Raw genomic sequence first — 72,089 nt, forward strand, 5'->3', positions numbered from 1 at the left:
CTATAAAACAAACTGTCAATATTCCCCATTTCTACAGTGGCCTTTTCAAACTGATGACAAAAAGAAGTGCTTATACACTTTCTTATTGTATTATTTAACAGTCCTTAATAGAATGAAAGCAATGCATTGTGCATATGTGAGGTATCACTTCCAGTTTGCTGTTGCTATTGTTGCTGTTATTGTTCAGGGTTTTTTTTGTTTGTTTGTTTTGTTTTTGACCACAGAACAGAAAAGTTACCCTTGCTTCTCATTTTATGGTCAAGTGCCATCATCAGTCTGCCTAGGATTTTTGCTTGTTTGTGTACTGTCTTTCACTTCACCAAAGTTACCACTTGTCTACTAATTTGTGTAAGGGTTATTGTATGACCATAGGCTTAATTTCTCTGGGGTAAATGTCTAAGGGTGAGTAGTTTTAATTTTGACAAAGTCCAAAGTATTGGTTTGTACTTTTTATCAGTATATTTGCAGGTAACAATAATTCAGTAGATTTTACTGTTAAGAATGACGCTGAACATTTTTATATGCTTATAATTTTTTTTATACTTGCCAGCTGCATATTTTCTTTGGATAAGTTATTGTTTATTTTTATGACCATTTTTGTAGACCTTTTCCTTCTTTTTCAGTTCTGAAAACTCTGTATATAGAGTTCTCAAAAATGAAAAAAAAAGAAAAGGAAGCAAATTGACTCAATGGCACTGGGTTTTGGGTGTGGGTATACATTATAGAAATAACTCATTTATTAAGTATATTATTAGAAAATATTTTCTCCCAAAATATAACTCGTTTTTACACAAGTGTCTTTTTACAAGCAGAAGTTTTAAAATTTGACGTGGACAAGCTTTTTATGGATTTTGCTTTTCGTGTTCGTCTTAGATGTCTGTGCTGGTATAACAGAAATGCCACAAGTGGATGCCTTTAACAAACAGAAGTTTATTCTCTCACCATTTACCCTTTGGCTTCAAGTGAATTCCGGGTCATCTCACAGTTTAGGAAGCTAGAAACTCGAATTCGGGATGCCAGCTCCAGGGGAAGTTTTTCTTTCTCTGTTGGCTCTGGAGGAAGGTCCTTGTCATCAACTTTCCCCTGATCTAAGAGCTTCTCAGCTCCTGGACCCCGGGGCCAAAGGATGTGCTTCATTAGCAGAGATTCTTTCTCAGTGGCATGAGATCCTGCTCCTTTCTGCTCCTTTCACTTTTTTGTATCTCTAGAGAGATTCACTCAAAATACATCCTAATCCTGTTGTTTGAGTCTCATTAGCATAGCTAGCTCTAATCCTGTCTCATTAACATCATAGAGGTTAGGATTTGCAACACATAGAAAAATCACATCTGATCACAAAATGTTGGACAAGGACACTCTACTGGGAATCCTGGCCTAGCCAAGTTGAAACATATTTTGGGGGGACACAATTCAATCCATTACCAGTGCTATATCTATGAAATCCCCACATGTATCTATGTAGTACATGCAAACCAACTTTAAATTCAGACCGGCTTTCTTTTTTTTTTTTTTTTTAATTGGCCACTAATCTGAAAGTAAATTCACAAAGAAATGCTAAGTTAACTTTTTAATACTATAACTCTATTATAGGCTCTATTAGATTTTATAGTAAAAAATCATGTCATCTATCAATAAAAAGTTTCACCTCTTCGTTTCCAATCCGAATGCTATCTATTGATTTATTTCTTATTGCCTTATCCTGTTTTCTAGAACATCCACTAAAATGTCTGATAGATTTGGGAAGGGTAGATTTACATGTTGTGTTCCTGATCTTCCTGAGAATGTATTCAATGGTTCATAGCATGCGTGATGGTAGCTGTATGTTGATCATGAGTGCCCTCTATCAGTCTGAGAAATTTCCATGTTAATATAGTTCTTAGTGGTGGTTAGGTGCCCATTGAGTCAGTTCCAATTCGTAGTGAGCCTTTGTACAACAGAACGAAACACTGCCCGGTCCTGCACTATTCTCACAATCGTTGTTGTCATTGAGCCCATCCTTGGAGCCACTGTGTCAGTCCATCTCATTGATGATCTTCATTTTATTCGCCGACCCCCTATTCTCTTTTTGTTTTTGTTAGGAGCCATTGAGTTGGCTCCTACTCATAGTGACCCTTTGTTTTAAAGAACAAAACACTGCCCCGTCCTGCGGCATCATTACAATCGTTGTTATATTGAGCCCATTGTTGCAGCCACTGTGCCAATCCATTGCATTGATCGGCTTCCTCTTTTCCACTGACCCTGTACTTTACCAAGTTTGATGTCCTCCTTCAGGGACTGATCCCTCCTGAGAACATGTCCAAAGTATGTGAGGCATAGTGTCTCTATTCTTGCTTCTAAGGAGCATTCTCGTTATTCTTCTTCCAAGACAGATTTGTTCATTCTTCTGGCAGTCCATGACATATTCAATATCCTTCTCCAAAACCATAATACAAAGGCATCAATTCTTCTTCAATCTTCCTTATTCATTCCCCAGTGCTCACATGGATAGTTGAAAACACTATGACTTGGGTCAGACAGACATTAGTCCTCAAGGTGACAGCCATGCTTTTCAACTCTTTAAAGAGGCGTTTTGCAGCCGTTTTGCCCAGTGCAATGCATCTTTTGATTTCTTGACTGTTGTTTCCATGGCTGTTGACTGTGGATCCAAGTAAAATGAAATCCTTGATAATCTCAATCTTTTCTCCCTTTGTCAGAATGTTGCTTATTGGTTCAATTGTGAGGATTTTTGTTTTCTTTATGTTGAGGTGTAATCTATACTGAAGGCTGTGGTCTTTGATCTTCATTAGTAAGTGCTTCAAGTCCTCTTTCCTTTCAGGAAGAAAGGTTTTGTTATGTGCATAACACAGGATGTTAGTGAGTCTTCCTCCAATCCTGATGCCCTGTTCTTTTTCATGTAGTCCAACTTCTCGGATTATTTGTTCAGCATACAGATTGAATAGGTATGGGGAAAGGATATACCTCTGACACACCTTCCCTGACTTTAAACCATGCAGTATTCCATTGTTCTGTTCAAACTAGTGCCTCTTGATCCATGCACAGGTTCCTCATGAGCACAACTAAGCATTCTGGAATTCCCGTTCTCCACAATGTTATCCATAATTTGGTATGACCCACACAGTCAAATGTTCTAGTATAGTCAATAAAACACAGGTAAACATCTTTGTGGTATTCTCTGCTTTCAGCCAGGATCCATCTGACATCAGCATTGATATCCCTGGTTCCATGTCCTCTTCTAAATCTGGCTTGAATTTCTGGCAGTTCCCTGTACATACACTGCTACAACAGCTTTTGAATGATCATCTGCAAAATCTTACTCGCATGTAATATTAATGATATTGTTCAATAATTTCTGCTTTTGATTTGATCACCTTTCTTGGGAATAGGCATAAATAATGATCTCTTCCAGTTGTTTGAAAAGGTAGCTGTCTTCCAAATTTCCTGGCATAGATGAGTGAGCACTTCCAGTCCTGCACCTGTTTGTTGAAACATCTGAATTGGTATTTTGTTAATTCCCAGAGCCTTGTTTTAGCCAGTGCCTTCAGTGCAGCTTGGTCTCCTTCCTTCAGTACCATCAGTTCCTGATCATACGTTACCTCCTCAAATGGCTGAACAACAACCATTTATTTTGGTGTCCTAACTCTGTGTGCTCCTTTCATCTTCTTTTGATGCTTCCTGGTCATTTCATATATTTCCCGTAGAATCCTTCAGAATTGCCACTCAAGGATTGTATTTTTTCTTCAGTTCTTTCAGCCTGAGAAACGCTGAGCGTTTTCTTTCCTTTTGGATTTCTATCTCAGGTTTTTGCACATCTTATCAAAATGCTTGTTCTTCTCGAGCTGCCCTTCGAAGTCTTCTTTTCAGCTCTTTTTCTTCATCATTTCTTCTTTTTGCTTTAGCTACTGAACTTTCAAGAGCAAATTTCAGAGTCTCATCTGACATACTTTATGTCTTTTCTTTCTATCCTGTCTTTTTTCATGACTTTTTTTTTTTATGTGTGATGCCCTTGGTGTCATTCCACAACTCATCTGGCCTTTGGTTATCAGTGTTCAAGGCGTTAAATCTATTCTTACAATGGTCTCCAAATTCAGGTGGGATCTACTCAAGGTCATACTTTGGCCTTATTCTGACTGATGATATTGAGCTTTTCCATCATCTCTTTCCATAGATATAGTAGATTTGGGTACTGTATATTCCATCTGGTGAGGTCCATGTGTATAATTGCTGGTTATGTTGGTGCAAAAATTTATTTGCAATGAAGAAGTAGTTAGTCTTGCAAAATTCTATCTTGCAATCTCTGGCATCGTTTCTCTCACCAAGGCCACATCCAACTATCGTTCCTTCTTCTTTATTTCCAACTTTTGCGTCCCAATCACCAGGAATTATCAGTGCATCCTGATTGCACGTTCCCTCAATTTCAGACTGCAGAAGTTGGTAAAAATCTTCAATTTCTTCATCTGTGGCCATAGTGGTTGGTTTGAAAATTTGAATAGTAGTCATGTTACTGGTCTTTCTTGAAGGCGGATGGATAGTATCCTCTCACTGACATTGTTGTACTGCAGGAGAGATATGGAAATGTTCTGTTTAGAGATGAATGCAGTGCCATTCCTCTTCAAGTTGTCATTCCCAGCATAGTAGACCATATGATGGCCTGATTCAAAATGACCAGTACCAGTACAATTCAGCTCACTAATGACTAGGATATCAATGTTTATGGATTCCATTTCGTTTTTGATGATTTTCAATTTTCCTAGGTTCATACTTTGTAAATTCCAGGTTCCTGAGTCGGAATCGACTCGACGGCACTGGGTTTTCCAGGTATTATTAATGGACGCTTGCAGCTGTTTCTTCTCTTTTTCAGTCATGCCGCATCGGCAAATAAAGGTCTCAATAGCTTGACTCCATCCATGTGCTTAAGGTCGACTCTGCTTTGAGGAGTCAGCTCTTCCTCAGTCATATTGATGGAACAGTCAACATACTAGATAGATTTTGGATAGATATTGTCATGAATTGAATGGTGTCCCCTAAATATATCTGTCAACTTGGCTAGGTCATGATTCCCAGTATCGTATGATTGTCTAGTGTTTTATCATCTGATGTGATTTCCCTGTGTTGTAAATCTTGTCACTATGATGTAATAAGTTGGATTAAAGAAAAAAATAATAAAATTGATTAGGAACATTTATATTGATGAGATCTATAAGATTAGACAGTGTCTAAGCCAATCTCTTTTAAGATATAGAAGAGAGAATCAAGCAGAGAGATATGGGTACCTCATACCGATGCGAAAGCAGCCCCAGGAGTAGAGTGCATCCTTTGGACCTGAGGTTCCTGAGCTGAGACGCTCCCAGACCAAGGGAAGGCTGACAACAAGGACCTTCCTCCAGATCTGACAGAGAGAGGAAGACCTGCCCTGGAGCCGGCACCCTGAATAAGGATTTCTAGCGTATAGGATTGCAAGAGAATAGACTTTGTTAAAGCCATTCACTTATGGTATTTCTGTTATAGCAGCACTAGATGACCAAGACAGATATATAATTGCACATATATGTCCATATAAATAGATAGAAAGATGGACAGATTATTGATCACAATGAGATTTATTTGTCTTTATACGTGAAAACACCCCTAGAGCGATTTTTATATAGATATAGCCTCTGCTATACCTCCATTTATAATGTATACAAAATGGTACTTTGGGAAAATAACATATGTTGTATGAATCTGTTTATCCCCACCTGAAAAATCATATTTCCAATACTTTCTGGCAGCATTGTTAGGAACTGTAAATGAGAATTAAATGCTTGAATATGTCTATGATACATGAAAATAATGGTAGTGTTTCCTTGGTGTTATTTGTCTATCTACCTACTTACTTACCTATCTACCTATCCGTCTGTCTATCTATCTATCTGTCTAACTATCTACCTATCTATCTGTCTAACTATCTACCTATCTACCTGTCTACATATCTATCATCTATTTATCTATCTATCCATCCATCTATCTATCATCTATCTATCTACCTATCATCCATCTATCTAATCTATCATCTATCTATCTAATCTATCATGTATCTATCATGTATCCATCTATCTATCATCTATGTGTCTGTCTGACTATCTTTCTACTATCTGTCTACTATCTATCTATCATCTATCTGTGTATTTATCTATCTATCATGTATTTCTCTATCATCATCATCATCATCATCTTTTTCTGGGTATTGACAGTAGTTACTTGAAATGATTTTTTTTTTTGTTCTTGTTAATTGTTTTGATCTTCAAAATATTTGTAGGTAAATTCTTCTAGAATGTGACTTAAGGTCTTTGTCACCATTTTATGATGAATAAGTTCATTATGACAATATCCTTGTAACTGACTCCAGCCCCACATTCTGTAATACCAGTTCTGTGACTAAAGTGTCCAAAAGTGCCATTCTTTAGATTACTTTGTTTGTTGGTCTACTTAAAATATTTTCTCCTCTAATTGGACATTTGTATTATAAGTGACACATCTAAGTTTTTTGTAACAGATACATATTTTTTTCTTGTAGAGAAATCTAGGATGTATGAAGAAATCTGAACAACAGTGAAACCTTGATCTCATAAACACTCCCTTGTAAAAAAAAAAAAAAAACCTCTACTTTTTATGAAATACCAAAAATCTAAAATATCACTATATGACACCATAGCATAGGAGAAAAGCAAAACATACTGATGATGACATATAAGTAAATTAATGGAATTTATTAAATTCTGCCTCAACATGAAGCTTCTTCCATTAAACACTGGAACTCCTATGTGCCAGGAGATAACACAGATCAATTTAAGTATAATTTAAGTACAGTTTTTAAAAACTGCATCTGAATATACCACAGATATTTTAAAAATACAATAGGCCTACAGGTTAAAAAAAAAAAATAGAATTGTTGGTTTAAATCTTTGTGATCACTGCTTCCTATGTATGTATATGCATATATCTATTTGTCTACCGACCTATCTACCGATCTATCGATCTATTGATCTATCGATCTATCATCCATCTATCTATCTATCTATCTATCTATCTATCTATCTATCTATCTATCTATCTATCTATCATCTATCTATGTATCTATGTATCTATCTATCTATCTATCTATCTATCATCTATCTATGTATCTATGTATCTATGTATCTATGTATCTATGTATCTATGTATCTATGTATCTATGTATCTATGTATCTATCTATCTATCTATCTATCTATCTATCTATCTATCTATCTATCTATCTATCTATCTATCTATCTATCTATCTATCTATCTATCTATCTATCTATCATCTATCCATCTATCTATCATCTATCATCTATCTATCTATCTACTATCTATCTGGCATGTATCTATTCCTGAACACTATGAGCGGAGCAGTCTCTGAGTCAACTATTAGCAAATGAATGCAGAAATTAAATTTCGTAGCATTAATGATAAAAGTGAATACATGAAATCCACATTTATCTCATATAGAACATATTAGGAACAATGGTGGAAAGTAGACAGAATTGAATAAAAAAATGGGGCCTTGAAAAAAACATTAAAACACTCTCGATATTGGTAAAGCATGGTATTGCCTATAAATTTTTACCTTTTGCCTGTTTTGAATCCATGAGATTCTTAGCATGGCATACTGGGAGCAACTTATAGCTTTCTCTCAGTGTTTAAGGCTCTGCCTGAGAGACACCAAGCAACGTGTTAATTATGTCTGAAGCACTTGAAACCTTAAGAATACGTTTAGTGTGTTTGTTAATTTTCTAACCAATTTGTATTCACCAGTGATTGTTTCTTTTAGATTCATTCATTCATTTAGTCTCAGTTAGCTTTCAGTTTGTCCTACCCAGGAGTCTGGATTAAAATTCTTTACCTTTAGGACAGACCACTCAATATTCTCCCATTTCCATAACGTTGTCATACGGAATAAAATTAGTAAATTTCATACTCTGATACACCGTTTCTTTGCTTTTTCTATATTTTCACTTTTTTATTATTATGCTTTAGGTGAAAGATTACGCTAAAGTGATTTCCTCATACAAAATTTTTACACTTATTGTTATGTGACCCTAGTTGCTATAAATATAATGTGAATGCGCACTCCCTTTTTCCACCCTGATTTCCTGTGTCCATTCCACCAGCTCTTATCCCTTTTGGCCTTCTCATCTCGCCTTCAACAGGAGTTGCCCATTTAGTCTCATGTATCTACATGAACTAAGAAACACATTTTTCACAAGTATTCTTTATGTTTATAGCCCAGTCTAATCTTTGTCTGAAGAGTTGGCTTCAGGAATAGTTTTAGTTCTGGGTTGACAGAGAGTCGGGGGGCTGTGTCTTCTGGGCTCCTCTACTCTCAGTCAGACCATTAAGTCTAGACTTTTTTCATGAATTTGAGTTCTACACCTTATTTTTCTTCTGCTCCATCAGGAACTCTCTGCTGTATTCCATGTCTGGGCAGTCATTGGTGGTACGTGGGCACCATCTAGTTCCTCTGGTCTCAGGCTCATGGAATCTGTGGTTTATGCGGCCCATTTTATCTCCTGTGCTAATACTTTCCTTGTGTCATTGGTGTCTTCATTCTCCTTTGTTCCAGGTGGATTGGGACCTATTGATGCATCTTAGATGGCCACTTGCAAGTTTTTAAGATGTCAGATGCCACTTACCAAAGTGGGATTTAAAATATTTACTTAATAATCTTTGTTATGTCAATTGACTTAAAAGTCCCCTGAAAGCATGGTCCTCAGACCGCCACTCCTGCTATTCTGTCCCTTGATGTGTTTGGTTGTGTTCAGGAAACATCTTAGCTTTTGGTTTAGTCCATTTGTGCTGACTTCCCCTGTATTGTGTGTTGTCCCTCCCTTCACCTAAGATAATTCTTGTCTACTATTTAGTTAGTGAATTTACCTGTCCTTCCTTCCCCACCATTGTAAGCACCTAAGAATGTTTTCTTCTGTATTTAAACCATTTCTTGAGTTTTATAAAAGTGGTCTTGTATAATATTTGTCCTTTTACTACTGCCTAGTTTCACTCAGCATAATGCCTTCCAGATTCATCCACGTTGTTTGATGTTTCGAAGATTTATCATTGTTCTTTATTGTTGTGTAGTATTTCTTTTTGTGAATATAAAATAATTCGTTTATCCATTCATACTTTGATTGTTTCCATCTTTTTCTATGGTGAACAGTGTTGCAGTGAACCTATCTATTTTTCTGTAGGCTCTTATTTTTCTAGGGTATATTTTAAAGAGTCGAAATCGTGGATTGTATGGTACTTCTATTTCTAAATTTTTAAGGAAGTGCCAAATCGATTTCCAAAGTGGTTCTACCATTTTACATTCCCACCAGCTGTGTATAATGTTCCAGTTTCTCCACAACCTCTCTGACATTTATTATTTTGTGTTTTTGTTTTTTTTTAATACTAGCCTTGTTGAGGTAAGACGGTATCTCATTGTAGTGTTGATTTGCACTTATGTAATGTCTAATCATTGTGAGCATTTTCTCCTCTATCTGTTAGCCACCTGAATATTTTCTTTAGTAAAGTGCCCGTTCATAGCTTTGCCCTTTTTTTTAATTGAGTTTTTTGTTTTTTTGTTGTTGAAGTTTTACAGTATCTTCTAGGTTTTAGAGATGAGACCCTGTTCATATATGTCATACGCCAAAATTTCTTTCCCAGTCTGTAGGTAATCTTTTTACTCTTTTAGTGAAGCCTTTGTTTGAACATAACTGTTTCATTTTTAGGCTCTCCCAGCTATCTAATTTCTCTTCTGGTTTTGTGGTTTTATTGTAATGTTTTTATACTGTTTATGCCATGCATTAGGACCCTTATCATTGTCCCTATTTTTTCTTCCATAATCTTTAACAATTTAGATTTTATATTTAGGTCTTTGTTTCATTTTTGTTAGTTTTTGTGCGTTGTGCATGGTATGAGGTATTGATCTTGTTTCATTTTTTTGTAGATGGATATTCAGTTATGCCAGCACCATTTTTTAAAGAGACTGTCTTTTCCCCGTTTATTGGACTTTGGGCCCTTGTGAAATATTGGTTGTTCGTAGGTAGATAAACTTACATCTGGATTCTCAACTCTGTTCCATTGGTCTATGTATCTGTTGTTGTAACAATCCTAGGCTGTTTGACTACAGTGGTGGTATAATTGGTTTTAAAACCACTTAGCATAAGTCCTCCCACTTTGCTCTTCTTCTCCAGTAGTGCTTTACTTATCTGGGACCTCTTCCTTTTCCCTATGAATTTGATGATTTGTGTCTCTATCTCTTTAAAAAAATGCCTTGGAATTTGGATCAGGATTACATTTTATCTGTAGATCACTTTGGGTAGAATTGACATTTTCAGAATGTTGAGTCTTCCTATCTGTGACCAAAGTATGTTTTTCCACATATGTGTATCTCTTCTTTCTTGCAATAGTGTCTTGTAGTTTTTTTTGTATAAGTCTTTTACATCTATGGTTAGATTTATTCCTAAAATATTTTATCCTCTTGCAGGCTATTGTAAATGATATTGATCTGGCGACTTCCTCTTCAAAGTCCTCTTTGTTGGTGTCAGGAATCTGACTGATTTTTGTATGTTTATCTCATATCTCGATATTTTGCTGAAATCTTCTATTAGTTCCAGTAGCATTCTTGTGGATTCTTGGGGTTTTTCTGTGTATAAAATCATATCAGCTACAAATAGAGTAACTTTTAATTCATCCTTACGAGTTTGGATAGCCTGTATTTCTTTTTCTTGCCTAAATGCTCTGGCTAGGACCCCCAGGACAATGTTGAATAAGCATGGTGATAAAGGACATCCTTGTCTGGTTCCTGTTCTCAAGAGGAATGCTTTCAGACTCCCTCCATTTAGGATGATGTTGTCTGTTGGCTTTGCATAAATGCCCTTTATTATTTTCAGGAATTTCCCTTCTGTTCCTATTTTGCTGAGAGCTTTTTTCATGAATGGGTATAGGACTTTGTCAAATGTATTTTCTGCATCAATTGATAAGGTCATTTGGTTCTTATCATTTGTGTTCTTTATGTTTTGGATACATTGATTGTTTTTCTAAGGTTGAAACATCCCTGCATGCCTAAAATGAATCCCACTTTGTCATGGTGAATAATTTTTTTGATATGTTGGTGATTTTATTGGCTAGAATTTAGTCGAGGAGTTTTGCAACTGTGTTCTTGAGGGATTTTTTTGTTTTGTGGTATCTTTACCTGTTTTTCGTACTAGATTTATGCTGGCTTCAGAGCCAGTTTGGGCGTATTTCATCCTTCTGTATGCTCTGCAATGCCTTTAGTAGTAGTGGTGTTAACTGCTTACTGACAGTTTGGTAGAATTCTCCAGTGAAGCCATCAGGGCCAGCACTTTTTTTTTTTGTAAGGAGTTTTTTAGTTACCTCTCCATCTCTTCTTTCATTATAGGTTTATTTAGTTTTTCTTCCTCTGTTTGTGTTAGTTTAGGTAGGTAGTGTGTTTTTATAATTTTGCCCATTTCCTCTAGCTTTTCAACTTTGTTGGAGTAAAATTTTTTGCAGTATTCTCTTATGATTCTTTTAATTTCAGTTGGGTCTGTTGTGATATCATCCACTTCATTTCTTTTTTGAGATATCTGCTTCGTCTTCTGTTGTTCTTTTGTCAGTGTGGCCAAAGATTTATTGATTTTGTTGATCTTTTCAAAGAACCAGATTTTAGTCTTGTTAATTCTTTCAATTGTCTTTCTATTCAGTAAATTATTGTATTTATTTATTTTGTTTGCTTACTGTGTCCTAGCTTCTTGTTTTACTTTGTTTTGATATGCCTGAATAGGCTGCTTGAGTGAGATAGTTTGAATATTGTTTCCTTTGATGCTCTAATATCCTGTCACAAGTTGGTTAGAGCTCTTAAAATGTATGTGAGCCAGGAATCCTTCTACTTTTCTTGTGCTGATTCAGCTCAGGCATTCAGGTTGGTTGGTCACCAAGTGTGTGGTGCAGGCTCTCACCTACAGTCCTAGATGTGCAGGGGTGATTGGAACAGGCACAGGTAACTGGCTGCAGTAGGGGGTCATATGCTGGGCAAGTCAGTGGGCTGATGACTGTTCTTGAGTACTCTGGTGTAAGATAGGTCCCTGTTACCTAGAGTGCATACTTAGGTGGGTATTGCGGTTGGACTTTGGGTACCCAATACTGTTGGCTTTAGGGACTGGGTGGGAACAATTATTCTTGGACCCTTGTTGCAGGTGGCTAAGTGATATAGGTGGACCCAGCTGCCCTTAGGCCACTGATGTGGATAGATGAGGCCCATGTTTAATGGGAAGTGTGGTGTCAAATGTCATAAAGCTGCCACTCCTCCTTAGCTGTTGCAGTTGAAAATAGGCTTCAGGTGTATAACTTGTTGTTTTTTGCTACTGAGTGTCTATGCTGTTGAAATGGGCCCCTGGAAGTCTAGGCAGCATTTTAAGGTATTCAACGTCCATGGACCTCTTATGCCTGTACCTAGACAAAGGGACTCTGCCTGCCCTGAGCTCCTAGTTTAGGGGAGCTGGCCAATTATTTTTTCCCTGTTTGTTCATTTGTTCCCAGTACATAGCTGGGACAACTGTTCAGAGGACACTGTAGGTCATATTTCCAGCCCAGGGGGCTCAGCAATCACTGACACTAGACTATGAACTGGAACAGAGCAGGGAGGGGGGAGGTAAATGGGAAAGAGGTACTTCCCAAGGATGGGAAAGGATTTTTGATCCGTAGTGTAGGTTATATGCTTATATTTATCTTTTACTAATTCATTGTTGCTTCTTCCTGGTTCCAGAGGTTTGAACAGACTCTGAGCCCCATGATTTCTGCCAATGTGGAAAATACATCACAAACACTATTGCTTCCTTCAGCCCAAGTGAGCCAACTGATCCAGCCTGCAAGGTACCAGCCAGCTCAGGTCTGGCAAATCCTTGCTACTTCTAAAATGTCTCTCCCTCTCTCTGTCAATGAGTAGTACTCCTCTGCCCTATCTTTCATGTTCAGGGCTCCTAGATTGTCATATATGATCAATTCATTTGCTTTTTCAGGTCTTTGTTGTAACACAGACCACAGAGAGCATCTAACTACTCTATCATTTTGGCCCCTCCTATTTGCACTTTTTTTTTTACATTCAGGACAGTTATTAATCACTCCAACTCTCCTTTTATTGTAAATTGTCTGTTTAAGACTTCTCTCTTATTTTATTATATTAAGATATTCTATTTTATTAACATGAGTTAAAATGAGAAGAAACAACTGCAAGTATCAAATAATAATTGGAACATAGAAGGCATAAAGAATGAATCCTACAAAATTGGAAGTTGTAAAAAATGAAAAGGAACTTATAAAAGTGGATACCCTAGGCATTAGTGACCTAAAGTGGAATGATATTGACCATTTTGAATCAGACAATCATATGGTATGCTATGTCAGAATGACAATTGAATAGGAATGCCAACACACTCATCATAAAAAAAAAAATTCCAAGACTTATAATGAGGTACAATGCTGTCAAAGATATGATAATATTCATATGCCAACAACAAGACCAGTTAATATTACTATTATTCAGATTTACTCAACGAATGCCAAAGGTGAGGATGTTGAAGACTTTATCAACTTATGAAGTCTGAATTCATCAAAATTGCAATCAAGATCCATTGCTAATTATTAGTTATTAGAATGTGAAAGTTGGAAAAAAAGAAGGATGGATAGATGGAAAATATGGCCTTGCTGATAAAAATGATGCCAGACATTCGTATTTAAATATTGCAAGACCAATGAATTCTTCATTACAAATAAAATTTTTAACAAAAGAAATGGAGATTGTATATGTGGGCCTTGCTAGATAGGACACACAAGAAGCAAATCCACTGTATCTGTGGAAAGAGATGATGGAGTGGCTCAATGTTATCAGTCAAAACAAAGCCAAGGCCAACTGCAGAACTGACCAAAGACTGGTCATATGCAAGTACAGGTTAAAACTGAAGAAAACTAGAGAAAATCCACGACAGCCAAAATATGACCTTGAGTATATCCTACCTGAATTTAGAGATCTTCCCAAGAATTGATTTGACACATTGAACACTAATGACCATAGATTAGACAAGTTTGGAATGGCATCAAGGACATCGTACCTGAAGAAATCAAAGATCATTAAAAGACAAGAAAGAAAGAGAAAACCAAATGGATGTCAAAGATTCTCTGACACTTGTTCTTGAATGTAGAATAGCTAAAGCAAACAGAAGAGATAATAAAGTTGAAGAGCTGAACAGGAGATTTCAAAGAGAGGTTAAGAAGACAAATTAAAGCATTATAATTAAATGTGCAAAGACCTGGAGTTAAAAAACGAAAAGGGAAGGACATGCTTGAGATTTTTCAAACTGAAAGAATGGAAGAAAGAATTCAAGATATGTGAGTAAATTTTATTTTGTTATCTATATCTCAATAAAAGGATTTAAACAATAAAAGTAATAAGCAAAAAATCCCAATTTGTCTGACTTTCTAGATGTGAAATAAGTGATATATCCATGTATAAAGCCCTTTAATAGAAGCAGAACCCATGTTTACTCAAGTAGGTATTAAATGTCCTTATGGTTAGAAAAATCATGAAAATTTAATGACTTTGAAAAAATTCTTATACTTTATTTCTGTACCAATTTTTTTTTTATAAGTTCACAATTCCTGTAGAATCTATTGGTTGTGATAGTCATAGATAAGTTCCATGAAAAAGTGAGCTTTAAAAGCAAAGACATTTTCTATGAGAGAATAAATGTTGAATTTTTATTTTCCTACTGTATAGGGTTGAATAATTTCTATTGCTCCAAGTAGGAAAACAATAGTTTGAGCTAATAATTATGCAAAGAGACAAGTACATCTGCTTTTGTACTTTGCTGTCATTTCATATATTGAGCATGTTTGGTGGTATTTAAGTAATATGCTGTCATACTAAATATTTTTATCCTTCTCACCAAGAAGCCTATACTGTTTCGTTATTGTTAGTTGCAATTGTATATAGGTAAATAAGACTGTCTGTAATTACAAGATGAACTTCTGCTAGAATATGACACAGTGGAAACTGGGAAAAACACCACATGTTGTAGTTTTCTAGGATGTGCCATTCACATATGGTAGAAATTAGAATATCACTCTTCCTGTAACTTGACTTCTGAGACTTCCCTACCTTAACATTTGTCTTCACATCTCCACCAGTTTATTCTTTCTCCAGGGAATCCAGCAATATATGTAGTAACGATTTGTCAATTCCCTCAGCCCCCTCTGCTTGATGATAACTTTTTCTATTAGAGAAATTATATGCAGGTTGTATTTGACACTTCATGGGAAGGTTCAACCCTTAAAGAAGGACATCATGGCTTATATAATAGAGGGTCAGTTAAAAATAGGAAGACCCTCAACGAGATGGATTAACACTAGTGTCCCTAACATATCAATCATTGTGAGGATGGTGCAGGACCAGACTCTATTTCGTTCTGTTGTTCATGGGGGTATCTGTGATCAGTATCAACTCTAGGCACTACACAACAACAAGTGCTAAGACTATTAGGAATCATTAAATATTTTAATGAATCACAGATTTTTTTATAACTGTAATAATATTTAATTTGTTTAGCAAGCTCCTCAGAATTTTCTAATCATTCTCTCTCTCTCTTTTTCTCTGTCTCTCTTATTTTTAAGGGCTCCTTCAATAAAAAGCTTGAAAACCTGTATAAGTGAATTAGACACATTTATTTTCTTTGAGTTGATGGATACTACTGGGTTGTGTGTTGTTACTTCTGGTCTCAGATAACTGTGGTGGGAAGGAAGCTCTTGGATGTTTACCTTAATCATGGCAACACTCAATAGATTGCACATTTACTGCTGTTTTGTTTTCACATCTTAGGCTAAATAAATGGCACAGCGTACAATTCCATTGTTCCCAACCATCACAATTGCATGTAGGTCTTCTATCTTTCCTCGTTGTATCATCTAGAAATTCTTTTCCCAGGCACATAAAGAAACACTCAATAGTAAACATTAGTTCAAGAAACAGGTTTTAATTTATTTAAAAAAAGAAACAGAAAAAGAAGAAAATGTCCAGTAGAGGGGCCGATGGCTCTCATTGGTTTAGTAGCTCAGAAAATTTAAGTTAATATATTTGGCAATCCGTTGTCCTTAAATTAAATTCCCCCCAAATTGAAGTTCACAGGGCAACAAAGTCCAGGAAGCAGAAGATGCTGGGGAATAAATGTTTTTCTCACAGACCTCCCTTTTTAAGGAAGCAACATCAATCCTCTATTTTTAAAAGGTGCCTGAACATCTAACAGCAATACTCCACAAATCATTTCTTAAAATGGGAACTTCCTTGTTTATTTCTTTTTAATATTTTTTTTACTCAACCAAAAAACCAAACCCATGTCACCCAGTCAATTCGGACTCCTAGTGATCCTACAGGACAGACTAGAACTGCCCTCTTGGGTTTCCAAAGAGATACTGGTGGGTGCAAACTGCTGACCTTTGGGTTAGTAGCTGAGCTGTAACCACTGTGTCACCGTGGCTCCTGTTCTTTACTACTTTTTGATAATTCCTGATATCGCCCACTGGAAGCTTATTATAAACCTTCCCTGACTATGTCCTGTGTCCACCTTGTGATGGTTTTCCATCATTTAGTTTGAACAAATTAAGCATGGGAATGAATCAATTAGCTTACTGTGTCAGCTTATTAATTCATTATCTCTATTGAATTTATTTTTCTCTCTTCTCCCAAACATTGTCCTAGGCATTAGCTATTTTATGAACCCCACTGCTATTTCTCTTCTTTTAATCTGATACTCTCTTTCATCTCAGGCGTGGCATCATTAAAGCAGAAAATTAACATTAGGAAGTTATTTACACTAGCTGTTGAGTTATGAACCTAGAACCTGGAACCTGGAACAGGTCATGTTTGAAACTTGTTTCTAATGCTTAAGACCACTGTGAACTTGGACTATTTATTTATCATTTGTGTGTTGAACTTGGGTCATTTATTTACCCTCTCTGAACCTCCATAGTATCATCTAAAATATGTAAATATTAATAAAACCTGCCTCACAGAGCTGTTATGAAAATTAAATTAATTAAATCTTGAAGAATGACTGTGATAAACCAGTCAATAAATATGAAGTATTATTACCTGGATGTGCTCACTGTTGCTGTAGAAATCCCTGGACTACTCGCCGTGACTTGTCTCATCCAGTAAACCAGAGATGCAAGTGGGAGCGTAGAAAGGCAACTTTATTTCATTGTGCAAGGGAAGAAACAGTTGGGGCTGATGTTGCCAAGACTGCTAAGTGAGAGTGAGGCAAAAGGTTACTTTTAAGGGGTCGACAAGTAGGAAATTCATACAAGTTACAACAGCAACATTATTAATCAAACTACTTAGGCGCAATGTGGTTTAGATGTAACTTCATGCATCACGTGTTCAGAATATGGCAATTAAACTCCACCCAGAGACAGAGAACGTACTATGCATGAGGTTTAAAAGGTTATCCTGAATGCCAATATGGTGCCTAAACCAGTTTCTGCCAGTTTTCTCTAGTTTGAGCAGAAGTTAAAGAGAAGGGATCCAGAACTTTAATGTACAGCTGCTGGGTATGCCAAGAAAGGGAACAGTATTCTAATGTAAAGCTAAGGGGCCTGCCAAGCAAGCTGCTCAAGGCAGTGGAATTTTCTGCAGCCTGAGGAGCTCTGTCTTATCATGACATCTTCACCTTCTAACTGCTTCAAACTTTTTAAAAATATTGATGCTCATATGACAATATAAGTTGTACCTTCTCTTATATTCCAATGAGCTATTTTTATTCAAATTTCATTGGCTACATGAGGGATTTTATTTCATGATTCTGAGCCATGAAAACATTTAGACTCTAGTGGCTTCAATAAAATCCTAGAAATTATAAAATCTGAGTGGTAACATAGACCAACAATGCCCATGAGGCCAGATAACTGTATCCTTGACACGTAACAGACCTCACTTGGATTAAAAATACATCATTGTGCAAACCATACTATTATCTCATTTTGCCTCTCACAAGCAGGGTAAACAAAAGACAATGAAAATATCGTGCATGATAATAATGACCAAATATTAGGAAAGCCAAAAGAATGAAAGGCAGGCAACAAACTTAATTCATCATAGCATATCCTATTACCCAAGGAAATACACAAAGAAATAATTGAACAAATATTTTTAAAAAAGTTTTTCATATAGAGAAGAAAGAACAACTCATGAAAGAAAAAAGGTAAATAAGAATGACCAGGGGGGAAGGGATTCCAAACCTGGGAACTACTGTGGATGACCTCAAGAAATTTATCTTAATTGGTGTGTATTCTGATCTAGGCGAAACGCATTGATTAAAAAAAAGTCAGATGCAGAGCTGAACTTTTGAATTGCTAAATAGCAAGCTATGTTGAGTTAAAAAATTCACATGGGAAAGTAAAGGCACCCATAAGAAAATAGAGCTCCATGGTCTGGAATGGGGATGTATGAGCCAATTTAGATGACTGAGTAATTCACATCATTACACTACCCTGAGACTCATTGTAACCTGGCCAAATCTAATACCCCTCCCCCTCAGAAACTATGAGGGCCAAAACAGAAGGCAAGGGCATACACAAACACACACATACACAAATACAAATACTGACACTGCAAAGTTTATTCTAATATTTGAAATAAACACCAGAATCATTAACTGTACTCTTGTACCTAGTACCTTTTCCCACTACCACTTAGCTATCCACTCTCTTTGCTGATTTCATGGTTCCCAACACATTCTCCTGAAGCTATGGTAGCGGACTGGGCCAGAACTTGGCTGCTAACCAAAAGGTCAGCAGTTCAAATCCACCAGCCTCTCCTTGGAAAATCTATGAAGCAGTTCTACTCTGTCCTATAGGATTCCTATCAGTCAGAATCAACTCAATGGGAAAGTATTTTATTTTTTATCACATTCTCAAAAAACCCAAATGCACTGTTGTTCAGGAGATTCTCACTCATAATAAGGTTTCCAAGGCTATAAATCTTTATGAAAGCTGATTATTTCTCTCAGGGATTGACTGGTGGGTTTGAATCACAGACCTTTCATTTAGCATCCAAGCACTTTACTCACTGCACCACCAGGGCCCCAACACATTTTTCTCTATGATAAAATTCACTTATTATATTTGTATTCTATCTCTTAACTTCAAGGGAGGCAAAGGTTTATACTGTTTTGTTCATCAATGCATTTAAAAGAGTGACTGACACATAAGATATTTATAAATATATGTGGAATATATGTGTGCTTGCTAAACCCTACAGAGGCACACAGACAAGGTTTAAAACCCATCATGTATTTCATAGAAACCATATAATGAATCAAACTGTAGAAAAGACGTTGCATATTTTTTTCCATGTTCTATGTAAGGCATATTTTACATCTTTGTTCCTCAAGCTATATATCAAGGGATTCAACATGGGGATAACAAGGGTGTAAAATATGGAAGCCACTTTATCAGCATCAAAAGAATGACTGGAGTTGGGCTGCATGTACATAAAGACTAAAGTCCCATAGAACAGTACCACTACCATCAGGTGGGATCCACAGGTAGAGAAGGCCTTGTGCCTGCTCACAGCAGAGTGCATCCTGAGAATGGCTACAAAAATGAACAGGTAAGAAACAAGAACTATTAAAAGGGATGTAATCAAATCAAGAGATGCTATGAAAATGATTAATTGAATTTCATGTGTGTTTGAGCAGAGTAAAGATAACAAGGGATTAGTGTCACAGTAGAAATGACTGATGACATTGCAGCCACAGAAGGATAAATTAAAAATCTTTATGGTGATAACAAGAGAAACAAATGTGCAATAAAAATACAGGATTGCCACCAGCATCTGACACACCCTTTGTGACATGATGACTGTGTAGAGCAGAGGGCTACAGATGGCTACATAACGGTCATAGGACATTGCCGACAGAATGAAAAGTTCACCACTTAAGAACAAAACAATGAAAGTGAGCTGTAAAGCACAAAAATAATAGGAGATTGTATTTTCATCTACGACAAAATTGACTAGCATTTTTGGTCCCACAGCTGTTGAATAACCAAAATCAGTGATAGCCAGATGTCTGAGAAAAAAATACATGGGCGTTTGTAGCTTGGAGTCCATTTTGGTGAGGATGATGATGCCCAAGTTGCCCACCACTGAGATCATGTAGATGATGAGGAACAGCCCGAACAATGGAGCCTGCAGCTCAGGGCGGTCTGTGATTCCCAACAGAATGAACTCATTCAGCGCTGTTAGATTGTGTTTGTCCATCTTGGTCTGTCAGCAAACCTATTCTGGATAGAGACATCAGCATAGTCAATAGGTTTTATGTAGCACCATCAGTAGATTTTTAGTATACAAAGGCAATATGCTAAATGAATAAGATAAATCCAAACTGTCCAATAGAGTTATTTGAAATTAAACCCGCCTCCCAAAAATAAAGCATAGACACATGAAGATAGAGAGAGAGAAGGAAAGAGGGAAAGAAAGAGAAATCTAACTTGTTATCAATTGGATAAAATTTGTTCCCAAAGAACATTTGTCAATGTCTGAGACATTTTGGATGTCACAACTAGGAGAAGGGTACTATTCATATCTAATGGAAGCCTGGGGTGTTACTAAACATTCTACTATATACAGGGTAACTCCATACAATAAGAAAATTTCCAGTCCAAACTGTCACCATGGCAGAGTTGAGAAACCCTGTAGTAAACACAGTAATAGAGATAGACACAGATAAAGACATAGGTATACGTGTACGTGTACATGTAGATGTGCATATATGTGTATATATATATATATACACACACAATACATTCAGGCATACATATACATGCACATATACATATACATAATACATATATATTTATACACACATATGCATGTACAGAGCTGGGATCCCTTGTGGAGCAGGGTATAAGAGCTTGGCTGATAACCCAAAAATCGGCTCTTTGGATCTGCCAGCCTCTCCTTGCAAAACCTATGAGGCAGTTCTCTTCTGTCCTCTAGTGTCTCTATGTGTCAGAATCAACTTGATGGCAACAGGTTTGGTTTTTTGACTGCATATAAATATATGAAACAAAAATAAAAAAAGTTAAAAGTTTTAAGTGGTAGGTAGATGGATGATTACTAAACTTTCTCTTTTTTTCATTTATAGAATGACATTTATGAACTTATACTACAAATGCCAATTTCATTATAAAAATTTTAAAGTGCAAATTCTCAAAATACATGGAAACATTTAATATGCCTTACTTCAAAACAGGTCCTGTAAAAGTCCTTGTGCCACGGATGGTAAAGACTGAAACAATACACTTGGCAGGTATTGAACACAAGATTAACAAGGAAAATCTAATCGATCATGGTGGGCGTTATCTGTCTTTATACGGGGAAATATTCCAGGTGGAAGGCCCATGCAGATATAGTCCCTGTTATATCTCCATTTGTGGGTTATTTCTTTATTCACACCTGCAAAATGAACACTTCCCTTGAAGATCGTTGGAAAAGTAAATGAGGATTAAATGTTTCAATGCATTTAAGGTATCGCGATAAAAGTCTCAAAAGTCAAGGAGTGTTGCTGTTTTTAAAATAATGACAATAATTTATATGAAAGGACTTTTCTTTAAATATGTATACACGAATCGTTCTAGCTGACCTAGCTTCTATGTCAGGGTTATGGTGATGAGTAGGTTGAGTAGTGTGTTATCCATGTAACTGACCCCAGCTGTTCTCTCCCCCATCTTCAACTCCATGACTAAAATTGGACCATCAGTGTGCCAAGCTTTTGGATTATACATCTTCTGCTTTACTTAATACATTTTAATATAAGTTGATGGACTGCTTACCTGAAGCTCTGCAGTTCAAAACCACCAGTGGCTCCCTGGGAGAAAGATGTGGCAGTCTGCTTCCATGGTTATTTACAGCCTTAGAAAACCTTTGGGGTCACTGTTGAGTCAGGATCACCTTAAGAGCTGTACCTTTGAATATACATTTACTTAAAATTATGTCCTGCCCTAGGAGCAGCTTCTTCATAACTAACATACACTAAGTTGTTTGTAACAAATCAGATATATTTTGTCATCAAAGTACCTAAGATAAAAAGATAGTGAGAGGAAATTTGAACAAATTGGGAGAAAGTGAGGTCCATGTCATTGATTTTATACAATGAAATTTCATTAAAAAATTCGATTTGGATAAAGAAATCATCTGGCTTAAACTATTATATAGTACATAATTCATACAAACATATTTAAGTTAAAATGAATGATACATATCCCTAGTATATGACAGATTTTAAAAAAAAAATGCCAGAGAAGAATGAGGATGGCAGTTTAAGGTAAAAGAATTAATGGTTTGAAATGATATTACTTGCAATGAAAATAGCAGGACCGGCAGCCTCTGAGTTAGAAATAATCAAGCAATAGAAAAATACAATTATATTATATTAAATAATAAAATGGTAACAGGAGAAATACACTATTTCATATAAAACATTACTTAGAAGGTTGTGACCCTAAACACACACATTGCTTATGTCGGAAAAGAAACTATTGGCCTCTTTCCTCCTAGAACAAAGGAGAATGAAGAAAAAAAAAAACGACTTAAGGAAGCAATTAGTCCAAAGGACATATGGCCCACATGAACCACAGCTTCCTCTAACCTGAGACCAGAAGACCTAGATGGTGCCCGGCTATGACTTCAGACCACTCTGACGAGGATCACAATACAAGGTCTGGGGCAGAATGGGAAAAAAATGTACCACAAAATTCAAATTAAAAAAAAAAAAGACCAGATTTACTGGTTTGAAAGAGCCTGGAGAAACCCCTGAGACAATTGTCCTAAGACAATCTTCTAATGTGAAACTATAGACACTGCCCGTGGCCACCTTTGAGCACAAATAACAGACGGGGCTATTAAATTAAACAATAAAATCTGTGAAGAATGTGCCCCTTACAACTACCAACTATAGGAGACCAAGAGGGCAAGAAGGCAGGGAGGGAGAGGGAAAGCTGACTAATGGACACAGAGAAGCCAGGAAGGAAACAAGGAGAGTACTGACACATTTTGTGCATGAAGTTTTTATTGGAAAATTAATTTGCTATGTAAACTTTCACCTAGAACACAATAATTTTTTTTTTTTTAAAGAAGTTCGGAATTGGGTATCAGTAGATATTACAATTAGGAGATCAAGTATCATCAATGAATGCAATAAAAGCAAAGTAAATCTTGTTTAGTTGCAATGATGAAAGGCTGAAGAAAAAAAGTACTTGTATTTGTAAGTACTGCATTTCCTGTACGGTAAGGGAAGAGAAGAGGACTTCCTCTCAATAGCTTTGGAGTTCCGTGGAGAGCACCAAGTTTTTTTTCCATAGTTTACTCTCTTTGTTGAATATCTCATTCTCCTTTTATAAAGCTATATTCCTTGAGAAAATTATATATTATTTCTGCCAGATTCTACTGGGAATTGAAGAATATGGTATATATTACATAACCATCATAAAACTGGGTACTTAAAAGTTTCCCAAACTCTTAAAAATTGCTTTTCACATCTCAACATGAGTTGTGAGATGGAAATTTATTTCCTCATCAAAAGGTTAGCAAAAATATACATTTATATAGTTATTTAAATATGCATTATATGTTAAATTACACTTAAGAGTAGAGCCAGCTTATAACTAAGGGTTTGAAAGGACATCAACATTGGAGACTGAATACTGTAGCTTCATAGTTCTGCTCCAGTATTTTTAATATTGCATATGCTTCCTTTACTTTCATATTTGAGCTCTATTATTCACATAATTAGGCCACTTGGGTGGTGCAAACAGTTAAACACTCAGCTACAAACTGAAAGGTTGAGGGGATCGAATCTACTCAAAGGCACCTTGGAAGAAAGATCTACTTCTGAAAGTTCACAGCCATTGAAAAACTATGGACCACAGTTCTCTGATGCACACGGGGTAGCTATGAGGCAAAATTGACTCCAGGACTTTTTTTTTTTCTGTTACTTTTTTATTCATATAGTTACTTATATAAAGTAAAAATATCATTTAGACATAATGATGAGACTTCAAATATGCTTATGAGCATTTAGCCTCTGAAACAAAGAGTGACTGTTTGAAAAAAATAATAATGATGTTGAAAAAAAAAAAGGAGAGAGATCCTAGTCTCAGGCACTATTGAAAAGTAGAATGCACGCAGAAGTGACTCAGAAATCCTAATATTTTGCAGTGATTTTGCCGTTGAATAAAGGTGGGACCCTGCAAGTGTCACTGAAACATTTCAGGTATTGATAAACAATGGAAAAAGTCTGTCTTTTTACCTGCAATGAAGCCTCTGTCTTGACTCCCCCAAGTGTTTCCTAACATGGCAGAGTAAGAAGAATTTATGAATTTTTTTTACCCTTGGAGGTTCTCCCTGAGGAGATGACAGGCAATTTAGTGACTGTTCCTGAAGTATATGAAAGCTTAACAAAATACCTGGAGTGGTTGGTTAACTGTCCAGGACATTTTGTATTCACTGGTGACCAAATTTTTATTCTAATAGTGTGTATGCAGGTCTATGTTTATCTATTTCATATGGTCTTGCATTTTACTTTGTTAACATTCATTTTACCACACGGGGATCTGGATTAATATTCTCTATCTGTAAAACAGAACTGTCAATATTCCCCATTTCTACAGTGGCCTCTCCAAATGGATGACAAAATGAAGTTGTGCTTAAACACTTTCTTACTGCATTATTTAAAAGATTTAAATGGAATAAAAGTAATGCATTGTGCACATGTGAGGTATCACTTCCTCATTTCCTTTCGTTTTTCTTATTGTTGCTGTTACTGCTATTTTCAAGGTTTTTTCTTTTTTCCTTTTTCACCTCATAAACACAAATGTTACCCTTGCTTCTCATTTCCTAGTTAATTGCCATCATGTGTTTATGGTTTTTGCTCGTTTGTTTTAGTTTCCAAAATTACATTTCTATATTTTATGTTTTTTCATTCTGTCCAATCCTCATTCCAAAACTTTTTTCTCACCTTAAGGCATGTTCTGCTGTGCTTGATATAATGTTCTACCGTATCAACACACTGTCGTAAAGTGTGATAGTTTGCATAATGTTTCATTATGAATATATACTTACTGTGCAATAAATATTTTTGCTGCATTTTGTCATTGCATCCATTTGTCACCTTTTTTTTTTTTTGCTTATTCCTCCTATATAATGATATGTGACGCGGTGGCTAACAGTCTTGCTGTTAACCAAAAGATCGGCAGTTCAAATCCACCAGATGCCTCTTGGAAGCCCTGTGGGGGAGTTCTACTTTGTCCTATAGGGTCATTATGAGTCAGGTTCAACTGGACAGCTTTGGATTTTGTTTGGTTATATATATATATATAGAGAGAGAGAGAGAGAGAGGAAATCCTGGTGGCATAGTTGTTAAGTGCTACGGCTGCTAACCAAAGTGTTGGCAGTTCAAATACGCCAGGTGCTCCTTGGAAACTCATGGGGCAGTTCTACTCTGTCCTACTGGGTCGCTATGAGTTGGAATCGACTCGATGACACTGGGTTTATATATAAATAAAGCACAAAAAACCCAGTGCCATCGAGTCGATTCCAACTCATAGTGACCCTATAAGACAGAATAGAACTGCCCTATAGAGTTTCCAAGGAGTGCCTGTTGGATTTGAACTGCCGACCCTTTGGTTAGCTGCTGTAGGACTTAACCACTAAGCCACCAGGGTTTCCTAAAGTTTATATACATATATATACTTATTTATAAAACTCATTGCTAACTGAAAAGTTGGCTGTTTGAACCCACTAGCCTTTCCAGGGAGAAAAGACCTGGCCATCTGCACCCAGGAAGATTACAGCCTAAGCAACTCTATGGGACATTTCTATTCTGTCCTATACATTGCTATGATTTTCAACCAACCGGATGACATCTAACAAAACAAAAATTCTTGAATGGTACATATTTTGTTGCCTCCAACAGAACATTGTCTGACTTCACTGCTTCAGGTAAACAAGTTTCTGGAGGAGGACATCATATTTGGAGAACGAGAGGGCCAACAAGAATGGGGGAAGCCCTCCATAAGCTGGATTGACACAGTGGCTGCACCAATGTACTCGGACATACTGATGACTGTGAGGCTAGGACAGGGCCAGGCAATGTTTTCTTCTGTTTTACAGAACGTGGCCATGAGTTGGAATCACTCAATGGCAGGTAACAACCACCACCACCTTTGGTGATTGACTTTTCACTTCACACGATTCTAATGAGGTCCATTCACGCTGTTGAGTGCATCAATAATTTGTTCTTTTTTTATTGCTGAGCATTACTTCATATATGGATTTAAAAAATGGATTTAGTACAGTTTGATTACCCATTTACCCATAGAAGGACGTTTTGGGTTGTTACTCTTTTTATCTATTATAAGTAATGTTTCTTTTAACATTTGTGTAAGGATTTTTGTATGAACATAAGTTTTCATTTCTGTGGGATAAATGCGTAAATCTGGGATGTTTTAATTCTGACAAAGTCCGATGTACCCATTTGTATTTTTCATCCATATATTAGCATGTACCAATAATTCAGTAGTTTTTATTGCAGAGTGGTATTAACTTGTTGGAAATACCACAATTTATTCATCCATTCTCAAGTAGATGAACATTTGTGTTGATTCTAGTTTTTGAGTATTACAGATAACCTTGTTATGGACATTTGTGTACATGTATTTATAGTGATAAATGCTGTCTTTTCACTTGGGTAGATATGAGTAAATTGGTTAAATTTTAGGGTAAAATTATGTTTAGCTTTTTGAGACCCTGATGCTTAAATTATTTTTGTAAGTATTTTCATGATTTTAATTTTCCACTGGCAGTTTATGAATGTTCCATTTCCTTCACATAATTACTAAACAGCTGATATTCTAATAGATGTATAGTTATGTCATCAATGTTTTAACTTCAAGTTTATTGATAAGTGATGAACTGAACATTTTTAATGTGCTTATTTGCCAGCAGAATAAGTCCTATGAATAAATGAATTTTTGTTTTTATGATCATTTTTGTGGACTGTTTTGTTTTTCTTTTTTTTATTTTATCATTGATATTATTTTTAAGTTTTGAGTCCTATCTCTGTATATATTATGGAGATCTGGTGGGAAAGTTATTAAAGATCTGGGTGGCTCGAACATCCCCTGAAATGTGGAATAGATTTGGTAAGAGAGGATTTACTTGTTTTTTTTCCTGGTCTTACTGAATGTATTTAATCTTTCACACCATGTGTGATGGTAACTATGGGCTGTTCATGGATGTCCTCTTTCAGTTTGAGAAAGCTCTATTTTAATATTAATTTGGTCTAAGTTTTATCACATCTATTAAGCCTTTTAAAACATTTCTCTACATCTACTTATATGGCATTGTTTGCCATTTTATTTGTTATTATGATGAATGTCATTAATTGATTTTTTTTAATGGGAAACTATCCATGCATTCCTGGGGCACAACAAATTAAGTGTACTATTGGCTTTACATGTTGCCAGACACAATTTCTTAAATTTTTCTTTAGATTCTTCACATATGTGCTCTGTTGTTTTCTTTTAATGTCTTTGTCTGCCTTTGATATCGGTTTAACCTATCCTCATAAAGGAAATGTAAATATACCCTTCTCTTCAGTTCTCTAAAAAAAATTGTGTAGAATTGGCTTATTCTTTTTCCCTAAATACGTCATAAAATTTTCCAATCAAGCCACTTGGAATGAAGAGAATGGGGTGTGTCTTAAATTTCCATTTTGATATTCTGTTTATATATGATATTTTTCTCACATGTTTTCTAGTCTCTACATATATGGAAAAATATCATAACCCACCCTGCAGGGTCCTATCCTAAAACCCAGACTGGAGTCTTTTTTAAAGACAACCTTAGCGTATCTAAAATTTAATTTTTTTCTCATTACAATTTTTTTAATATTAAAAGAATAAGAAAATAGAAATGGAAAATTAGGAGAGAATATGGAGCAACTATGTCCAGAAATCATGACAAATATAGAAAATGCTACATATCACACCTTACCCACTAGAAACACAGCATAGTCCAAACCATGGGTTATCTCCTTATGCTTCTTCCAAGCAGGATAATCAAAATGATGAATTCAGACAATAGATCCTGATCAAAATACATGCTCATATTATTCAAATTTAAGAAAACCCAGCCAAACAAAACCAAGGCAACAAACATAACTCAGCATACAATAGACTTCTTATGCAAGGGTACAGAAACAATTAGAAAATCACTTCTAAACAAGAGTAATTATTGTTTTCGAGAGAGATAAGGATAACAACCTATGAGACAAAAGCACAGATTTAGGAAGTGACATCTGTCTGGTAGAGACAAAATGAAAAAACCTGGAAACTTCTGTGGCTGATCTCAATAAATCTGTCTTAACTTATATACCCACTGATACAGGCAAAATTGGCTAATTTGGACAAAACCAGATACTAAGCTGATCCTGTTGAATATAGTTTTATTTTGTTTATACTAATATTACAATATAGTAATAATAAAAATGGTAAAGTATACAGACTCTAAGGGCTCAAATATGAAAGTAAAGGCACTGATGATGAAAGAGAGGGATTTCAAGGTTTAGAAAGCAGACATTTGAGCAACTTCATATAACTGAGTACTCGAACCAACCCACCCCAGTGAGCCTTGTTTTAATCAGAATTAGCCACCCAGGGCAGAGTGTAAGAAATAAAATAGGAGGTGTGTGTAAGCATGCATACACACACACACACACACACACACACTTTCTATATATATATTTTTTTCTACTAGATAAGGAAAACACCAGGTATTTGGAAATCTTCCTGTATCTATTAGTTTCACTATCCCACTCAACATAGTCAATGTTCTTATTAAAAAAAAAAAAAAAAAGTAACACCCTCCAGACATTCTAGTATACTCTAAAATTTCTGAATTATTATGCTTATAACGCATCACTCCTGCTCCAGGAAGGCAACGCTTTGTACTGTTTCATTTATTAATCTACTTACAGCCTTAGTAGAGTGACTGGTAGAAGGCAATATAGAAATACCTGTTATCTGTGATTTTGTGCTTGATATCTCCTCTGGGGGCACACAGAAAAAAATTTTAAAGTGCAAAATGTAATTTATATAAATCGTAAGTTATACTGACTGTCAAGAAAATATATTGCATAATTTTTCTAAAGTCCTATGTAAGGCATATTTTACATTTTTATTCCTCAAACTGTAGATCAAGGGATTCAACATGGGAACAACCAGGGTGTAAAATATGGAAGCCACTTTATCAGTGTCAAAGGAATGACTGGACTTGGGCTGCAGATACATAAAGATTAAAGTCCCATAGAACACTACCACCACAGTCAGGTGGGATCCACAGGTGGAGAAGGCCTTGTGCCTGCCTTCAGCTGAGCTCAGTTTGATAATGGATACAATTACGAGTGTGTAAGAAACAAGAACTATTAGAAGGGATGAAATCAAATCAAAAACAGCTAAGACGAGAATGACCAATTTGATTTCATGTGTGTCTGAGCAGAGCAAAGATAACAAGGGAAGACTGTCACAGTAGAAATGCCTGATGATATTGTAGCCACAGAAGGATAAACTAAAAATCTTTATAGTGACCAGAACAGAAAAAAATGTGCTGTAGAGATAAGGGATTGCCACCAGCACAGAACACACCCCTCGTGACATGATGATGGTGTAGCGCAAAGGGTTACAGATAGCCACATAACGGTCGTAGGACATTGCTGACAGAATAAACAGTTCAGTAGTTATGAACATGATAACGAAAACTAACTGTGTAGCACAAAAATAATAGGAGATTGTATTTTCATCTACAACAAAATTTACCAACATTTTCGGTCCCACGGCTGTTGAATAACCAAGATCAGTGACAGCCAGATGGCTGAGAAAAAAGTACATGGGTGTTTGTAGCCTGGAGTCCATCTTGGTGAGGATAATGATGCCCAAGTTGCCCACCACTGAGATCATGTAGATGATTAGGAACAGCCCAAACAATGGCGCCTGCAGGTCAGGACGGTCTGTGATTCCCATCAGAATGAACTCATTCAGCACTGTTAGATTGTGTTTGTTCATCTAGGTCTACCAGGAAACCTGTTCTGGGTAGAGACATCAGCATCATCAATAGCTTTTATATAACATCACCTAGTAGATTTTTAGTATACGAAACCAGTATGAATAGTATAAATCCAAACGTTCCATTTTAGGATATTTGAATACACACCCAACTCCCACAAATTTTACACACACACATACACATGTACATATTAGATAGATTGAAGGATACATTGGTAGATAAATTAAACAAAAATGAATAATATGTTAAACCTTTAGGTGTTAGGTACTTGGATATATATTGTACTCTTCTTAAAACTTTTGTCTTTTTCACATACCAAAAAAAATAAGTGTATACATTTTGAACTGTCTCCTTCAAAATATTATTTTATGAAAACTCATATAAATAGATGGTCCAGGATGGAACAATCAACATACTAGACAGGTCTTGGATAGACATATAATTGATCACAGTGGAAATTACTTGTCTTTATACATGAAAACATCTCTAGAGATATATGTATATAGATGCAACCTCTGCTATACCTCCATTTGTAATGCATACAATGTGGTGCTTTGGGCAAATAACATAAGTTATATGAATTTTTTTATCCACATCTGAAAAATCATATTCCAACTCTTTTTTGCAGGGTTGTTAGGAAGGATAAATGAGAGTTAAATTCTTCAATGTGTCTGTAATCGTTGAAAATAAAATAGTATGTGCCTAGTATTATTTGTTCTACCTATTTGTCTGCCTGTATATCTACCATCTATCATTATTATATATTCTTTTTTTATGTTGACAGAAATTACTTGAAAGCATTATTATTTTTGTTGTTAATTGTTTTGATCTTTAAGATATTTATAGGTATATTGTTCTGGACTGTGACTTAAGTCCTTTGCCGCCATTTTCATGATGAATAGGTTCATTAAGATATTATCCTTGTAACTGACCCCAGCCCCATAGTCCATAGTACCCATTCTATGACTAAAGTGTCTAAAAGTGCCATTCTGTAGGTTACTTTCTCTTTTGGTCTACTTAAAATACTTACTCCTCCAGTTGGGCAATCATATGAGGAAATCTGAACAAATAGTGAAAACTTGATGCCATAAATTCCCCCTTTTAAAAAAGCATCCTGTACTTTATGAAAAAGAAAGTTTTAAAAAGTCACAATATAATACAGTAGCATAGGAGAAGAAGAAAATGTACTGATGATGACATCTATGTGAATTATGGGAAGTTATTTAAAATCTTTTTGAACACAAAACATGCTATGTTAAACATTGGAACTCCTATGTGTCATGAGATATCACAGATAAATTCAAGTATAGTCTTTAAATAAATGTATCTAAATATACTACAGATGCTTGTAAAAATAAGATAATAACCCTGCAGGTTAATATAACAAAATTGTAGGTTGAAAACTTTGTGATCATCACTGCTGCATAAGTGTGTGTGTCTCTCAATCTATCCATCCATGTATCTATCTATCTATCTATCTATCTATCTCTCTATCTATCTATCTATCTATCTATCTATCTATCTATCTATCTATCTATCTATCTATCTATCTATCTATCTATCATCTATCTATCTATCTATCTATCTATCATCTATCATCTATCTATATCTATCTGTTGTCTGTCTATCTATCTATCTACCTAAATAACTACCAATCTATCCATCTACATATTTGTCTATATATCTGTTTTCTATCTGACATGTATCTATTCCTAAATACTATGAGCAGAGCAGTCTCTGAGTAAATTATTAATCAGCAAATGCAGACATTAAATTTCATAACATTAAATTATAAAAATGAATAAATGAAGTGCATATTTACTTCATATAAAACATATCAGGAATAATGGTGGAAAGCAGACAAATTGAATCAAAATTCTTAATATTTTTCTGTGGCTTTGCTATCAATGAAAAATGAGGCTGTGGAAATGTCACTAAAATATTCTAGATATTAGTAAAATGTGGCAATGCTTAAAAAATTATACCTTTTACCTGTAATGAATCTGTTTTGACACCCCATGTGCTTCTGAATATGGCATAGTGGGAACAACTTATAGCATTCTCTCAGCCCTTGAGGCTCTCCCTGAGGAGATACCAAGCAATGTGTTAATTATGTCTGAAGCACCTGAAAGCTTAACAAAACATGGATGATATTTGTTAATTTTCTAAACAAATTGTATTCACCAGAAAGTAAGTTTCTTTTAGATGCATTTCTTCATTTATTCTCAGTTAAGTTTCAATTTATCCATCCAAGGATCTACAGTAAAATATTTACCTTTAGGTCAGACCCCTCAATATGCCTCCATTTGCATGATGTCCTCAAATGGAATGAAATTAGTGAATTTCGTAAACATAATGCACACTTTCTTTGTGTTTTTTTCCATATTTTCACTATTGTTTTACCTTGGGGGCAGATATTAGTCACTGCGACACCTCCTATTATTGCAAGTTGTCTGTTTAGGACACCTCTCTTATTTTATTTTATTAGATTAACATATTCTATTTTATTAGCATGAATGAACATGAGAAGAAACAGTTACATACATCCATTTAAAACTGGAACATGGAATGGACGGAATATGAATCTTGGAAAATTGGAAGTTGTAAAAAATGAAGTAAAACACATGAAGATCAATATCCTAGGCATTAGTGAGCTGAAATGTCCATTTTGAATTGGACAGTCACGTGATATACTATACCAGAATGAAAAACTGAAGAGGAATGACATCGTTTTTATTCTCAAAAATAACATTTCAAGACCTATCATAAAGTGAAATGCTGTCAGTGATAGGAGAGTATCCAAAAGAAGACAAATTAATACTATTAGTATTGAAGTTTGCCCACCAAGCACTAATGCCAAAAATGAGGAAATTGAAGACTTTACTAACTTATGAAGTCTGAAATACATCAGAATTGCAATTGAGATGCGTTGATCATTAATATTGGATTAGAATGTGCAAGTTGGAAAAAAAGAAGAACTGGTAGTTGGGAAATATGGCCTTGGTGATAGAAACAACACCAGAGATTACATGTTGGAATATTGCAAGACCAACAAATTCTTCATCACAAATAACTTTTTTCAAGAACAGAAACAGAGAGCACACAAGTGAAGCTTGCCAAGTAGAATACACAGGAATCAAGTCGACTGCATCTGTTGAAAGAGATGATGGGGAAGCTCAATATCATCAGTCAGAACCAAGCCAGGGGCCAACAGCAGAACAGGCCACTGATTACTCCTATGCAAGTACAAATTGAGGCTGAAGAAAAACAGAGCAAGTCCAAGAGTATCAAAACACAACCTTGAGTATATTCCACCTGAGTTTAGAGATCATCTCAAGAATAGATTTGACACATTGAACTTAACGACCAAAGATTAGACAAGTTTGGAATAATATCAAGTATCACAGATAAAGAATGGAAAAGGTGGTTAAAAAGGAAAGAAAGAGAAAATCAAAACGGATGTCAGAAGAGACTATGAAACTTGCTCTTGAATATAGAGTAGCTAAAGAGAATGGAAAAAATAATTCAGTTAAAGACAGAGCTGAAGATTTCAAAGGGCAGCTCAAGAAGTGAAAGTAAAGTGTTATAATTGAAATGGGCAAAGGTCTGGAGTTTAAAACCCAAAAGGGAAGAATATGCTTGACATTTCTCAAGCTGGAAGAACTGAGGAAAAAATTCAAGCTATGTGAGCAAATAATGTGGTATGTTATACAGAACTTCATAAAAGATTTTAAAGTAAAAGTAACAAGAAAAAAAGCCAATTTATCTGACTTTCTACATATGAAATAAGAGATATATCCACGTATAAAGCACTTTAAAAGATGTAGAACCCATGCTTACTCGGGTAGATATTAAATGTCTTTTTGGTTAGAAAAACCATGAAAATTTAATAACTTTGTAAAAAAATAAAGCCTTGAAAAAAATCTTCATATTTTATTTCTGTGTCATTTTAAATTTTAAAATATGTTCAAAATTTGTATAGAATCAATTGGTTGAGATGGACAAATGAAAGTTCAATGAAGAGAGGAGTTTTAAAAATGACAGCATTTTCTATGAGAGAATAAGTGTTCAATTTTTATTTTGCCTAACTAAGTTGAGTAATTCCTATTGCTTCAAGTAATAAACTAATATTTTAGGCTAAGAACTATGTAAACAGAAAAATACATCTGATCTTATACTTTACTGTTATTGCATATATTATATTGTGCATGTTTCCTGGGATTTAAGTAATATACCAAATACTTTTACTCTTCTCATCAAGGAGACTATACAGGTTTGTTATTGTTGTTAAGTGCTGTTGTATATATTTGAGTGGCTATAAATACAAGGTGACCTTCTGCTAGAATATGACACTGTGGGAATTGGGAGAAACACCACATATTGTAGTGAAGTTTATGCCCCTCACAGTTCTAGGGATGTGTCAGTCACATATGCTGGAAATTAGAGTATCACTTCTCCTGTAACTTGACTTCTGAGTCTTCCCTACCTCAAAGCATTTCTGTTCAGCTCTCCACTGGTTTACTCTTTCTCTAGGGAATCCAGCAATGCACGTAGTACAAATTTGTCAATTCCCTCAGCTCCCTGTGCTTGGTGGTAACTTTCTCTAATAGAGAAATTATGCGCAGGTACTATTTGACACTTGGTGGGAGGGACCAGTCCCTGGAAGAGGACATCATGGTTGTATAGCAGAGGGTCAGCAAAAAATAGGAAGCCCCGCAACGAGATGGAATGACACAGTCTCTGCAACAATGGGCTCAAACTTAGCAAGGATTGTGAGGTGGTTCAAAACAATGCACTCTTTTCTTCTTTTGTTAATGTGATTTCTGTGATTAGAACTGACCTGGTGACACCTAACAAAAACAACAAGTGTTAAGATTATTGGGCATCATTAAATATTCTATTGAATCACAGATTAGCTCTTATTCTAATTTTAATAATGTTTAACTTGTATACTCAAGCTCCTCAATTGGTATTTTCTTATCATTCTCTGTTTTACTTTCAGGAGTTCCTTCAGTAAAAAACTACATACATGGATTAGACAATTTATTTTTCTTTGGGTTGATGGATATTCCTGAGTTGTGTATTGTTCTTTTTGATCTGCGTGATTACTTTGGTGGGAACCTCTTGGATGCTTAGAGTAATCCCGGCAATATCCAATACACTGCAAATTTTCAGCTGGTTCTTTCGCATCTTAGTCTACATGGATATCACGACCTACAATTCCATGGTGCCCAGCCTTCACAATTGCATGTGGTGCTTCTGCCCCTTCCCGTTGTGTCATCTAGGAATTCTCTTCCCATGTAGGTAATGAAACACTCTATAAGTAAATGGATCATTAGTTCGAGAAAGAGAGTTTAATTAAAAGAAAAAAAAATCTAGTAGTGGGGCCTGATTGTTCTCATTGTTTCAGTATCTCAGCAAAATCAATGTTAATATATTTGCCAAATTTTTATCCTTATATTAAATTCCAAAAAAAATTGAAGCTCACACAGTAAAAATGTCCAGGAAGCAGATGATAGGGAATAAATCCCCTCAGAGATCCCCTTTTTTTGTGATTGACCTATTTTTTTATTGTAATTTAGATGAACATTTAGAGAACAAGCTAGTTTCTCATTAAACAGTATACATATTGTTTTATGACATTGGTTAACAACCCCATGACATGTCAACACTTTCCCTTCTCAACTTTGGGTTCCCTGTTATCACTTTTCCTGTTCTTTCCTGCTTCTAGTCACTGCCCCTGGGCTGGTACGCCCCTTTAGTCTCATTTTATTTTAAGGACCTGTCCAATCTTTGGCTGAAGGCTAAACCTCAGGAGTAACTTCATTACTGAACTCAAAGTTTCCAGGGGCTGTACTCTCAGGGTTTCTCCAGTGTCTGTCAGGCCAACAAGTCTGGTCTTTCTTTCTGAGTTAGAATTTTGTTTTGCCTTTTTCTCCAGCTCTGCCCTGGACCCTCTATTGTGATCCTTGTCAGAGTAGTGGTAGCCAGGCACCACCTAGTTGTACTGGACTGGGTCTTGTTGAGGCCATGGTAGATGTGGTCCATTAGTCTTTTGGACAAATCTTTCCCTTGTATCTTTAGTTTTCTTCATTCTCGCTTGCTCCCAAAGAGGTGAGACTAGTGGAGATGGCTGCTTCCGGGCTTTTAAGATCCCAGACACTAATCACCAAAGTAGAATGTAGAACATTTTCTTCATAAACTATGTTATACCAACTGAGCTAGATGTTCCCCAAGACCATGGTTCCCACAACCCTCAGCCCAGCAACTCAGCCCATCAAGAAGTTTGGATGTATCTATGAAGCTTCCATGATCTTGCTTTGTACAAGTTGTGTGGTCTTCCCCAGCACTGTGTACTGTCTTACCCTTCACCAAAGCAACACTTTATCTATTGCCTATTCAGTGTTTTTCCATCCCCATCCCTCCCTTCTCTTGAAGATTCCCCTGTTTAACGAAGTAACATCAGTGTTGACAAGCACCAACCAATTTCTACAAATGATTAGCTATAGCGATTTACCTTTTTTTTTTTTTTTTAATTCTACTTGTATGCTAATTTCTAAAAGCTGGATGAATGCCTCAAGGCAGAAAGCCACAAATCATTTCTTAAAATGGGAACTACATTGTTTATTTATTTTTAGCATCTTCCTTACTAAATAAAAAAACCAAGCCTTTGCCACTGATTTGATTCCTACTCATGTCGACCACATAGGACAGAGTAGAACTGCCTCCTAGGTTTTGGAAGGAGTGGCTGGTGGATTTGAACTGCCACCTTTTTTGTTAGCAGCTAAGCTCTTAACCACTGTGTCACCAGGGAGTCTCTTCCTTACTGCTTAATGATAATTCCTGAATTCCCCCGCTGCACATTTGTTATAAACCTGCCCAGACTATGTCCTACATCCACTTTGTGATGGTTTTCCGTTATTTGGTTTGAGCAAGTATAGCATCCAAAATGAACCCATTAGGTTGCTGAGTCAGTTTATTAATTCATTGCTTTTACTGAATTTATTTTCTCTCCCAGACATTGTCCTAGTTGTTCGCTATTTTATGAACCCCATTGCTACTTCTTTTAATCTGATATTTTTTGTCATCTCAGGGATGACATCACTAGTGCAGAAAATTGATATTAATAGGTAATTTGGAGTAGTTGTTATGAGCCTGAAACATGGAGCTAGACCATGTTTGAAATTTGGTTCTAATGCTTAAGACCACTGTAACTTGCACAATTTATTTATCCTTCATGAGTTGAACTTGGATAGTTTATTTACCCTTTCTGAACCTCCATTCTTAGGGAATCTCACTCATACAGGAGGGTGTTAGGAAAACAAGTACTTGAGGTTGTGAAATGGCTCACCAGTCCAGTTCTCACAGTTATGATGAATTTGTGGTTTTCTTTACTCCACTATGTGGATTCAAGCTTTGAACCCATTGAGTTGGACAGTTTTTGAGGTAGCCGAGAAGGTTTCAAAGGGGCCAGTCCACTTTTGTTGAAGGGGGTTGGCTTTCTACACCTTGAGAAGAAATCAATCACCAAACTGGAATGGATGGAGGATATCTTTGGATTAGGCAGGCTCCTCGGGTGAGTGTACCTGTGGAGAGAAGACAGAGGCACCTGAAGGGACAGCAAATATTTAGTGACTTGAACATCTCCAACCTCATGGAGAGAAGGTGGTTAGTCATAATTAAGGCAGGATATGTTGGTTGTATCGGGTTATCTAATAGTGTGCCCATATAATAGCTCAAACGGACTAAGCTCTAATCTGCCTCTAGGGATGGATTGAATTCTCAAGAAGGCCAAAGGTAGCAACTTTTTCCATATCAATTTGGTCTCTTGGCACAGCTTTGCTAAATGTCTCTTCAGAGTCTAGTTAGCCAACTGTAATTTGCAGCTGGACTGTCATCTCAGGCTGTGTGTAAGTCCCTATTAATGTCAGGGCTTTTGACACCAATTATACCTCCAAGGTCACAAAATTGGGTCTGCTGTTGTTGCCAATGGAGATGGGAAGCCAAATCAAGGGATCATTTCACTTAGGAGGTGTTTCACAAACTCAGTTGTCTTTTTGGTTCTGCAAGGAAAACCTTCAGCACAGTTAGTGCAGGTGTCAATGAAGGCTAGCAGATATTTGTAATTCTCGGGAGTTCGAGGAATCTCAGTGAAATCATCCTGCCAGTCCTCTCTAGGCACTGTCCCAGTTCATTGGACTCCTGAGGGTGCTTCAGCAGTGTTTCGGGGATTATTTTTCACACAGGAGGGGCAGCTCTTTAACACTCCCGAAATAGTGGTGTACCCCTTTGTTCCAATTAAAAGTGTCTTAATGCAGCCATATAATCGTATCAAAAGAAGATTGCTCTGTCCCAGTTCATTCTAAGGGGTCTGCGTCATTTCCTCTAAGGCTAGGTGTAAAGGCTGGGGAATAAGTCTGAAATTTAGGAACCAGATAAGGCAAAAAAACAACCATTCTCAAAAAACCTTAGTGCTATCTCCAGTTGGTAAGGGCTACCACTTTGCAGATGGCATTTTTTTCGGGCAGGGGGGATTTCTTGCTCTGTCTATCTGATTTTAAAACTTTAATAAATCACCTCCTTTTGGTTGACCTGAGGTTTTTACTTTTGAGCTCTGTTACCCTGCATTCCCTAAAAAGTTCAAAACCTCTATAGTATTCAGGAGGCAAGCATATGCACTGTGGCTAGCAATGAGTAAACATACTGGAGGAGTATACTGTTGGTCAGGGTCAATTGTCTTAGTTCCTTAACAAGGGTGGGCCTAAAAGGAGTGGTACTGTTTTTAAGCCCCTGGGGAAGGACTTGCCTACAGAGTTCTTGCTTTTGTCCATTGTCCAGATATTTTCACTCAAAGGCAAAGATTTCCCTTTTTTTTCTACTTAAATACAGAAGAATGCATCTTTCAGATCAAGTACAACGAATCTGGAAAAACTGGGCAATTAGGTAAATAGCAGGGTATATGGGTTGGTAACTACAGGGTGGACAATGCCTTTCACCTGATTGATGGCTAGCAGATTCTGAGTAAACTGGTATTCTCTATTTTTCTTCTTCACTTTTAGGATGGGAGGGTCAAACTGTTACTAACAAGGTCTGAGCAGTCCTTGTTTCATGTATCTGGTGATGATTTTGCCCATACCTGCAGGCCTTCACCCAGATGGGGTCCTGCTTGCGTGGAGGAAAAACTATGCCAGGTTCAGGCTCAACTGCCACCAGGGGCACATATTTGGCACATGCTGGCACCTTGTTGGCCCATACCCATAACCACAAGACCACTGCATGCTTGATGGCTGGCCCTACTGATCCCTGGTAGTGTCCTTCAATGCTGTAATTGGTGGGTGACTCTGTGGTAGGGGCCATGTGCACTCACCATCCATTCTATGGTGGTACCTGCACCTGCATGGTCTCTTTATCAAAAGAAATTTGTGCTTGCAGTTTGCACAAGTTTCTTTTCAGCAATGGAATGGAACAGCCAGGCATGTAGAGAAAAGAATGCGTTAATGACTTGCATTGTGTAGAGCAGGTTAGAGGCTGGAGGAAGGGATGGTTCTCCTCTTACCTGAGACTCCCAGATTAACACTGTTTTGTCAGGACTGTCTTTTTCTGGGTCAGGACAGAATGGGTTGCTCTGGTATCCATTGGAAACCATACTGTCCCCAACCCCAACAGTGGATCAGGTGGGAGACTTTCCTCCAGTCCTCCTCAATTAGAGTCTTTACCCATTGACATCATAGGCCACTGGGCAACCCCATTCTCTTTCTTATCTCTGGGTAAGAATTTAGGGTTTCTCTCTTCCAATGCCATCTTTCCTTACACTAGGCACAGTGGTCTCAGCTTATGGGTGTCAGGGTCCCCCACCTCCCTCTCTCTTCAGGGGCCCTCCTCTTCTTGAGCTGCCAGGAATCAGGTCATTTCCTTACAAGGTGGTGTCCAGGAATGCAGACTGTCTCTTTTGATCAGTGATTTTTTTACTTCTCCGCTTTCTGAACCCGATAAGAATATGCCTGGTAGGCAAGCTCAAAAATACATGAGATCCCTAACTCCATATCTTCCTCAAGTTTTTGGAGTTTTCTTCGTATATCCTGGACACTGTGCCTGATAAAAATCATATTCACAATGTGAGCATTTTCAAGACTCTCAGGGTCTGTTTCTGAAAAAAAAAAACTGTCTAAATGCCTCATACACACATTACACACTCACACAAACTAATGAGTTGCACCAACCTAATAACAGCCACATAGAGCATTTTACACCTTCAAGAACCAATTCTTTCCACTTCTTGGGACTCTAAAGACCTTACCTAGAAATTATCCTGTTATCTACCAAGTAACTCCAAATACATAGGGCCTTTAATGCCCTCAATGACTAATTCCTCCTGCTGCTTGGGACTCTTCTATGGTCTTATGTAGGTACTTACCAAATAACCCAGGTGCGTTTTGTGTCTCCCATGAAGTCATTGTTGGTTCCCAGGCGAATCATCTTCCAGGGCTACTAGAAAGTCTCTGGGAGAAATCTCCTGGTGGCTAGCCTGTTGCCCAATCTGCCTCTGGATCTGATCAGATGACTCCTGGCTGGCACACCAGAAATTTTGCAGGGTGGAAACTTCAGGTTCTGCTCGGTGCAACTCATCTCAGCCGACAAAAAACAGACCAAAGTAGAAGAGTAGAAAGGAATCTTATTTCACTGTGCAAGGAAGGGATACAGTTGGGGCTGCTGTTGCCAAGACTGCTCCAACAGGGCAAGGGGAAAGATTAGTTATAAGGGTTTTATAAGTAGGGAGCTCATACAAGTTACATCAGCGACATTATTAATCACACTACACAGCTGCAATAAGGTTTACATATACCTCCATGCATCACATGTTCAGAAGGTGGTAATTTAACTCCACCCGAGGCACAGTATTACTATATATGAGAACTAAAGCGTTGTCCTGAACGTCAACATGGCACCTAAACTTTTTTTTTTTCTTTTTTTGCCAATTTCATCTAGTTTTGGGAAGCTGTAAAGGAGAGGGGAACCAGGATTTTAATGTAAAGCTATGGGGCATGCCAAGCAAAGGACCCAGGACTCTAATGTAAAGCTAAGGGCATGTCAAGCAAGCTGCTCAAGGAAGTAGAAATTTTCCCCACCTGGGGAGCTCTATCTTATCATGACCATTTTCACCTTCTAACTGCTACAAACTTTCAAAAACATTTATGTCACATGAAAATATAACATTCATCTTTTTCTTATATTGCAATGAACTATTTTCATCCTAATTCCATTGGCTACGCAGGGGATTTTATGTCAAGATCCTGAATGAAGAAAATAATTTAGACTGTAATAGCTTCAATGAAACACTATAAATTTTGAAAAAAAAGATACTTGAAAAATTTTGAGGAGTACTGTGGAGCAACTATGTCCATAAGGCAAGATAGCTGCATCCTTGCCACATAACATTCCTTACCTTAATAAGAAATTCAGCATGGAGCAAATTGTGGGATGATCTCATTTTGCCTCTCATAAGTAGGGTGAACATAAGTCACTGAAAGTATAGCACATAATAAATATTGACCAAAGTTTGGGAAAGCCAAACCAATGAAACAGAGGTAGCAAACTTAGCTCATCATAGAATATCCTGTTATCCAAGGAAACACACAAAAAATAATTTAACGAACATTTTAAAAAGTTTTTCATATAAATAAGAAAAGATAACAACCTGTGAAAAAAACCTACAAAAAAAGGGTAATTATTAAATAAGAACAACTAGTGAGGAAGGGATTCCAAACCTGGGAGCAACTCTGGAAGACCTCAAGAAATTTATCCATTCTGATCTATACACCAATTAAGACAAATTTCTTGAGGTCATCCAGAGTTGCTCCTAGGTGGAATTCCTTCCCCACTCTTAGATCTAGGCAAAGTGGGTTGATTATAGCAAAGTCACATGCAGAGCTGAAACTGCGGATTGCTAAATTGCAAACTATGTTAAGTTAACAGACTTACATGTGGAAGTAAAGGCATTAATAAGAAAAGAATGGAACTCCAAAGTCTAGAATGGGGGCATTTGAGCAAATTTAGATAAGAGAGTAATTCAAAGCATCACACTACACTGAGATTCTTCGCAACCTAGCCCAGATCCGATACTCCCGTCAGAAACTATGAAGGCTAAAACAGAAGGCAAGTGCTTACACAAACACACGTACCCAAACCCAAGAACTGACACTGCAAAGTTTATTCTAATAGTTGAAAGAACACCAGAATCATTATAGTGCCACTTTTGTACCTAGTATTTTTCCCACTTCCACTCAGCATATCAACTCTCCATCCCTGACTTCATGGTTCCCAGCACATTCTCCTGGAGCTCTAGTGGTGCATTGGTTAAGAACGTGGCTGCTAAACCAAAGGTCAGCATGTCGAATCCACCAGCCACTTCTCGGAAACCCTATGGAGCAGTTCTACCCTGTCCATTAAGTTTTCTATGACTCAGAATCAATTCAATGGTGAAAGGTTTTGTTTTACAGCACATTCTCAAAAAAAAAAAAAACCAAATCAACTGCTCTTGGGGAGATTCCAACTACCAGCAGCCCTATAGGACAGAGTAGAACTGATGCATAGGGTTTCCAAGGCTGTAAATCTTTGTGGAGAACGACTGACATATCTTTCTCCGATGGAGTGGCTAGTGGGTTTGACCTCCCCGGTCTTTCAGTTAGCAGCTGAGCAATTTAGTGACTGCACCACCAGGGCCCCAACACATTCTTCTGCACTATAAAATTTACTTATTTATTATGTTAGTGATCCATTTTTTCCCTTCAAGGTAGGAAAAGGTTTTTACTCTTTTGTTCATCAATGCATTTAGAAGACTGACTGACACATAGAAGGAAATTTATGAATACATGTGAAATATATTTTTGCTCACCATCCCCTATGGAGGCACACAGACAAGGTTTGAAGCCCATCATGTAATTTATAGGACCCACATGATGTGTTAAATGGTAGAAAAGATATTGCTTATTTTTTTCCATGTCCTATGTACACCATATTTTACATCTTTGTTCCTCAAGCTATATATCAAGGGATTCAACACCGGAATAACCAGGGTGTAAAATATGGAAGCCACTTTATCAGTTTCAAAGGAGTGACTGGACTCGGGCTGCACATACGTAAAGATTAAAGTCCCATAGAACAAGACCACCACGGTCAGGTGGGATCCACAGGTGGAGAAGGCCTTGTGCCTGCCCTCAGCTGAGTTCGTCCTGAGAATGGCTACAAGAACGAGGAGGTAGGAAACAAGAACTATTAGAAGGGATGAAATCAAATCAATAGCTGCTGAGATGAGAATGATCAATTCAATTTCTTGTGTGTTTGAGCAGAGCAGAGATACCAAGGGGAGACAGTCACAGTAGAAAAGACTGATGACATTGTAGCCACAGAAGGTTAAACTAAAAATCTTTATGGTGATAAGAAGAGAAATAAATGCACTATAAAGATAGAGAATTGCCACCAGCACCCGACACATCCTTTGTAACATGATGACTGTGTAGAGCAGAGAATGACAGATGGCCACATAGCGATCATAAGACATTGCTAACAGAATGAATAATTCACTAATGATGAACAAGAGAAAGAAAGCTAGCTGTATAGCACAAAAATAATAGGAGATTGTATTTTCATCCACAACAAAATTGACTAGCATTTTGGGTGCCACAGTTGTTGAGTAACCAAGATCAGTGATAGCCAGGTGTCTGAGAAAAAAGTACATGGAGTTTGTAGCTTGGAGTCTATCTTGGTGAGGATGATGATGCCCAAGTTGCCCACCACTGAGATCATGTAGATGATGAGGAACAGCCCGAACAATGGCACCTGCAGCTCTGGGGGGTCTGTGATTCCCGTCAGAATGAATTCATTCAGCAGTGTTAGATTGTGTTTGCCCATCTTGGTCTATTAGGAAATCTGTTCTGGATAGAAATGTTAGTATAGCCAGGAGTTTTTATGCAGTATCATCTGGTAGGTTTTTATTATTCAAAAGCAATACTCTAAATGAATAAGATAAATGCAAACTTTCCAATATAGTTATTTGAAATTAAACCCACCTCCCTCAAATAAAGTATAGGCACATGAAGATAGAGATAGAGAGATAGGGAAAGAAGGAAAGAAAGAGGAATTTAATTTGTTATCAGTTGGGTAAAATTTGCTCCCCAAAGAACATTTGTCAATGCCTGGGACATTTTGGATGTCACAACTAGGAGAAGGGTACTACAGGTATCTAAAGGGAGCCTGGGATGTTACTAAACATTCTACTATATACAGGGTAACTCTACACAATTAGAAAATTTCTAGTCCAAGATGTCACTATGGCAGAAGTGGAGAAACCCTGTAGTAAACATAGAGCTAGAGATAGACACAGATAAGGACACAGGTGTAAGTATGTGACAATGTAGATAGATGTACACATACATGCACATATACATATACATGTACATAGATTGGATACCTTGTGGAGCAGTGGCTAAGAGCTTGGCTGATAACCAAAAAAATGGGCTTTTTGAATCTACCAGGCTCTCCTTGTAAAATCTCTGGGGCAGTTCTATCCTGCCCTCTAGAGTCTGTATGAGTTGGAATCAACTTCATGGCAACGTGTTTCATTTTTTTGTTTTAATACATATGGATATATGAAACAAAAATAAAAAAAAGTTAAAAATTTTAAGTGGTATATATATGGATGATTACTAAACTTTCTTTTATTCATTTATATAATGACATTTACAAAATTATAATACAAATGCCTTTTTCATTATAAAAATTTTAAAGCACAAATTCACTAAATGTGTGGAAACATTTAATATGCCTTACTTCAAAACAGAGGCGTATAAAAGCCCTTTTGCCACTGGTGTTACAGACTGACACAAAACACTTGACAGGTATTGAACAGATATATTAACGAGGAAAATCTAATCAATCATGGTGGGGATTATCTGTCTTTTACAGGGAAATATCTAGGTGGTAGACCCATGCAAATATAGTCCCTGTTATATCTCCACTTGTGGGTTATAAAATAAGATACCTTAATTTCTTTATTCACATCTGCAAAATGATCACTTCCCTTCAGTGTTGTTGGAAAAATAAAAGACGATTAAATATTTCAATGCATTTACATTATGGGGATATAAGTCTCAAATATCAAGTATATGGTGGTTTTGTTGTTTTTAAAATGATGACAATAAGTTACCTGAAAGGAGTTTTCTTTACATATGCATATGTAAATTTTTCTAGCGTGACTTAGCTTCTATGTCAGGTTTATGATGATGAGTAGGTTGGGTAGCGTGTAATCCATGTAACTGAGCCCAGCCCTTCTCTTCCCCATCCTCAACTCCATGACTAAAATTGGACCATCAGTATGCCAATGTTCTGGATGATATATCTTCTACTTTAATTAATATATTTTAATATAAGCTGATGGACTGCTTACCTAAAGTTCGGCAGTTCAAAACCACCAGTGGCTCCCTGGGAGAAAGATGTGGTAGTCTGCTTCCATAGTTATTTACAGCCTTAGAACACCTGTGGGTTCACTGTTGCATCAGGATCACCTCAACAGCAGTGCCTTTGAATATAAACTTACTTAAAATATGTCCTGCCCTAGGAGCAACTTCATTATAACAAACATGTACTAAGCTGTTTGTAACAAATCAGATATATTTTCTCATGGAAGTATCTAAGATAGTGAGAGGAAATTGAGAAAGTGTGGTCCATGTCACTGATGTTATATAATTTAATGTCATTAAAAAATTCCATTTAGATAAAGAAATCCTCTAGGTTGAACTATTAGTACATAATTCATATAAACACAAATATATTTAAATTAAAATGTATATACATATACTTAATATAAAAAAAAAAAAATACCACAGATTAAAAAAAGAAAAATGCCAGAGAAGGATGAGGATGGCAGTATAAGGTAAAAGAATGAATGGTTTGAAGTGATACTACTTACATGAAAATAGCAGTACCAGCAGCCTCTGAGTCAGGAATAAGCAAATAGAAAAATACAATCATATCATATTTAACAATAAAATGGTAACGGGAAAATACACTATCTCACATGAAATGTTGCTTATAAGGTTGTAACCCTAAAGACACACATTGCTTATGTCACAAAAGAAGCCATTGGCCTCTTTCCACCTAAAACAGAGGAGAATGAGGAAAAACAAAGACTTAATGAAGCAATTAACCCAAAGGACATATGGCCCACATGAATCACAGCCTCCTCTAACCTGAGACCAGAAGAACTAGATGGTGCCTGGCTACCACTGCAGACCGCTCTGACCAGGATCACAATAGAAGTTCTGGGGCAGAAGTGTGAAAAAAAAGTACAAAAAATTCAAATAAAAAAAAAAAGTCCAGATTTACTGGTTTGAAAGAGGCTGGAGAAACTCCTGGGACAATTGTCCTTAGACAATCTTCTAATGTGAAACAATAGACAATCCCCATGGCCACCTTTCAGCACAATAACAGATGGGGCTATTAAATTAAACAATAAAATCTGTGAAGAATGTGCCCCTTAGAACAATCAAATATAGGAGACCAAAATGGCAAGAAGGTGAGGAGGGGGACAGGGAAACTTGACTAATGGAGACAGAGAAGCCAGGAAGGAAATGAGAAGAGTGCTGACAAATTTTGTGTTAGAATTTTTGACTGGAAAATTAATCTGCTATGTAAACTTACACCTAAAGCACAATAATTTATGTATATATATATATATATATATATATATATATATATATTTTAAAGAAGTTCAGAATTGGGTATCAGTAGATATTACAATTATGAAATCAACTATCGTCAATGAATGCAAGAAAAGCAAAGTAAATCTTGTTTAGTTGAAATGATGAAAGGCTGAAGAAAAAAAGTTCTTATATTGGTAAGTACTGCTTTTCCTATAAGGTAAGGGAAGGCAAGAAGACTTCCTCTTAACAGCTCTTGAGTTTCATGGAGAGCACCAAGTTATTTTCCATAGTTTACTATCTGTGTTGAGTATCTCATTCTCGTTTTATAAAGCTATATTCCTTGAGAAAATTGTATCTTCATTTGGCCAGATTCCACTGGAAATTGAAGAATATATTATGTATTATACCATTGCCATAAAACTGGGTACTTAAAAGTATCCCAGACTCTTAAACCATAAGTTGTAAGATGGAAATGTATTTCCTCATCAAGAGATTAGCAAAAATGTACATTTATACAGTTATTTAAAAATGCATTATATATTAAATTACACTTAAGAGGGGCATATGAAGAGCTAGAGCCAGCTTGTAACTACGGATTTGAAAGGACATCAACATTGGAGACTGAATACTGTAGCTTCATAATTCTGCTACAGTATTTTTAATACTGCATTTTTATGTTTCCTTTGCTTGCATATTTGAGCGCTATTTTTCACATAATTAGGCCACCTGGGTGGCAAAGACAGTTAAGCACTCAGCTGCAAAGTGAAAGTTTGGGGGATCGAATCCAGTCAGAGGCGCCTTGGAAAAAAGAAAGATTTACTTCTGAAAGTTGACAGCCGTTCAGAAACTATGGACCACAGTTCTCTGACACACACGGGGTAGCTATGAGGCAAAATTGACTCCAGGACTTTTTTTTTTTTTTTTTGGTTAGTTTTTTATTCATATAATTACTTATAAAAAGTAAAAATATTTAGACATGATGATGTTTCAAAGATGCTTAGGAGCATTTAGCCCTTGAAACAAAGTGTGAATATTTGGAAAAAAAAAATGTGAAAAAAAAGAGAGAGGTCCTAGTCTCAGGAACTATTGAAAAGTAGAATGCTCACAGAACTGACTCAGAAATCTTAATATTGTACAATGACTTTGCCATTGAATAAAGGTGGAACCCTTCAAGTGTCACTGAAACATTCTAGATATTGGTAAAATATGGAAACAGTTTATCTTTTCACCTGCAATGAAGCCTCTATCTTGACTCCCCCAACTGTTTCCTAACATGGCAGAGTGAGAAGAATTTATGGATTTTTTTTTTACCCGTGGAGATTCTCCCCTAGGAGATGCCAAGCAATTTGGTGATTGTTCCTGAAGTGTATGAAAGCTTAACAAAATACCTGGGGGTGGTTTGTTAATTGTCCAGGACATTGTGTATTCATCGGTGACCAAATTTTTATTCATATCGTGTGTATGCAGGTCTATGTTCATCTTTTTCATGTAGCCTTGCATTTTACTCTTTGTTATCACTCCATTTTTACCACACAGGGATCTGGATTAAAATATTGTATCTATGAAACAGAACTGTCAATATTCCCATTTCTATAGTGGTCTCTTCAAATGGATGACAAATGAAGAAATGCTTAAACACTTTCTTATCACATTATTTAAGACTTAAATGGAATAAAAGTAATGCATTGTGCATATGTGAAGTATTACTTCCTAGTTGACTGTTTTTTTATTGTTGCTATTATTATTGCTATTTTCAAGTTTTTTTTTCTTTTTGACCTCATAAACAGAAATATTTCCCTTGCTTCTCATTTCATAGTCAGTTGCCATCATGTGATTATGCTTTTTTTCTTGTTTGTCTTATTTTCCATCCTTGTATTTCAATATTTTATGTTTTATTCATCCTGTCCGAACTTCATTCCAAATTTTTTTTCTCACCTTGATACATGTTCTGCTGTGCTTGACATAATGCTCTACCATATCAACACATCCTGGTAAAATGAAATCTTGTGTGTAATGTCTCACTGTGGATATATATTTAAAAAGAAAATATTTTACTGTGCTATAAATATTTCTGCTGCACTTTGTAAATATTTCTAATGCATACATTTGTGTTTTTTTTTTTTTTTTTGCTTATTTCTCCTATATAATAGTATGTATACGGCATAGTGGTTAAGAGTCCGGCTGTTAACCAAGAGATCGGCAGTTCAGATCCGCCAGTTGCTCCTTGGAAACTCTGTGGGGCTGTTCTACTCTGTCCTATAGGGTCATTATGAGTCAGAATCGACTCAACAGCATTGGATTTTGTTTGGTTTTGTATATACATATATCTGCTAACTGAAAAGTTGGCTGTTTGAACCCACTAGCCTTTCTGGGGAGAAAAGACCTGGCCATCCACATCCATAAAGGTTACAGCCTAGGTAACCTATGGGACATTTCTACTCTGTCCTATAGGTCGCTATGATTTTCAATGTACGGGATGACACCTAACAAAACAAATATTCTTGAATAGTACATATTTTGTTGCCCTCAACAGAACATTGTCTGAGTTTCTTGCTTCAGGAATGTTATCAGGAAAGATCAGTTTCTGGATGAGGACATCATATTGGTGAAGTAGAGGGCCAGTAAGAATGAGGGAATCTCTCCATGAAATGAACTGACACAGTGGTTCCAAAAATGTACTTGAACAAACCGATAATTGTAAGGATAGGACAGGGCCAGGCAATGTTTTGTTCTGTTTTTCATAAGGACATCATGAGTTGAGGTCACTCAGTGGCAGGTAGCAACAATGACTTTGGTGACTGTTTTCATTTCACATGATTCTATTGAGGTCCATCCATGCTGTTGCATGCATCAATACTTTGTTCTTTTTTACAGCTGAGTATTACTTTATGTAGGCATTTAGTATGGTTTGATCACCCATTCCCCCATGGAAGGACATTTAGGGTTATTACTAGTTTTTAGCTATTATAAATGTTTCTTTGAACATTTGTGTAAGGGTTTTTGTATGAACATAAGTTTTCATTTCTGTGGGATAAAAGTCTAAGTGTGGGTTGTTTTAATATTGACATAGTCTAATATATCATTTTGCACTTGGTATCCGTATATTTGCATGTACCAATAATTCAGTAGTTTTTAATATTGAGTGGCATTAACTTGTTGGACATGCTACAATTTATTCATCCATTCTCAAGTAAATGAACATTTGGGTTAATTCTAGTTTTTGAGTGTTACAAATAAAGTTGTTATGGACATTTGTATACATGCATTTATAAGGATAGATGCTGACATTTCACTTGGGTAGATATGAGTAAACTGGTTAAATTTTAGGGTAAAACTATATTCAGCTTTTTAAGACCCTGATGTTTAAATTATTTTTTTAAGTATTTTCGTCATTTTAATTTTCCACTAGCAGTTTATGAATGGTCCATTTCCCCCACCTACTTACCAAACACCTGATATTCTAACAGATGTATAGAGTTATGTCATCAGTGTTTTAACTTGAAGTTCATTGAAGAATAATGAACTGAACATTTTAAATGTGCCTATTTGTCAGGAGAATATGTCCTATGAATAAGTGAATATTCGTTTTTATGATCATTTTGGGGGACTGTTTCTTTACTTTTTTTATTTTATTATTGTTATTATTTTTGCATTTTCAGGGCTCTCTCTGTATATATTTTGGAGTCCCGGTAGAAAAGTGATTAAAGAGCTGGGTGGCTAACCAAATGTTTGGCAGTTCGAATCCACCAGCCGCTCCTTAGAAACCCTGTGGGGAAGTCCTACTATTTCCTATAGGGTCATTATGAGTCAGAATCTAATGGACACCAATGGGCTGGGGGGAGGGGGGTATATATTATGGACACAGGCCATTTATGAGGTATATTATATGAAATTTTTATCTTCCAGAATATATCTTGTTTTTTTACAAACATCTTTTGAAGAGCAGAAGTTTTAAAATTTCATGTGGTTAAATTTTTTATGGATTTTGTTTTTGGTGTTATCTCTATGAAATCTCCAAATGTATCTATAGAATCAATGAAAGAGCAACTTAAAATTGAAAAGACTTTTTTGAAATAAATTATAAGCTAAGAGTAAATTCACAAAGTCTAAGTGTTTTTTTTTTTTTTTTTTAGTTCTATGACTGTATTGTAGGCTCTATTAAATTTTTTTACATAAAAAAATCTTGTCATCTATCAATAAATAGGGTTTTCCTCCTTTTCCAATCTGGATGCTTTCTATTTATTGATTGATTTAATTTTTTATTGCCTTATTGTGTTGCCTTGAACATCCACTAAAATGTGGAATACATATGGTGAGAGTAGATTTACTTGTTTTGTTCCTGGTCTTACTGAGAATGTATTCAATCTTTTATACCATGTGTGATGGTAGTTTTAGGTTGTCCCTGGGTGCTCTCTTTCAGTTTGAGAAAGCTCCATTTTAATATTAATTTGGCCAAAGTTTTATCACAATTATTGGGACTTTTAAACTCTTTCTCTACATCTATTTATATGACATTGTCATTTTTGTTTGAAATTATAGTGCCTGTCATTAATTGATTTTTTAATGTAAAACTATCCATGCATACCTGGGGCGTGGCTACTTGGTGTACTATTATTTTTACATATTGCCAGACTCAATTTCTTAAATTTTTCTTTAGATTTTTCACATACCTGCTCTGTTGTTTTCTTTTCTTTAATGCCTTTGTTTACATTTGATATCAGAGTAAAGCTATCCTCATATAGGAAATGCAAAATACCCCTCTCTTCAGTTTCGTAGAAGAGTTTGTGTAGAGTCGGCTAATTCTTTTTCCCTGAACATGTAACAGAATTTCCCAATCCAGCCACTTGGAATGATTCAGAATGGGGTGTGTTTTAAATTTCCATTTTGATATCCTCTTCATAAATGATATTTTTCTCACATGTTTTCTAGTCTTTACATATGTGGAAATATATCATAACCCATCTTGTAGGGTCCTAAAATAAAACCCAGATTGGATTCTTTTCTAAAGACAACCTTAACATATCTAAAATTTTATTTTTTTTCTCATTACAGATTTTTTGAGTCTTAAAAGAATAAGAAATTATGCTTGGAAAATTAGGAGGGAATGTGTAGCAACTATGTCCAGAAATCATGGCAAATATAGAAAATGCTACATATCACAACTCACTCACTGGAAACACAGCATGGTCCAAACCATGGATTATCTCCTTATCCTTCTTTCAAGCAGAATTATCAAAATTATGAATTCAAACAATCCATACTGATCAAAATAAAGTGCACACCCATATTCCTCAAGCTTAAGAAAATTCAGCCAAACAAACACAAGACAACAAACATAACTCATCATACATCCAATAGACCTCTTATGCAAGGCTACATAAACAATTAGAAAATGACTTCTAAACAAGAGTAATTGTTCTTTTCTAGAGAGATAAGGATAACAATCTATGAGACAAAGACATGGAATTAGGAAGCAATATCAATCTGGGACAGAAAAACTGAAAAAACCTGGAAATTTCTATGGCTGACCTCAATAAATTTATCTTTACTGTTATACCCACTGGATACAAACAAAATGGGGTAACTTAGACAAAACCAGACACCTAGCTGAACCTGTTAAATATAACTTTATTTTGTTACTGTTTATATCAATATTACAATATAGTAATAGAAAAAATAATAACAAAGTAAACCAATTCTAAGGGTTCAAATATGAAAGTAAAGGCCCTGATGATGAAAGACAAGGATTGCAAGGTTTAAAAAGTGGACGTTTCAGGAAATTCAAATGACTGAGTACTTCAAATCAACCCACCCCACCTTCTTTTAATCAGAATTAGCCAACCAAGACAGAATGTGAGCAATAAAACAGAAGGTGTGTGCAAGCGCGCACACACACACACACATACAGACACTCTACTTTTTTTTTCTACTGGATGAGGAAAACGCCAGGTACTTGGAAATCTTCCTGTATCTGCTATAGTTTCACTATCCCACTCAAGATATTCAATTTTCTTTTTTTTAAATCTAACACCCCCATCACATTCCAATATACTTTCAAGTTTCTTAATTTTTATGCTTATAATGCATCACTCCTGCTCAAGGAAGGCAACACCTTGTACTGTTTCATTTATTAATCTACTTACAGACTTAATAGAGTGACTGGTAGAAGGCAATATAGAAATATATGTTGAAATTATCTGTGTTTTTTTGTGCTTGCTACTCCCTTTAGAGGCACACAGAAAAAAGTTTAAAGCCCAAAGGTACTTTATATGAATCATATGTTAGAGTGAACTTTGAGAAAATATATTGCATAATCGTCCTAAAGCCCTGTGTAAGGCACATTTTACGTCTCTATTCCTCAAACTGTAGATCAAGGGATTCAACATGGGGATTACCAGGGTGTAAAATATGGAAGCCACTTTATTGGTGTCAAAGGAATAACTGGGCTTGGGCTGCAGGTACATAAAGATTAAAGTCCCATAGAACACTACCACCACAGTCAGGTGGGATCCACAGGTGGAGAAGGCCTTGTGCCTACCCTCAGATGACTTCAGTCTGAGAATGGAAGCAACTATGAGTATGCATGAAAGAAAAACTATTAACAGGGATGAAATCAAATCAAAAACTGATAAAATAAGAATGACCAATTTGATTTCATGTGTGTCTGAGCAGAGCAAAGATAACAAGGGGAGAATGTCACAGTAGAAATGCCTGATGACAGTGTAGCCACAGAAGGATAAATTAAAAATCTTTATGGTGACTAGAAGAGAAATAAAATGTGCTGTAGAGATAAGGGATTGCCACCAGCACAGAACACATCCTTTGTGACACGATGACTGTGTAGCACAAAGGGTTACAGATAGCCACATAGCGGTCGTAGGACATTGCTGACAGAATAAAAAATTCAGTAGTTATGAATATCATAAAGAAAACTAGCTGTGTAGCACAAAAATAATAGGGGATTGTATTTTCATCTACAACAAAATGTGCCAACATTTTTGGTCCTACAGCTGTTGAATAACCAAGATCAGTGATAGCCAGGTGTCTGAGAAAAAAGTACATGGGAGTTTGTAGCTTGGAGTCTATCTTGGTGAGGATGATGATGCCCAAGTTGCCCACCACTGAGATCATGTAGATGATGAGGAACAGCCCGAACAATGGAGCCTACAGCTCTGGGCGGTTTGTGATTCCCGTCAGAATGAATTTGTTCAGCACTGTTAGATTGTGTTTGTCCATCTAGGTCTATCAGGAAACCTATTCTAAACGGAGAAATCAGCATCATCAATAGCTTTTATATAACATCATCTGGTAGATTTATAGTATGCAAAACCAGTATGAAGAGTATAAATCCAAACGTTCCACTTAGGATATTTGAATACATACCCAACTCCTACAAATTTTACACACACATATACATATTAGATAGATTGATGGATACATTGGTAGATAGATAAAACAAAAATGAATGATATGTTAACCCTTTAGGTGTTAGGTACATGGATATTGATTGCACTCTTCTTAAACCTTGTCTTTTTCACTTTCCTAAAGAAAAACATGAATACATTTGAACCCTCTCCTTCAAAACATTATCTTATGAAAACTCATGCATATAGAAGGTCCAGGATGGAACAATCAACATACTAAACAGGTTTTCAATAGATACATAATTGATCACAGTGGAAATTTTTTGTCTTTATATATGAAAACATCCCTAGAGATATATGTTTCTTGATGCAAACTCTGCTATTCCTCTATTTGTAATGTATACAATGTGGTATTTTGGGCAAATAGCATAAGATATATGAATCTTTTTATCCCCATCTGAAAAATCATATTCCAACTCTTTTTTGTAGGGTTGTTAAGAAGGCTAAATGAGAGTTAAATTCTTCAAGGTGTCTATGATAGTTGAAAATAACTAAATTAGTATGTGCCTAGTACTATTTGTTCTACCTATCTGTTTGTTCATCTTTCTGTCTGTTTATATATCGATCTATCTTTTTTTAATATTGACAGAAATTACTTGAAATTATCATTTTTTTGTTGTTAATTGTTTTGATCTTTAAGATATTTATAGGTATATTCTTCTGGACTGTGACTTAAGTTCTTTGTCACCATTTTCATGATGAATAGGTTCATTAGGGATGTTATGCTTGTAACTGACCCCAGCTTCATAGTCCATAACAACCATTCTATGACTAAAGTGTCTAAAAGTTCCATTCTTTAGATTACTTTCTTTTTTGGTCTACTTAAAATGCTTTCATGTCCAGTTGAGCATTCATACTGTAACTGACACATTCTAAGTTTTTTGTAACAAATCAGGTATACTTTTTTCTCATGGAGAAACCTAAGAAATATGAGGAAATCTGGACAAATAGTGAAAACTTGTTGCCATAAACTCTCCCTTGTAAACATGTATCCTGTACTTTTTATGAAAAAGAAAGTTTAAAAAATCACAATATGATATAGTAGCATAGGCAAAGAAGCAAATGTACTGATGATGACATCTATGGGAATTACCAGAAGTTATTTAAAATCTTTTTGAACACAAAGCATGTTCCATTAAAATTGGGACTTTTATGTGGCATGAGATATCACAGTTAAAGTATAATCTTTAAAAAATGTATCTGAATATACCACAGATGTTTCAAAAATAAAACATAGCTCTACAGGTTAATATAACAAAATTAGAGGTTTAAAACTTTGTGATATCACTGTTTCATAAGTATGTGTGTGTATCTATCCATCCATCCATCCATACATCCATACATCCATCCATCAGTCTGTCCATCCGTCTGTCCATCCATCTATCCATCTGACTGTCTATCTGCCTGTCTATCATCTATCTGTCTGGCTGTCTGTCATCTGTCTATCTATGTATCTATGTATCTATCTATCTATCTATCATCTATCTACCTACCTACCTATCAATCTATCCATCTTCTTATCTAAGTATGTGTTTATCTATCTGGCATGTATCTATTCCTGAATACTACGAGCAGAGCAGTCTCTGTGTAAGTTATTAGTCAGCAAATGCAGACATTAAATTTCATAACATTAAGTTATAAAAGTGAATAAATGAAGTGCACATTTATCTCATATAAAACATATCAAGAATAATGGTGGAAAGCAGATGGAATTGAAACAAAATTCTTAATATTTTTCTGTGGCTTTGATAGCAATTAAAATGTCTCTATAATATTCTAGATATTAGTAATACGTGGCAATGTATAAAAAATTCTACATTTTACCTGTAATGAATCTGTTTTGACACCCATGTGCTTCTCAACGTGGCATAGCGGGAACAACTTATAGCACTCTCTCAGCCCTTGAGGCTCTCCCTGAGGAGATACCAAGCAATGTGTTAATTATGTCTGAAGGACCTGAAAGCTTAATAAAATGTCTAGGATATTTGTTAGTTTTCTAAACAATTTGTATTCACCTGGAAGTAAGTTTCTTTTAGATACATTTATTCATTTATTCTCAGTTAAATTTCAATTTGTCCATCCAAAGATTTAGAGTAAAATATTTTACCTTTGTGTCAGACCACTCAATATGCCCCCATTGGCATAATGTTCTCAAATGGAATAAAATTAGTACATTTCTTAAATATAATTCACCACATCTTTGTGTTTTTTTTTTCTGTATTTTTTTTTTTTTTTGCCTTGGGGATGGATATTAGTCACTTTGACACCTCCTATTATTGCAAATTGTCTATTTAAAGCTTGTCTCTTATTTTAATTTATTGGATTAAAATATTCTATTATATTGGTATGAGTCAACATGAGAACCAACAGCTACATACATCCATTAATAGTTTGAACATGGAGTGTATGGAATATGAATCTCAGAAAATTGGAAGTTGTAAAAAATGAAATGAAACACATATAGATCAATCTCCTAGGCGTTAGTGAGCTGAAATGGACTGGTATTATCCATCTTGAATTAGACAGTCACATGGTATACTACACCGGAATGAAAAATTGAAGAGGAATGTCATCATACTTATCCTCAAAAAGAACATTTCAAGACCCCTCATGAAGTATAATGCTGTCAGTGATAGGACAATAACCAAAAGCCTCCAAAGAACACAAGTTTGCACTACTAGTATTCAAATTTACCCAAGTAGTATTGCAAAAAATGAGACATTGAAGACTTTACTAACTTATGAAGTCAGAAATGCATCAAAATTGCAATTGAGATGTATTGATCATTAATGTTCGATTGGATTGTTAAAGGTGGAAAAAAGAAGAATTGGTATTTGAAAAATAAGGTATTGGTGATAGAAATGACACCAGAGATTACATGTTGGAATATTGCAAGACCAACGAATTCTTCATCACAAGTAACTTTTTTCAAGGACAGAAGCAGAGAGTATACAAGTGAACCTTCCCAAGTGGAATACACAGGAATCAAATTGACTGCATCTGTTGAAAGAGATGATGGAGAAGCTCAATATCATCAGTTAGAACCAAGCCAGGGCCCAATATTGGAATGGACCATTGATTGCTCATATGCAAGTAGAAGTTGAAGCGAAAGAAAATTAGAGCAAGTCCTAGAGATCCAAAATACTACCTTGAATATATCCCACCTGAGTTTAGAAATCATCTCAAGAATGGATTTGACACATTGAACACCAATAACCAAAGATTAGACAAGTTTGGAACAACATCAAGCATCATAGATGAGGAATGCAAAAGGTCATTAAAAAGGAAAGGGAAAACGAGAATGGATGTCAGAAGAGACTCTGAAACTTTCTCTTAAACATAAAAAAAAAAAAAAATTGGTAGCTAAAAAGAGAATGGAAAAAATAATGAAGTTAAAAATTGAACTGCAGATTTCAAAGGGTGGCTCAAGAAGGCAAAGTAAAGTATTATAATGAAATGGGCAAAGGTCTGGAGTTAAAAACCCAAAAGGGAAGAATATGCTTGACATTTTTCAAGCTGAAAAGACTGAAGAAAAAATTCAAGCCATGTGAGCTAATAATATGGCATGTTATTCATATCTTACTAAAAGGTTTTAATAAATAAAAGTAACAGGAAAAAAAGCCAATTTCTCTGACATTCTAGGTAAGAAATAAGAGCTATATCCATGTATAAAGCCCTTTAAAAGATGCAGAACCCATGCTTACTCAAGTAGATGTTAAATGTCTTTATGGTTAGAAAAATCATGGAAATTTAATGACTTTGTGAACAATAAAGCCTTGGAAACTGTGTCACTCATTTTAAAATAAGTTCAAAATTTCCATAGAATCAATTGGTTGAGATGGACAAAGGAAAGTTCAAGGAAGAGATGAGTTTTAAAAGTGCCAGCATTTTCTATGAGAGAATAAGTATTCAATTTTTATTTTGCCTGATCTAGGTTTGCATGTGAAAGCTGGACAATGAATAAGGAAGGCCGAAGAAGAGTTGACGCCTTTGAGTTGTGGTGTTGGCGAAGAATATTGAATATACCATGGACTGCCAAAAGAATGAACAAATCTGTCTTGGAAGTGCGGCCAGAATGCTCCTTAGAGGCAAAGATGGCGAGACTGAGTCTAACATACTTTGGACATGTTGTCAGGAGGGGTGAGTCCCTGGAGAAGGAAACCATGCTTGGCAGAGTACAGGGTCAGCAGAAAAGAGGAAAACCCTCAGTGAGGTGGGTTGACACGGTGGCTGCAACAACGAGCTCAAGCATAACAACAATTGTGAGGATGGCACAGGACCGGGCAGTGTTTCGTTCTGTTGTGCATAGGGTCACTATGAGTCGGAACTGACTCCACAGCACCTAACAACAACAACAACAGGGTTGACTAATTTCTATTGCTTCAAGTAATAAACTAATATTTTAGGCTAAGAATTATGGAAATAAAGAAATAAACCTGATTCAGGAAAGAGGGTTTAATGCAAAAAAAAAATCTAGTAGTGGGACCTGATGGCTCTCACTGATCAGTATCTCAGCAAAATCAAAGTTAATATATTTACAAGTTTCTTGCCCTTATATTAAATTCCAAAAAAATTGAAGCTCACCCAGTAAAAATGTCCAGGAAGCAGAAGATGATAGGGAACAAATCTCCTCAGAATTCCCCCCCCCTTTTTTTTATTAACTTTTATTGAGCTTCAAGTGAACGTTTACAAATCAAGTCAGACTGTCACATATAAGTTTATATACACCTTACTCCGTTCTCCCACTTGCTCTCCCCCTAATGAGTCAGCCCTTCCAGTCTCTCCTTTTGTGACAATTTAGCCAGCTTCCAACTCTCTCTATCCTCCCATCCCCCCTCCAGACAGGAGATGCCAACACAGTCTCAAGTGTCCACCTGATATCATTAGCTCACTCTTCATCAGCATCTCTCTCCTACCCACTGTCCAGTCCCTTTCATGTCTGCTGAGTTGTCTTTGGGAATGGTTCCTGTCTTGGGCCAACACAAGGTTTGGGGACCATGACCACCGGGATTCCTCTAGTCTCAGTCAGACCATTAAGTATGGTCTTTTTGTGAGAATTTGGGGTCTGCATCCCACTGATCTCCTGCTGCCTCAGGGGTTCTCTGTTGTGCTCCCTGTCAGGGCAGTCATCGATTGTGGCCGGGCACCAACTAGTTCTTCTGGTCTCAGGATGATGTAAGTCTCTAGTTCATGTGGCCCTTTCTGTCTCGGGCTCATAGTTATTGTGTGACCTTGGTGTTCTTCATTCTCCTTTGCTCCAGGTGGGTTGAGACCAATTGATGTATCTTAGATGGCCGCTTGTTAGCATTTAAGACCCCAGACAACACATTTCATAGTGGGATGCAGAATGTTTTCATAATAGAATTATTTTGCCAATTGACTTAGAAGTCCCCTTAAACCATGGTCCCCAAACCCCCACCCTTGCTCGGCTGACCTTTGAAGCATTCAGTTTATCCCGGAAACTTCTTTGCTTTTGGTCCAGTCCAGTTGAGCTGACCTTCCATGTATTGAGTATTGTCCTTCCCTTCACCTAAAGCAGTTCTTATCTACTAACTAATCAGTAAAAAACCCTCTCCCACCCTCCCTGCCTCCCCCCCTCATAACCATAAAAGTATGTGTTCTTCTCAGTTCATACTATTTCTCAAGATCTTGGAATAGTGGTCTTATACAATATTTGTCCTTTTGCCTCTGACTGATTTCGCTCAGCATAATGCCTTCCAGGTTCCCCCATGTCACGAAATGTTTCACCAATTCGTCACTGTTCTTTATCGATGCGTAGTATTCCATTGTGTGAGTATACAACAATTAATTTATCCATTCATCCGTTGATGAACACCTTGGTTGCTTCCAGCTTTTTGCTATTGTAAACAGAGCTGCAATAAACATGGGTGTGCATATATCTGTTTGTGTGAAGGCTCTTATTTCTCTAGGGTATATTCCGAGGAGTGGGATTTCTGGGTTGTATGGTAGTTCTATTTCTAATTGTTTAAGATAATGCCAGATAGATTTCCAAAGGGTTGTACCATTTGACATTCCCACCAGCAGTGTATAAGAGTTCCAATCTCTCCGCAGCCTCTCCAACATTTATTATTTTGTGTTTTTTGGATTAATGCCAGCCTTGTTGGTATGAGATGGAATCTCATCCTAGTTTTAATTTGCATTTCTCTAATGGCTAATGATCGAGAGCATTTTCTCATGTATCTGTTGGCTGCCTGAATATCTTCTTTAGTGAAGTGTGGGTTCATATCCTTTGCCCACTTCTTGATTGGGTTGTTTGTCTTTTTGTGGTTGAGTTTTGACAGAATCATATAGATTTTAGAGATCAGGCGCTGGTCGGAGATGTCATAGCTGAAAATTCTTTCCCAGTCTGTAGGTGGTCTTTTTACTCTGTTGGTGAAGTCTTTAGATGAGCATAGGTGTTTGATTTTTAGGAGCTCCCAGTTATCTGGTTTCTCTTCGTCATTTTTGGTAATGTTTTGTATTCTGTTTATGCCTTGTGTTAGGGCTCCTAAGGTTGTCCCTATTTTTTCTTCCATGATCTTTATTGTTTTAGTCTTTATGTTTAGGTCTTTGATCCACTTGGAGTTAGTTTTTGTGCATGGTGTGAGGTATGGGTCCTGTTTCATTTTTTTGCAAATGGGTGTCCAGTTATGCCAGCACCATTTGTTAAAAAGACTATCTTTTCCCCAATTAACTGACACTGGGCCTTTGTCAAATATCAGCTTCTCATATGTGGATGGATTTATCTCTGGGTTCTCAATTCTGTTCCACTGGTTTATGTGTCTGTTTTTGTACCAGTACCAGGCTGTTTTGACTACTGTGGCTGTATCATAGGTTCTGAAATCAGCTAGAGTGAGGCCTCCCACTTTCTTCTTCTTTTTCAGTAATGCTTTGCTTATCCGAGGCTTCTTTCCCTTCCATATGAAGTTGGTGATTTGTTTCTCAATCACATTAAAAAATGTCGTTGGAATTTGGATCGGAATTGCATTGTATGTATAGATGGCTTTTGGTAGAATAGACATTTTTACTATGTTAAGTCTTCCTATCCATGAGCAAGGTATGTTTTTCCACTTAAGTAGGTCCTTTTAAATTTCTTGCACTAGTAATTTGTAGTTTTCTTTATATAGGTCTTTTACATCTTTCGTAAGATTTATTCCTAAGTATTTTATCTTCTTGGGGGCTGCTGTGAATGGTATTGATTTGGTGATTTCCTCTTCGATGTTCTTTTTGTTGATCTAGAGGAATCCAAGTGATTTTTGTATGTTTATCTTATAACCTGAGACTCTGCCAAACTCTTCTATTAGTTTCAGTAGTTTTCTGGAGGATTCCTTCGGGTTTTCTGTGTATAAGATCATGTCATCTGCAAATAGAGATAATTTGACTTCCTCTTTGCCAATCCGGATGCCGTTTATTTCTTTGTCTAGCCTAATTGCTCTGGCTAGGACTTCTAGCACAATGTTGAACAAGAGCGGTGATAAAGGGCATCCTTGTCTGGTTCCCGTTCTCAAGGGAAATGCTTTCAGGCTCTCTCCATTTAGAGTGATGTTGGCTGTTGGCTTTGCATAGATGCCCTTTATTATGTTGAGGAATTTTCCTTCAATTCCTATTTTGGTGAGAGTTTTTATCAAAAATGGGTGTTGGACTTTGTCAAATGCCTTTTCTGCATCAATTGATAAGATCATTTGGTTTTTGTCTTTTGTTTTATTTATATGGTGGATTACATTAATGGTTTTTCTAATATTAAACCAGCCCTGCATACCTGGTATAAATCCCACTTGGTCGTGGTGAATTATTTTTTGGATATGTTGTTCAATTCTATTGGCTAGAATTATGTTGAGGATTTTTGCATCTATGTTCATGAGGAATATAGGTCTGTAATTTTCTTTTTTTGTGATGTCTTTACCTGGTTTTGGTATCAGGGAGATGGTGGCTTCATAGAATGAGTTAGGTAGTATTCCGTCATTTTCTATGCTTTGAAATACCTTTAGTAGTAGTGGTGTTAACTCTTCTCTGAAAGTTTGGTAGAACTCTGCAGTATATCCATCCGGGCCAGGCCTTTTTTTTTGTTGGGAGTTTTTTGATTACCCTTTTAATCTCTTTTTTTGTTATGGGTCTATTTAGTTGTTCCACTTCTGATTGTGTTAGTTTAGGTAGGTATTGTTTTTCCAGGAATTCATCCATTTCTTCTAGGTTTTCAAATTTGTTAGAGTACAGTTTTTTTGTAATAATCTGATATGATTCTTTTAATTTCATTTGGGTCTGTTGTGATGTGGACCTTCTCGTTTCTTATTCGGGTTATTTGTTTCCTTTCCTGTATTTCTTTAGTCAGTCTAGCCAATGGTTTAACAATTTTGTTAATTTTTTCGAAGAACCAGCTTTTGGCTTTGTTAATTCTTTCAATTGTTTTTCTGTTCTCTAATTCATTTAGTTTAGCTCTTATTTTTAGTATTTGTTTTCTTCTGGTGCCTGATGGATTCTTTTGTTGCTCACTCTCTATTTGTTCAAGTTGTAGGGACAGTTCTCTGATTTTGGCTCTTTTTTCTTTTTGTATGTGTGCATTTATCAATATAATTGGCCTCTGAGCACTGCTTTTGCTATGTCACAGAGGTTTTGATAGGAAGTATTTTCATTCTCTTTGCATTCTATGAATTTCCTTATTCCCTCCTTAATGTCTTCTATAACCCAGTCTTTTTTCAGGAGGGTATTGTTCATTTTCCAAGTATTTGATTTATTTTCCCTAATTTTTCTGTTATTGATTTCCACTTTTATTGCCTTGTGGTCTGAGAAGATGCCTTGTAATATTTCAATGTTTTGGATTCTAGAATTCCCCCTTTTTTGTGAGTAACATTTTTTTTTATTGTAATTTAGATAAAGGTTCCAGAACAATCTAGTTTCTTAAATAGTGCACATATTATTTTAAGACATTGGTTAACAACCCCACATGTCAACGCTCTCCCTTCTCAACCTTGGTCTCCCTATTACCAGTTTTCCTGTTCCCTCCTGCCTTCTAGTCCTTGTACCTGGGCTGGTATGCCCCTTTAGTCTCATTTTATTTTGCGGGCCTGTCCAATCTTTGGCTAAAGGTTGAACCCAGGAGTTACTTCATTGCTGAGCTAAAAGGGTGTCCAGGGGCCATATTCTCAGGATTTCTCCAGTCTCTGTCAAGCCAGCAAGTCTGGTTTTTCTTTCAGAGTTAGAATTGTGTCCTACATTTTTCTCTAGCCCTGTCCAGGACCCTTTATTGTGATCTCTGTCAGAGCAGTCAGTGGTGGTAGCCAGGCACCATCTAGTTGTGCTGGACTCATTCTTGTGGAGGCCATGGTAGGTATGGCCCATTAGTCTTTTGGACTAATCTTTCCCTTCTATCTTTAGTTTTCTTCATTTTTGCTTGTTCCCAAAGTGGCAAGATCAATGAAGTATCCTAGATGGCCTCTCATGGGCTTTAAGACTCCAGACACCATTTGCAGAAGTAGAATGTAGAACATTTTCTTTATAAACTCTGTTATCCCAATTGAGCTAAATGTTCCCTAAGGCCATGGTTCCCACAGCGCTCAGGGAAGCAATTCAGTCCTTCAGGTAGTTTGGATGTGTCTATGGAGCCTCCATGACCTTGCCTTGTACAAGCTGTGCTGGCTTCCCCAGTGTTGTGTACTATCTTTCCCTTCATCCAAATTACCATTTATCTATTGCCTACTTAGTGTTTTTCCTTCCCCAAACCTCCTCTCCCTTGGAGACACCCCTTTTTAAAGAAGTAACATCAATCTTGACAAGCCCCTGACTGACTTCTACAAATCATTGGCTGCAGTGATTTAGATTTTTTTGCTTTGTTTTGTTTTTAATTCTACTTCCATCTTAATTTTTAAGCACTGGCTGAACTCACAAAGCCAGAAAGCCACAATTTTTTTTTTTTTTAAATGGGAACTTCCTTGTTTATTTTTTAGCATCTTTCTTACCAAACCAAAAACCAAACCTTTACCATCGATTCGATTCTGACTCATTTTGACCATATAGGACAGAATAGAACTGCCCCCTAAGGTTTGGAAGGAGTGGCTGGTGGATTTGAACTGCTGCCCTTTTCATTAGCAGCTAAGCTCTTAACCACTGTGTCACCAGGGATTCTGTTCCTTACTACTTAATGATAATTCCCGAAATCCCTCACTGCACATTTATTAGAAACCTGCTCAGACTATGTCCTGCATCCACTTTGATATGGTTTTCCATTGTTTGGTTTGAGCTAGTCAAGTATCCAAAATGTCCAAAATGAACCCATTAGGTTGCTGGGTCAATTTATTAATTCATTGTCTTTATTGAATTTCTTTTTTCTCCCAGACATTTTCCTAGTTATTCACTACTTTATGAATCCCATTGCTACTTCTCTTCTTTTAATCTGATACTTTTTGTCATCTCAGAGATGACATCACTAATGCAGAAAATTGACATTAAGAGGTAATTTAGAGTAGTTGTTATGAGCCTGGAACATGGAGCTAGACCTTGTTTGAAACTTGGTTCTAATGCTTAAGACCACTGTAACTTGCACAATTTATTTATCCTTCATGAGTTGAACTTAGATAATTTATTTACCCTCTCTGAACCTCCATTCTTGGGGAATCTCACCCATGCAGTAGGGTGTCGGGAAAACAAGTACTTAAGGTTCTCAAATGGCTCATCAGTCCAGTTCTTACAGTACTGCTGAATTTGTGGTTTTCTTTACTTCAGTGTGGTGGATTCAACCTTTGAGCCCATTGAGTTGGACAGCTTTTGAGGTAGCCAAGAGGGCTTCACAGGGGCCAGTCCACTTCTGCTGAAGGGAGTTACCTTTCCACGCCTTGAGAAGAACCTAGTCACCAAACTGGAATGGATGGAGGACACCTTTGTCTCAGGCAGGCTCCTCAGGTGAGTGTACCTGTGGAGGGAACACAGAGGCACCTGAAGGACCAGCAAATATTTAGTAATTTGAACATCTCCAACCTCATGGAGGGAAGGAAGTTAGTCATAATTAAGGCAGGCTATGTTGGTTGTATTGGGGTTATCTAATAAAGTGTGTTCATATAATAGCTCAACAAAACTAAGATCTAATTTGCCTCCCGGGATGGATTGAACTCTTAAGAAGGCCAAAGGCAGAACGTTTTTCCATATCAATTTGGTCTCTTGGCACAGCTTTGCTAGGTGTCTACTCAAAGTCTGGTTAGCACACCGTACTTTGCAGCTGGACTGGTATCTCCAGTCTATGAGTAAGTTCCAATTAATGTCCTGGTCTGTTGCTACCAATTGTAACACAAAGTTCACAAAATGGGGCCCGTTGTTGTTGCCAACAAGATGGGAAGCCAAATCAAGAGATGATTTCATTTAGGAGGTGTTTCACAAACTCATTTGCCTTTCCAGGTCTGCAAGGAAAATCTTCAACCCAATTAGTGAAGGGGTCAATAAAGACTAGCAGATATTTGTAATTGCCAGGAGCTTGAGACATCTCAGTGAAATCAACCTGCCAGTAGTCTCTAGGCATTGCCCCAGTTCACTGAACTCCTGGGGGCACTTCAGTAGTGTTCTTGGGATTATTCACACAGAAGGGGCAGCTCTTTACCACTTCCAAAATAGTGGTGTTCACCTATGATCCAATTAAATGTCTCTTAACCCAGTCATATAATTGTATCAAAAGCCTATTGCTCTGTCCTGCTGCATTCTAAGGGGTCTGTGTCGTTCTCCTCTAGGCTAGGTGTAAAAGCTTGACAATACATCTGAATTTTGGAATCCAGATGTTGCAAAAACCAACCATGCCCAAAAAACCTGGATGCTATCTCCATTTGGTAAGGGCTGCCAGCCTGCAGATAGCATCTTGTCTCACAGGGAGGAATTCTCGCTCTGCCTATCTGATTTTAAAACTCAGATAAATCACCTCCTTTTGGTAGACCTGAGCATTTTGCTTCTGAGGTCTGATACCCTACATTTCCTTAAAAGTTCGAAACCTCTGTGGTATTCTGGAGGCAAGCATACTCACTATGGCTAGTGATGAGTAAACATACTGGAGGAGTTTACCATTGGTCAGGGTGAATTCTCTCAATTTCTTAGCTACAGTAGGCCCGAAAGGAGTGGGGCTGTTTTTAAACCCCTAGGGAAAGACTTGTCTACAGAGTTGTTGCTTTTGTCCATTATCCAAGTCTTTTTACTCAAAGGCAAAGACTTCCCTTTTTTTTCCACTCAGATGCAAAAGAATGCATCTTTCAGATCCAGTACAGTGAAACTGGAAAAACTGAGCACTGAGGTAAAAAGCAGGGTGTAGTTTTTTTATGGGTTAGAAACTGCAGGGTGGACCATGACTTTTTACCTGATTGATGGCTCACAGATTCTGAATAAACTGGTATTCTCCATTTTTCTTTTTCACTGGCAAGATGCCAGTGTTGAACTGTGACTGATACGGTCTGAACAGTCTGTGTTTCATGTATCTGGTGATGATTTTGCCCATACCTGTCAGGCCTCTGCCCAGATGGAGTATTGCTAAAATGGAGGGGTAACTATGCCAGGTTGGGACTCAACTGCCACCAGGGAAACATTTTGGCACATGCTGGCACCTTCTTGGTCCATACCCATAACCACAGGACCAATGCATGCTTGATGTTTGGCCCTACTGATCCATGGTAGTGTCCTTCCATGCTGTAATTGGTGGGTGACTGTGTGGTAGGGGTCATCTACACTCACCATCCATTCTGTGCTTGCACTTTGCACAAGTTTCTTTTCAGCAATGAAACTGGACAATCAGACATGTAGAGCAAAGAATGTGTTAATGACTTTCCTTGTATACAGCAGCTTAGAAACTGAAGAAGGGATGGTTCTCCTCTTACCTCAGACTCCCACACTGACACAGTTTGTTTTGTTGGGGCTGTCTTTTTCAGGCTCAGGACAAAGTGGTTTGCTCTGGTATCCACTAGAAACTGTACTGTTCCCCCCCCCCACACACACACCTTCATTATAATCAGTGGCTTAGGTGGGAGACTTTCCTCCAGTCCTCTTCAATTAGAGTCTTTACCCATGGGCATCATGGCCCATTAGGCAACCCCATGCTCTTTCTTACCTCTGGGTTAGAATTTAGGGCTTCTCTCTTCCAATATCCACTCTCTTTGTACTAGGTTCATTGGCCTCCACTTAATGGGGATCAGGGCTTTCCACCTCCCTCTCTCTTCAGGGGCCCTCCACTTGTTGAGCTGCCAAGAAACAGGTCATTTCCCTAGAAGGCATTGTCCAGGAATGTGGCCTTTCTCTTATGATCAGTGATTTTTCTCTTTTCCTCTTCCTGATCCCAATAGGAATATACCCGGCAGACAAGCTTAAAAATACAAGATCCCTAACTCCACATCTTCCTGAAGTTTTGGAGTTTTCTCCATATATCCTGGGCACTCTGATAAAAATCATATTCATGATGTCAGCAATTTTAAGATTCTCAAGGTCTGTGACTGTCTAAATGCCTCATACACACGTGTTACACACTCACACCACTTATCAGTTGCACCAATCTAATAACTGACACCTAGAGCCTTTTATACCCTCAAGAGTCAATTCCTGCCAATTCTCGGGACTCTAACCCCCTAGGAATTACCCTCTTTTTTACCAAATAAGCCCAAATATCTAGAGCCTTCAATGCCCTCAATGGTTAATTCTTCCTGCTTCTCAGGACTCATCTACAGTCTAATGTAAAAAAAAAAAATAATCCAGGTATGTTTTGTATCTCCTATGAAATCTTTGTCGAGTCCCAGAAAAATCATCTTTCAGGGCTGTGAGAAGGTCTCTGGGAGAAATCTCCTAGAGGCACCAGGCATCCGACTGGTCTGTTGTCCAATCCACCTCTGGAACTGAGCAGATGACTCCTGGCTGGCTCACCAGAAATGTTGCCGGGTGGAAACTTCAGATTCTGCTTGGCTCAACTCATCTCAGCCAATAAACAATAAACCAAAGTAGAAGAGTAAGAGAGTAGAAACATACCTTTATTTCACTGTGCAAGGAAGGGAAACAGTTGGGGCTGCTGTTGCCAAGACTGCACAGAGAGGGCGAGGGGAAAGGTTGCTTATAAGAGGTTTACAAGTAGAAAGGTCATACAAGTTACATCAGCAACATTACTAACCATACTACACATGTTCAGAATTTGGTGGTTAAACTCCACCTAGAGGCACAGTATTACTATATATGAGAGCTAAAAGGCTGTCCTGGATATTAACATAGTGCCTAAACTTATTTTTGTCAATTTCATTTACTTTTGGAAAGCAATTAAGGAGAGGAGAAACAGGATTTTAAAGTAAAGCTCTGGGGCATGCCAAGCAAAGGAACCAAGATTCTCATGTAAAGCTAGGAGCAGGCCAATCAAGCTGCTCAAGGAAGTGGAATTTTCCCAAGCCTGGGATGCTGTCTTATCATTACCATCTTCGCTTTCTAATTGCTTCAAACTTTCAAAAATATTAATGCTCACAGGACAATATAACATGCATCTTTTCCTTATATTCCAGTGAACTATTTATATTCAAATTTTATTGGCTACACAGGGGATTTTCATTCATGATCCTTAATGAAGGAAATAATTTAGACTCTAAGAGCTTCAATAGAACTAGAAATTTTGAAAAGAAAAAAAAGTACATGATAAAATTTGAGTAGTAACATGGAGCAATTGTGTCCATAAGGCAAGATAGATGCATTCTTGCCACTTCACATTCCTTACCTTAATTAGAAATGCAGCACAGAGTAAATCGTGGGATTATCTCATTTTGCCTCCATTAATTAGGGTGAACATGAGTCAATGAAAATATAGTGCATAATAAATATTGACCAAAGTTTAGGAAAGCCAAACCTGTGAAACAGAGGTAGGAAACTTAACTCATCATAGAATATCCTGTTACTCAAGGAAATATAAAAAAAATAATTGAACAAACATTTTAAAAAGTTTTTCATATAGATAGGAAAAGATAACAACCCGTGGGGGAAAAAAAAAAAAAAACACAAACAAAAAAGATAATTATTAAATAAGAACAACTAGTAAGGAAGGAATTTCAAACCTGGAAAAAACTCTGGAAGACCTCAAGAAATTTGTCTTAATTTGTGTATAGATCAGAATGTATACCAATTAAGATAAATTTCTTAAGGTCTTCCAGAGTTGCCCCCAGGTTTGGAATTCCTTCCCCACTCCTAGATCTAGGCAAAATGGGTTGATTACAACAAATTCAGATGCAGACCTGAACCTGTGGATTGCTAAATTGTACATTATGTTAACATATTTACATGTGATTGTAAGGCCATTAATAAGAAAAGAATGGATCTCCAAAGCCTAGGATGGGGACATCTGAGCACATTTAGATAACTTGAGTACTTCACATCCTTACACTTCACTGAGACTTCTTGCAATCTGGCCTGAACCTGATACTCCCTTCAGAAACTATGAAGGCTAAAACAAAAGGCAAATGCTTACGCAAACACACAGACATAAATGCAAGAACTGACGCTGCAAAGCTTATTCTAAAAGTTGAAAAAACACCAGGGTCATTGTAGCTCCACTTTTGTACCTAGTACCTAGTAACTTTTTCTACTTCCACTCAGTATATATCCACTCTTTGCCTGGTGGTGCATTGGTTAAGAACTTGGCTGCTAACTAAAAGATGAGCATTTCAACTCCACCAGCTGCTCCTTGGAAATCCTATGGAGCAGTTCTACCCTGTCCATTAAGTTTTCTATGACTCAGTTTTGACTCGATGGCAAAGCGTTTTGTTTGATAGCACATTCTCAAAAAAAAAAAAAAAAAAAATGCACTGCTGTTGAGGAGATTCCGACACCTAGTGACCCTATAGGACAGAGTAGAACTGGTTCATAGGATTTCCAAGGCTGTAAATCTTTGTGGAAGACAACGGCCACATCTTTCTCCCATGGAGTGGCTAATGGGTTTGAACCACCCACCTTTCAGCTAGCAGCATAGCAATTTAACCACTGCACCACTAGGGCCCCAACATCTTCTCCTACAGTATAAAATTTACTTAATTATTATGTTTGTGGTCCATCTCTTCCCTTCAAGGAAAGCAAAGGTTTTTACTCTTTTGTTCATCAATGCATTTAGAAGAGAGACTGACACATAGAAGGAAATTTATAAATATTTGTGAAATATATTTTTGCTTACTGTACCCTATGGAGGCACACAGACATGGTTTGAAGCCCATGATGCAATTTATAGGAGCCATGTGATGGAATAAACTGTGTTTTTTTCCATGTCCTATGTACGGCATATTTTACATCTTTGTTCCTCAAGCTGTATTTCAAGGGATTCAACAGTGGAATAACCAGGGTGTAAAATATGGAAGCTAATTTATCAGTTTCAAAGGAATGACTGGACTTGCGTTGCACCTATGTAAAGATTAAAGTCCCAAAGAACAAGACCACCACGGTCAGGTGGGATCCACAGATGGAGAAGGCCTTGTGCCTGCCCTCAGCTGAGTTCATCTTGACAATGGCTACAAAAATGAGCAGACAAGAAACAAGAACTATTAGAAAGGATGAAATCAAATCAATAGCTGCTGAGGTGAGAATGATCAATTCAATTTCAAGTGTGTTTGAGCAGAGCAGAGACACTAAGGGAGGACGGTCACAGGAGAAAAGGCTGATGACTTTGTAGCCACAGAAGGATAAATTAAAAATCTTTATAGTGGCAAGAAGAGAAATAAATGCACTGTAAAGATAGAGGATTGCCACCAGAACCAGTAACACCCTTTGTGACATGATGACTGCGTAGATCAGAGGGTTACAGATGGCCACGTAGCAATCATAAGACATTGCTTACAGAATGAATAATTTACTAATATGAACAAGAGAAAGGAACCTAGGTGTATAGCACAAAAATAATAGGAGATTTTATTTTCATCCACAACAAAATTTACTAATATTTTGGGTCCAAGGGCTATTGGATAACCAAGATCAGTGATAGCCGGGTGTCTGAGAAAAAAGTACATGGATGTTTGTATCTTGGATGTTGATGCCCAAGTTGCCCACCCCTGAGGTCATGTAGATGATGAGGAATAGCCCTAACAATGGCGCCTGCAGCTCTGGGCTGTCTGTGATTCCCGTCAGAATGAACTCATTCAGCACTGTTACATTGTGTTTTTCCATCTTGGTCTACCAGGAAATCTATCCTGGATAGAGACATCAGCATCGTCAATAGGTTTATGTAGTATCATCTGGTGGATTTTTAGTATACAAAGGCAATATGCTAAATGAATAAGATAAATCCAAACTTTCCATCATAGATATATGAAGGTAAAACCACCTCCCACAAATAAAGCATAGATACCTGGAGACAGAGAGAGATGGAAAGAGAGAGAAAGAAATAAGGAGAGAAAGAGAAAGATAACTTGTTATCAACTGGGGACAATTTGCTCCCCAAAGAACGTTTGTCAATGTCTGGGACATTTTGAATGTCGCAACTAGGAGAAGGGTCCTATAGGTATCTAATGGGCCTGGGATGTTACTACACATTCTACTATATACAGCATAACTCCCCACAATAACAAAATTTCTAGGTCACAAGGTCACTAGGGGGGAAGATGAGAAATCCTGATATAGATATACATATAGATACAGATATAAATGTAGATGTAGCTATAGATGCAGATAAAGATACAGGTGTAGGTAGGTGTACATGGAGGTGTATGTGTATGTGTACATGTACTTGTAGGCACATGTATACATGTACTTATAGGCACTTGTGTACATGTACTTGTAGGCACATATGTACATGTAGATGCATA

The 72,089-nt window shown here is 36.8% G+C and overlaps 1 protein-coding gene and 1 pseudogene across 1 annotated transcript; both read right to left on the reverse strand.

The window, feature by feature from the left end:
• Window positions 1-29,263: 29,263 nt before the first annotated feature.
• Window positions 29,264-30,205, reverse strand: LOC126079508 (olfactory receptor 8K3-like). The gene has a single exon (XM_049890569.1). It carries the CDS (start codon window positions 30,203-30,205, stop codon window positions 29,264-29,266), a length of 942 nt encoding a protein of 313 aa, XP_049746526.1.
• A 12,962-nt stretch (window positions 30,206-43,167) lies between these two features.
• LOC126080441 (olfactory receptor 8K3-like) lies at window positions 43,168-44,114 on the reverse strand (annotated as a pseudogene).
• Window positions 44,115-72,089: the final 27,975 nt, after the last annotated feature.

Source organism: Elephas maximus, chromosome 7 (genome assembly GCF_024166365.1).
Source record: "Elephas maximus indicus isolate mEleMax1 chromosome 7, mEleMax1 primary haplotype, whole genome shotgun sequence".
In the NCBI taxonomy this organism is placed as follows: domain Eukaryota; kingdom Metazoa; phylum Chordata; class Mammalia; order Proboscidea; family Elephantidae; genus Elephas; species Elephas maximus.

Bases quoted from the DNA above. Each gene is read 5' to 3' on its own strand.
- LOC126079508 (XM_049890569.1), bottom strand. From the start codon at position 30,205: ATGAACAAACACAATCTAACAGTGCTGAATGAGTTCATTCTGATGGGA.